Here is a 70871-nt window from a genome sequence, read left to right on the forward strand (position 1 = left end):
TGTTTCTTTTGCATTTATTTCTGCTCTAATTTTTAAGATTTCTTTCCTTCTACTAACCCTGGGGTTCTTCATTTCTTCCTTTTCTAGTTGCTTTAGGTGTAGAGTTAGGTTATTTATTTGACTTTTTTCTTGTTTCTTGAGGTGTGCCTGTATTGCTATGAACTTTCCCCTTAGGGCTGCTTTTACCATGTCCCACAGGTTTTGGGTTGTTGTGTTTTCATTTTCATTCGTTTCTATGCAAATTTTGATTTCTTTTTTGATTTCTTCTGTGATTTGTTGGTTATTCAGCAGCGTGTTGTTCAGCCTCCATATGTTGGAATTTTTAATCGTTTTTCTCCTGTAATTGAGATCTAATCTTACTGCATTGTGGTCAGAAAAGATGCTTGGAATGATTTCTATTTTTTTGAATTTACCAAGGCTAGCTTTATGGCCCAGGATGTGATCTATCCTGCAGAAGGTTCCATGTGTGCTTGAGAAAAAGGTGAAATTCATTGTTTTGGGATGAAATGTCCTATAGATATCAATTAGGTCTAACTGGTCTATTGTATCATTTAAAGTTTGTGTTTCCTTGTTAATTTTCTGTTTAGTTGATCTATCCATAGGTGTGAGTGGGGTATTAAAGTATCCCACTATTATTGTGTTATTGTTAATTTCTCCTTTCATACTTGTTAGCATTTGTCTTACATACTGCGGTGCTCCCGTGTTGGGTGCATATATATTTATAATTGTTATACCTTCTTCTTGGATTGATCCTTTGATCATTATGTAGTGACCTTCTTTGTCTCTTTTCACAGCCTTTGTTTTAAAGTCTATTTTATCTGATATGAGTATTGCTACTCCTGCTTTCTTTTGGTCTCTATTTGCATGGAAAATCTTTTTCCAGCCCTTCACTTTCAGTCTGTATGTGTCCCCTGTTTTGAGGTGGGTCTCTTGTAGACAACATATGTAGGGGTCTTGTTTTTGTATCCATTCAGCCAGTCTTTGTCTTTTGGTTGGGGCATTCAACCCATTTACGTTTAAGGTAATTACTGATAAGTATGATCCCGTTGCCATTTACTTTATTGTTTTGGGTTCGAACTTATACACCGTTTTTGTGTTTCCTGTCTAGAGAATATCCTTTAGTATTTGTTGGAGAGCTGGTTTGGTGGTGCTGAATTCTCTCAGCTTTTGCTTGTCTGAAAAGCTTTTGATTTCTCCTTCATACTTGATTGAAATCCTTGCTGGGTACAATAATCTGGGCTGTAGGTTATTTTCTTTCATCACTTTAAGTATGTCTTGCTATTCCCTCCTGGCTTGAAGAGTTTCTATTGAAAGATCAGCTGTTATCCTTATGGGAATTCCCTTGTGTGTTATTTGTTGTTTTTCCCTTGCTGCTTTTAATATTTGTTCTTTGTGTTTGATCTTTGTTAATTTGATTAATATGTGTCTTGGGGTGTTTCGCCTTGGGTTTATCCTGTTTGGGACTCTCTGGGTTTCTTGGACTTGGGTGATTATTTCCTTCCCCATTTTAGGGAAGTTTTCAACTATTATCTCCTCAAGTATTTTCTCATGGTCTTTCTTTTTGTCTTCTTCCTCTGGGACCCCTATGATTCGAATGTTGTAGCGTTTAACATTGTCCTGGAGGTCTCTGAGATTGTCCTCATTTCTTTTAATTCGTTTTTCTTTTATCCTCTCTGATTCATTTATTTCTACCATTCTATCTTCTAATTCACTAATCCTATCTTCTGCCTCTGTTATTCTACTATTTGTTGCCTCCAGAGTGTTTTTAATTTCATTTATTGCATTATTCATTATATATTGACTCTTTTTTATTTCTTCTAGGTCCCTGTTAAACCTTTCTTGCATCTTCTCAATCCTTGTCTCCAGGCTGTTTATCTGTGATTCCATTTTAATTTCAAGATTTTGGATCAATTTCACTATCATTATTCAGAATTCTTTATCAGGTAGATTCCCTATCTCTTCCTCTTTTGTTTGGTTTGGTGGGCATTTATCCTGTTCCTTTATCTGCTGGGTATTCCTCTGTCTCTTCATCTTGTTTAAATTGCTGATTTTGGGGTGTCCTTTCTATATTCTGGCAGTTTGTGGAGTTCTCTTTATTGTGGCTTTTCCTCGCTGTGTGTGGGTTTGCACAGGTGGCTTGTCAAGGTTTCCTGGTTAGGGAAGCTTGTGTTGGTGTTCTGGTGGGTGGAGCTGTATTTCTTCTCTCTGGAGTGCAATGAAATGTCCAGTAATGAGTTATGAGATGTCTATGGTTTTGGGGTGACTTTGGGCAGTTTGTATCTTGAAGCTCAGGGCTGTGTTCCTTTGTTGCTGGAGAATTTGCTTGGTATGTCTTGCCCTGGAACTTGTTGGCCCTTGGTGGTGCTTGGTTTCAGTGTTGGTATGGAGGCGTTTGATGAGCTCCTGTCAATTAATGTTCCTTGGAGTCAGGAGTTCCCTGGAGTCAGGGTTTGGACTTAAGCCTCCTGCTTCCAGTTATCGGTCTTATTTTTACAGTAGTTTCAAAACTTCTCCTTCTATACAGCACCATTGATAAAACATCTACGTTAAAGATGAAAAGTTTCTCTACTATGAGGGTCACTCAGAGAGGTTCACAGCATTACATGGAGAAGAGAAGAGGGAGGAGGGAGTTAGAGGTGACCCTAATGAGATGAGGTGGAATCAATAGTGGAGAGAGTGGGCTAGCCAGTAGTCACTTCCTTATGTGCACTCCACCACTGGACCACTCAGAGATGTTCACAGAGTTATACAGAGAAGAGAAGAAGGAGGAAGGAGACAGAGGTGGCCAGAGGGATAAAAGGGGAGAATGAAAAGGAGGGAGACAGATCCAGCCAGTAATCAGTTCCCTAAGTGTTCTCCACCATCTGGAACACACATAAACTCACAGAGTTGGGTAGAGTAGAGAGGGGTTAGGGAGGAGACACAGGCGACCTGGTGGAGAAAAAGGAGAGTCCAAAGGGAGAGAGAGCAGTCACGCCAGTAATCTCGCTCCCTAGTGAAAAATGGGTCCTGAAGATTGGGTTCTTAAAGGTACAAAATTGGTAACAAATACATAAAAGCAAAAATTAAAAATCTAGAGTAGAGTTTGGAATTTCAAAAATACAATGTTAAAAAAAAGGAAGAAGAAACATAAAGAGAGAAAACAAACAAACAAAAACAATGTCGCAAAAATTATAAAGAAAATATAGGTACAAATTTGATATCAAATACAAAAAAGCATAAATTAAAAATCTAGAGTAGAGTTTGGAATTTCAGATATACAATGTTATATAAAAGAATAAGAGAATGAAACAGAAAAAAAAGTCACAGAAATTATAAAAAAAAAACTGTAGGTACAAAATTGATAACATATACCAAAAAGCTAAAATTAAAAAACTAGAGTAGAGTTTGGAATTTCAAAAATACAATGTTAAAGAAAAGAAGAAGGAAAAAAAAAAAAAGGTCAAAAAATTATAAAATACATATATATATGAAGTTTGCTGAAGAAGAAAAAAATAGGGTCTTATTTTTTTTTTTTTGCAAAGTAATAAGTTATAAAAGTGAAAATTAAAGGAACAATAGAGGACTTAAAAAATTTTTTTTAATTAAAAAAAAAGAAAGAAAGAATGATCGTAAAAATAGTAAAAATATATCTAGGACTTTCTGTGGTTTTGTTGTATTGTGGATTCAGTTCATTTTTGGCTAGTTCCTTGGTCCAACTTATATTTCTCAAGATCTATAGGCCCCTTCCTATGTAGTCCGTAGTAACCACGGGGTTTTAATCTATTGCCCGTAGCTTCCAAGGCGTTTCCCTCTGTTATAACTTCTTCTGTTTGCTGGTCTCTTCAGTGTCGGGCTTCCACCCTGACACAAAGGGGACAGTGGGGGAAACTTTTTTTTTTTAGGTTCACTTGTTCAGTCGCGCTGTGGGGAAGGAGGGAGGGATGCTGCAAACAAATAACACTGGCGTGAGCTCGCAGTGCCTCAGCCACACTGGGTCTGCCCCCACTCACGGCGCGTGTAGCCTCCCTGCCCACACTGCTTGGGCTCTAGGTTGTTCCGCCGAGAACAATCCGAGGCCGGCCCTGGGCTGCATGTACCTCCCAGGTCCAAGCCGCTCAGGTTCAGGCACTCCGGTAGTCCTCAGAGGCGCAGACTCAGTTGGGCCTGCATTTTGTGCTCTTCCCAGGTCCGAGCAGCTCAGGTGATGAGGTGTTTGGCGAGCGCCAATGCTGCGACTTATCGCCTCCCCGCCACTCGGTTATCTGGGCGTAAAACCGGCGCACCTTCTCAGGCAGATGTTGACCATCCAGACCCCCAAGAAGTTTTAGTTAGCAAATAAGCCTGCTTACAGTTTTATAGATAATGTCTCTCTGGGGCTGCGATTGTCCCCTTCTGGCTCTGGCTGCCTATCACCGGAGGGGGAAGGTCTGCAGCCGGCTATCTCTGTTCAGTCCTTTGTTCCGTGCGCGGGCCTGGCGGTGTCTTAGGTTGGGGCTGGCTTTTCGCGTGGTAGATATCCCACAGTCTGGTTTGCTAGCCCAAATTATTTCGCTCAGATAGCGCTCAGGGTATTCAGGCCAGATTCTTACTCTCAGCGATGCAGCCCACGCAGCGCCTCCCTGCCCAGCCCCGGCTTGCTAATGGCGTGTGCAGGCGTCTGCGCTGCTTCTCCGCTGGGGGAGTTACTGTAGGGCTCGCAATCTGCGAGTTTTACTTGTTTATTTTTTCTCCCTGTTATGTTGCCCTCTGTGCTTCCAAAGTTCGGCGCAGATTCGGCAGTGAGAAGGTTTCCTGGTGTTTGGAAACTTCTCTCTTTTTAAGACTCCCTTCCCGGGACGGAACTCCGTCCCTCCCTCTTTTGTCTCTTTTTTTGTCTTTTATATTTTTTCCTACCTCCTTTCGAAGAGTTGGGTTGCTTTTCTGGGTGCCTGATGTCCTCTGCCGGCATTCAGAAGTTGTTTTGTGGAATTTACTCGACGTTTAAATGCTCTTTTGATGAATTTGTGGGGGAGAAAGTGTTCTCCCCGTCCTACTCCTCCGCCATCTTGGCTCCTCCCCCTTTTATTTTCTTTTTTAAAAAATATTTATTTACTTTTGGCTGCACTCATTTTTTGTTGCTGCACATAGGCTTTCTCTAGTTGCAGCGAGCAGGGGCTACTCTTCCTTGCGGAGCACAGGCATCTCATTGCTGTGGCTTCTCTTGTTGCAGAGCATGGACTCTGTAGGCACACGGGTTTCAGTAGCTGTGATGCAGGGATTAGTTGCCCTGAGGCATGTATCATCTTCCCCTGGCCAGGGATCGAACTGTCTCCTGCATTGGTAGATGGGGTCTTAACCACTGGCCCCCTGGGGAAACCTTGTTTCTTTTAACCTTTGCTTTCTACTGTTTTTACAAGGTAGTCACTAAAGGAATGTTGCCTATTGCCAAAAATATGCATAATGGCCTATCTCCAACCCTGTCCCCCCATGCCTGAATGTTAAACTAAAATACCTTTGTAAAGCTCCCAGGAAATATCCTGAACCAGCCCACCTGTGAATAGCTACAGGAAAGAAAAAATTAACACATCCCCTCCCACAGTCTGGCCAAAACCAGATCTTTGCAACAACTCATGGTCTTTTTATCCTCACCTCCCCTTTCTTTCGGAGAAGGCAATGGCACCCCACTCCAGTACTCTTGCCTGGAAAATTTCATGAACAGAGGAGCCTGGTAGGCTGCAGTCCATGGGGTTGCTAAGAGTCAGACACGACTGGGCGACTTCCCTTTCACTTTTCACTTTCATGCATTGGAGAAGGAAATGGCAACCCACTCCAGTGTTCTTGCCTGGAGAATCCCAGGGACAGGGGAGACTGGTGGGCTTCCGTCTATGGGGTTGCACAGAGTCGGACACGACTGAAGTGACTTAGCAGTAGCAGCAGCCCCTTTCTTTGTTCTTTAAAAGAAATTAGCTTACAGGCCCTGGTAAGATGCTTTTCTAGGACACTGGTTCATCATCTTCTCGGAATCCCGGCATTATGAACAAAGTCCTTATTCCATGCCCCAACACCTGGCTCCTGATTTATTGGCCTATCGTGTGGCAAAGAGAATGAGCTTGGAGCTGGGCAGTTTCCCTTGTGCTGCTATTCCATGGGAAGTGTTACTGCAAATGGCGAACCAGCTGGGTTTCTATGGATGCACAATCCATTCTCTTAAGATGTGCTTATCTGGAGAGACCATAAACTTGCTTACTGAGCGGACCCTGCATGGCTGAACTTTTTATTTCTGTCTTTGCCACTCAACCTCCCAACTGGGTGGACATTCATACTTTCTTGAATAGAAAGCTTGTGTGTATTAGTCTCTCAAGCTTATCTGACTCTTTGCAATCCTACAACCCTATGTATTGTAACCCGCCAGATTACTCTGTCCTTGGAATTCTCCTGGCAAAAATACTGGACTGGGTTATAATTCCCTTCTCCAGGGGTAGGATGCTTACCGGGAACAAATATTTAAATAGTTCAGTCACTCAGTGGTGTCCAACTCTTTGAAACCTCATGCACTGCAGCACACCAGGCTTCCCTGTACATCACCAACTCCCGAAGCTTGCTGAAACTCAAGTCCATCATCTCATCCTCTGTCATCCCCCTCTCCCACCTTCAATCTTTCCCAGCATCAGGGTCTTTTCCAATGAGTCAGTTCTTCACAGCAGGTGGCCAAAGTATTGGAGTTTCAGCTTCAGCACCAGTCCTTCCAATGAACAGTCAGGACTGATCTCCTTTAGGATGGACTGGTTGGATCTCCTTGCAGTCAAGGGACTCTCAAGAGTCTTCTCCAACACCACAGTTCAAAAGCATCAATTCCTCAGCAATAAATGGAGGATAAATGGAGGGTGGATAAATGGAGGATGGCTTTTGACAAGGCTACAGAGGAAGGCTTCCCTGGTGGCTCAGACAGTGAAGCATCTGCCTGCAATGTAGGAGACCTGGGTTCAATCCCTGGGTCGGGACGATACCCTGAAGAAGGAAGTGGCAACCCAATCCAGTACTCTTTTTTTTTTTAATTGGAGGCTAATTACTTTACAATATTGTGGTGGTTTTTGTCATATATTGACATGAATCAGCCATGGGTGTACCTGTGTTCTCCATCCTGAACCCCCTCCCACATTCCTCTCCATCCCATCCCTCAGGGTCATCCCAGTGCACCAGCCCTGAGCACCCTGTCTCATGCATTGAACCTGGACTGACGACCTGTTTCACATATGGTAATATACATGATTCAATGCTATTCTGTCAAAGCATCTCACCCTCGCCTTCTCCCACAGAGTCCAAAAGACTGTTCTTTACATCTGTGTCTCTTTTGCTGTCTCGTATATAGGGTCATCATTACCATCTTTCTAAATTCCATATATATGCATTAATATACTGTATTGGTGTTTTTCTTTCTGACTTACTTCACTCTGTATAATAGGCTCCAGTTACATCCACCTCATTAGAACTGATTCAAACACCTGGAAAATTCCATGGACTGAGGAGCCTGGCAGGCTACAGTCCTGGGGTTGCAAAGAGTCAGACACATCTGAGTGACTTCACTTCCACTTTTCACAGAGGAAGCACACCAGCTCCATCTAGTGTGCTTCTGAAGATGGATCTTCAGAAGCAAATCTGGCAGTTTCTATTGCTGACCCTAGGGGCTTTCCAGGTGGCTCAGTCCACCTGCCATTGTTGGAGACTCGGGTTGGACCTCTGGGTTGGAAGTCCCCATGAAGGAGGAAATGGAAACCAACTCCAGGCCTTGCCTGCAAAATTCTATGAATAAAGGAGCCTGGTGGGCTACAGTACATGGGGTCCCAAAGAATCAGACATGACTGAGTACAACACAACAGAATTGCTGAGCCTAACTGAGATCCTAATAATGGAGGCATATCACACCTAGAGCATTATAGAAAGTGTATCTTAGCAGGTCCTAGGCAAAAGAGCTTAAACAAAATTCAGGAGATACAACAAAAACTTAATGAGGCTCCATCAGAGTTATGGCTCAATTGGTAAAGAATCCACCTGCAATGCAGGAGACACAGGAGATGCAGATCCGATCCCAGGGTTGGGAAGATCCTCTGGAGGAGGGAAGGCAACCCACTCCAGTATTCTTGCCTGGGACATCTCATGACCAGAGGATTCTGGCAGGCTACAGTCCCTAGGGTAGCAAAAAGTCAGACACGACCAAGCATACACGCAAACACAGGCACACATGCACACACAGTCAAAGAATTTATCAAGCTCACAGGTGCTATAGGAACACAGACCCTGAGGCCCCTGAGACTGTCAGGACAGTAAATATGACCTTCATTGAACAAACTATCCCAGATATAAGAAGAAAATTACAAAATTCAGATGGTGCGTTTGGAATGAACACTTCTCAATTGGTAGATGTTGCTTTTAACATGTTCAACAACAGGGAACAATGACAGAAGAAAGAAGACGCAAAGTGGAACACCACTTTCCTGGCAGCAGTGTTGGATTCTGGAAAGTGCGTAACCCGAAGAGAGAAAAGTCACCACTGGGGAAGGAGTGATGCACTTACTGTAAGGAGGAAAGAAACTGGAAAAAAGATTGCCCTGGGCTAAAACATAGTATTGCCAACATCCGCTGGATCATCGAAAAAGCAAAAGAGTTCCAGAAAAACATCTATTTCTGCTTTATTGACTATGCCAAAGCCTTTGACTGTGTGGATCACAATAAACTGTGGAAAATTCTGAAAGAGATGGCAATACCAGACCACCTGACCTGCCTCTTGAAAAACCTATATGCAGGTCAGGAAGCAACAGTTAAAACTGGACATGGAACAACAGACTGGTTCCAAATAGGAAAAGGAGTACATCCAGGCTGTATATTGTCACCGTGCTTATTTAACTTATATGCAGAGTACATCATGAGAAACGCTGGGCTGGAAGAAGCACAAGCTGGAATCAAGATTGCTGGGAGAAACATCAATAACCTCAGATATGCAGATGACACTACCCTTATGGCAGAAAGTGAAGAGGAACTAAAGACCCTCTTGATGAAAGTGAAAGAGGAGAGTGAAAAAGTTGGCCTAAAGCTCAACATTCAGAAAACTAAGATCATGGTATCTGGTCCCATCACTTCATGGGAAATAGATGGGGAAACAGTGGAAACAGTGTCAGACTTCATTTTTTTTTGGCTCCAAAATCACTGCAGATGGTGACTCAGCCATGAAATTAAAAGACGCTTACTCCTTGGAAGGAAAGTTATGACCAACTTAGATAGCATATTCAAAAGCAGAGACATTACTTTGCCAACAAAGGTCTGTCTAGTCAAGGCTATGGTTTTTCCTGTGGTCATGTATGGATGTGAGAGTTGGACTGTAAAGAAAGCTGAGCGCCAAAGAATTGATGCCTTTGAACTGTGGTGTTGGAGAAGACTCTTGAGACTCTCTTGGACTGCAAGGAGATCCAACCAGTCCATTCTAAAGGAGATCAGTCCTGAGTGTTCATTGGAAGGACTGATGCTAAAGCTGAAACTCCAATACTTTGGCCACCTCATGCGAAGAGTTGACTCACTGGAAAAGACCCTGATGCTGGGAGGGATTGGGGGCAGGAGGAGAAGGGGACGACAGAGGATGTGATGGCTGGATGGCATCACCGACTTGATGGACATGAGTTTGAGTGAACTCCGGGAGTTGGTGATGGACAGGGAGGCCTGGTGTGCTGCGATTCATGGGATCCCAAAGAGTCAGACACGACTGAGCGACTGAACTGAACTGAACTGAAAACATAGGAACAAAAACAATTACAAGGAAGCCAGGAGCCTCTTGTATGGTCGAAAGAGAGGAACACTCAAGGTAAACCCAGAGATCTAGGGGGCTCCCTTTAACTAGAGTCATGCATGCATGAATGCATGCAATTCCAATTTCCCCACAGGAGCCCCAGGCTACTTCGATGATGAGGAACAAGTTGATTGACTTTCTAATAGATACGGCACAACAGTCTGTGGTAAGCACCAAACTGACACAGAAAACATCTCAATTCACCCCAGTTACAGGAGTCCCTGAAGAAGCACAAAATCATTCCTTCTTACAATCTCCAGAATGTCAACTAGGGGACCCCCCTGAACACAGTTTCTTAGGATATGCCAGAGTGTCCAATCCCTCTTTGGGGACAGAATCTCCTTTGTAAGTTAAAAGCTCAAGTAACATTTTTGCCAGAACAGCTTGACATCAGGGGCCCACCCACCAGAGCATGCTTTGAGCCTACAGATGGCGCTCATGGAAGCCCCAGAAAAGTAGATGGAGCTCTTTCTCCCCTGAGCTATTTGCTTTTACATGGCAGGGCCCAGAAACAGAGGTAACTCAACAGTGTGCTTGGACGGACCTCCATCAAGGATTTAAGAATTCCCCTACTGGAAGCAGCTCTTTGCAGGAAACTGCCCTCAGGAGGAAGCCACTGTCCTTGTCACCTTAGCAAAGCTATATTGTAACTCACTTTCACAGGTACCCCCATGTTCTCAACTCCAACCCAAGCATACTTTTCAAATCTTGTAATCTCACAATCCTTGCCTAATTTGTTGGTTCTTTCCATAAATCAAAGCAGTAGACATGAAGAATAAGTAGTTAACAGGTGACCAGATCTCTTCTCTAGCTTCCCCTTCAGTAGTCTGAACACATTGTGTGAACAAGAGTAACATGGAGGGAAGATCATGAGGAGTCCACAAGCCTGCACACGGTGGAGAACGGCCACGACTCTCACTCCCTATCTCAGAGATGAACTGAGATTACTTCTGTTTCCCTTTCAAAACTTTCAGGGCTGAAGGGAATCTTTGGAAGTGGCCTCCCAGGGATGCTGAGTCCACCTTCTCCCCAGATTTCTGCCATTCTGATTAAAAGCATCTTTTCTCTCCACTGACATTTGTGGGCATTGATTTTGTAAGGAGTGAACAGCAGGACCCGATTCACTGGGTAACACTACTTTGGGGAAACCTTGGCTAGGAACCTTAGAAACTTAAGATTAGACAAAGGACTCTTACTCCAGTATGTGGACAATTTGCTCAGAGTGAGCTCTACATATGAGAAAAGTCTACAAAACACAATCAGAACTCTGAACTATTTGGCCAATTCTGGATATAAGGTCTCCCAGAAAGAGGCCCAGACATGTCAGCAACAAGTCATCTATCCAGGCTTTTTCCTTTCCTAAGGACAGTGGGATCTTTTGCCCAAGAGACAACAGGCAGTTCAGACTTAAGAACACCCAAGACCCACGGGCACCTGAGGGTCTTCCTGGGAATGGCAAGGTTCTGTCACATTTGGATCTCAAACTATGGGCTCAGAGGAAAACTCTTCTAGGAGGCTTTAAAGGGACATGATCTTGAGTCCCTTACTTAGACTAAAGAGTACCAGACAGCCTTTGAAACAATAAAAACAAAGTTAGCCTCAGCCTAACCTTTCAAATTGTATGTCCAGGAGAGACAAGGCCTGAGTAGGGGGTGGGGGGGGGGTGTTAATTCAAGCTCTGGGGAATGACCCCCTGCCTACTTCTCAAAACAACTAGTATAGACTGTTAAGGGGTGGCTCCCTTTCCTTCCAGATGTAACAGCTATATGTGACAGGCTTCAGGGAGCTGAGAAGTTTACCCTGGAGCAATCCACCACTGTGTCTGTCCCTCCTCACATCTTTTCTTTTCTGGAACAAAGAGGGAGCTATTAGCTGACTTCTGAGAGAATTCAGTATTCTCTTAGACAACCCCAACTTAAGACTTCAGGTCACTTCAGCCTGAAATCCAGCCACATTGTTCTTGACTGATGCTTCACATACACAACTCAATACACAACTGCCTACACGTGGCAGATGGAACTTAAGGGACTTAAGGGACTCCACTAAGCCTCATGTGGGACTGATGACCGATGGAAGCAGCTTTATGGACCAGAAATCATTGCTCTGACAAGATCCCTACTAAGCACTGAAGACAAGGGAGTACATATACACACAGACTCTCACTATACATTTTCCCTGATGCACACTCACGGGCACTCTGGAAAGAATAGGGGCTCCTCAGTCAAACCGTCAAGACAGAAAGCATGCTTCTGAAATCCTGTCACTATTAGAAGCGGTCCATAAGCCCTCCCAAGTGGCCATAAGGCCACCAAAAGGGTGAAACTCATACAACAGAGGGTGACTGGTTAGCTGCCCAAGCTGCAAAAAAGCCAGCAAAGAAGGTGATGATCAAGCCTTGCTGGGGTCAAGGAGGAATCAGGAGCCTACCAAGGGCACGCCCACAAGCGCCCCGGTTAGGCCTGGTCTCCTAACCTGCATAGCCTCGCCCACAGAGCCCCATCCTCAGAAATGAGGTCAGCTCCGCCTTTCGCGGGTTTGGGCAGGGACTAGTCAGCCTACACATTGCCTTCGCAAACTCACCCCTCTGCGCCATGAGGTTCCCTTTTGCCAGAGGCCACCAAGCCCTTAGGCTTCCTGAATCCCCAGACACCCACAAAAACTTCCTGCCTCTGAGAGGCCCGCCTCTCGCCTTAGTAACCGAATCCCTTAAGTTGGCCAGACTGCGCACAGTACTCCGACTGCGGGCGGCCCCTGTCGGTCAAGCATTTTCTTTCTGTCCAGTGTCCACTCCACCTTCCTGCTCCTGCCTTTCCTGGAGGATAACTGAGGATGAAGTTTCTTCCATTCTGGCGAGTCCCATCTCATCTATCAAGACTTAGGCTGCGAGCTTCCTCCAGGGCAGAGAGGAATAGGCCCCAACCTTCCATTGGGTCCGGATAATGTCAGTCAAGGGATGGGCGGGTCCAACAGCGACCTGACGCAAGGTTTCTGTGGAGACACTACTCAGACGGAATGGGGCGGGACGACCCGAGGGGACCGGCTTCGCTATATTGGGCCAGAGGCGAGGCAGTCCGCCCTCCGTACTCCGGATTGGCTGAGCGCGAGCCGCGCCCCCCTCACGCCGGCGGCTTTCGCACGAGAAGTGGGCCCATTTCGCCCCAGTTGTAGCCACACGTGCCCTCGCTGAGGGAGTGAGTGCAGATCGGGACGGCCAGATCCGTCGTAGACCCGGGAGCAGCGCGGGCCATTTCAACGGTGAGGGAACACAAGTGGGCGGTGGGAAGGAGGGGTCTGGCGCCCGTAGGGCGACTAAAGCTCCGCAACCGGAAGTACCTTCAGAGCGGCGTCGCACCCGGAAGTGTGGCAGGACGGCAGCCACACCCGGAAGTGTGGTGCTTCCGGGGCTACGGGAACTAATGGTACCTAGCCAATTGAGATGCAGAGTTAAAACAGGTGTTTGTATATCTTTATTTGCTGAGGCTTGGCAGAGCCTTCCTTTGCGGGAAGTGTTGGAGGTTGCAAGTATGTGGTCGTGTTTTTGAATGTTTCATCTGTTGAAACGCCAGGAGAGAACGAGCCCCAGGAGTGTGTGCAAGGAGGCCAGGCTGAGTTAAAGCTTTTAAGAAGTTTCTTTTGCTGCGGGTCACCCTCCATCCCCGCTCCCCACAGGGATGTGCAGATGGAGGCCGGAGGAGACACTGCTGCCCCAGTCCCTGGGGATGCGGAGGACTTGGAGGAGATGCGGTTCCCCAGTGAGGAGGCTGAAGATGGTGGAGGGGTTCACAAGGACTTACCCGATCCTGGAGATGCAGGCTTGGAGAAAGCAGGTATACATTCCCTTCACGAGGGTCTTGGAATTCCTAGGGGATGTTATTCTTGGGGAAGGTTCTTGGGGACCCAGAGAGGAGTCTTTGGGACTCAGGAAAGTAGTTTAAACCATACTTTGGGTCAGTGGGAAGTCATTGTGGACTCAAGTTGTAGTTTAAATCATTGAGGAGTGAAAAGGAAATCAGCGAGTATCAATGGATGTTCACTGGGGAGTGGTGTGAATATAGGCCCTTGAAGAATCAGAAAGGGATCAGTTGGGGTTAGAGAGGGACCCTGGGGGTTTAGGCTGTTTAGATCAATGATGACCAAAAGAAAGTTAATATGGTCAGTGAAAGTGAAAGTCACTCAGTCCTGTCGGACTCTTTGCGACCCCATGGACTATACAGTCCATGGAATTCTCCAGGCCAGAATACTGGAGTGGGTATCCTTTCCCTTCTCCAGGGGATCTTCCCAACCCAGGGATCGAACCCAGATCTCCCGCGTTGCAGGCAGATTCTTTACCAGCTGAGCCACAAGGGAAGCCCTAATATGGTCAGAGGGGGACTATTTAGAAGTTAGTGTCTTTGGGGGCTTTAAATCACTGAAGTGGGAAAGGGGATCTGTGGAGGCCATTGGACACTCAATATTTACATCTTTGAGGAGTTGATGGCAGTTGTTGGAGGGAATCTTTAAGGAGCCAGATCTTAGTGGATTTAATGGTGATCATTATTGGAGAGACAGTGGACATCAGTGAGACAATTAGAGAGTCAGAGGACCAGTAGGAAGATCTTTGAAGTCCCCAGTGTATATGTAGTGGTATAAAGTGGAGGATTAGCAGAAATCATTGGGGAATGAGTGCTCATTGACCACTTTGGAATTAGTGGATGTTGATGGGGTCGTTGGAAAGGATCATTGAACATTACTGAAAATCAGTAACAGGGGTTGTCTTTGAGCACTTGGGAAGTATTGGGAGGAGGTAATTGGGGACTGTCAATGAGAGAGTGAGGAAATATGAGGTCATTGGGATTTTATGGGGAAAGTATTGATACATAGTTGCCAGTGGATAATACTGGTTGTCAATGGGGATCAGTAGACATTGACTAAAATAAATGGGAGGGTAGTCAGTAGAGGGCAATGAAATTGTGGATTTCACTGTTGAATGTTAATAATGGTCATGGGGAAGGGCCATAGAGGTCATTAAAGTCCTGTGTGTTAGTGTATATTATGGTGGTTATTGTAGGGAGGGGGTGGATATCAGTGAGGATAAAGGAGAGTCATACCACTGAGAATAAAGGTCAGGGGAGTCAGTAGGGGTCATTGGAAGCCTTGGATGTTAATGGAGGTCAATGGTGGTCATTATTGGGAATGCAGTGGACATGGAGTAGATTAAATTGTGTGTTGGGGCAGTCGCTGAAGATCATTGAAGATCTAGGTATTAGTTATGTTAATGTGGGGGTCACTGAAATGTTACCGAGCAGCAGTGGGAATGAATAGGAAGTTGGGGGAATCCTAAAGATCTGGATGTTAGTGGATCATCATGGCAGTCTTTGGGAGAATTAGTGGTCTTCCCCAAGAATATAAATGGGTGACCAGGAGAGTCAATAGTGTCGTTAGGATCAGTGGACATCAGTGAGGATAAAAAGGGGTTAGGGTAAGGAGGGGTGCATAACTGCTGACACAGATGTTAGTAGATATAATGGTGGCCATTAAGTAATGAGCAGATATCAGAGTAAATGAGTGGTCAGATTAAATGGGAGTTCACTGAAGATGAAGATATCGATGATCATTCACAGGTGTTTGGGTGTTTTGCAAACTTGGGAATGGCAGTTATTGAAAAAGGGAAATAATTATTCAGCAGGGAAATAGAGGATTCGGTAATAAAAGTTAGATGGGCTTATTGGAGTTTTTGTGGGGGAGGACATTGAAACCTAAGTGTTAGTAGACGTCATTGAGGGGCAAAGGAGACACCTGGAGGTGTGTGTCAGTGGCAGGGATCACTGCAGGGCTGGTAGGGATTTGATGGTTCTGTGGACACATGGGGTTAGTGGGGGTCCACAGGCAGATGACTTACTGGGGGGCTCCCTTTCAGGATCTAAGACCAAGGACCAGTCACCTAGCCTGCTGCTCCAGTCAGAGGCTCCATCATGCACCTATGGGCTCTGGAGCCCCTCGGCCTCTGAGGGCAGTCCTCTGGGCGGCCCTGAGATTGGCTCCGGGGGCCCGGGCGGGGACCCGAGCGACGAGGATTGGCGCAGCAAGCGGAAGCACGTGTTTGTGCTGAGTGAGGCTGGCAAGCCCATCTACTCGAGGTACGGCAGTGTGGAAGCCTTGTCAACCACCATGGGTGTGATGACAGCCCTGGTGTCCTTCGTGCAGAGCGCAGGAGATGCCATTCGCGCCATCTATGCTGGTGAGCAAAGGGGCAGGAAGCAGAGTAGGCGACAGTGACTGGGATCTGGCAGGAGGTCTGGCTGGCTGGCTGGCTGCCTAGGGCACTATGGAGCTAGTTAGGAGTGAGTCAGTGTGTGTGGAAGCTGGCCAGGCATCTGTCCAGGGGGTCTATCTGTCCGTTTACCCTGCTGAGTTCTGATTGATCAACTCACTGGGATGTAACTGGCTGGTTACTTCCTTGTTGCCTGAGAGCCTGAGCGTGGGGGCTGTGTGAGTTGGGTGTTTTTCTAGCTCTGTTAGTTTTCCTTTCTCTCTCTTCCCCACTGCATGTTGTATGCCTGATTCTTGACCATCCCATCATATCTCTGCAAATGCCCCAACTCCCCCAGTTTGCCCTTACCCTAGTCTTGGTGTCCCCGGAGTGACAGTGGGCTTGGACCAATTGTGTGTGCCTTGTCGGGGGTGGGGGGCGGAATGTGGAAGAGCCCCATGTGACCCCCTCCTGTCACCACTGACCCATCTCCCTCCGACCGTCCCTTCCCTCCCCTCCCCCAGAGGACCACAAGCTGGTGTTCCTACAGCAGGGCCCACTGCTGCTGGTGGCCGTGTCAAGGACTCCACAGTCAGCCGCCCAGCTACGTGGGGAGCTGCTGGCTGTGCACGCACAGATCGTGAGCACTCTGACGCGCGCCAGCGTGGCCCGCATCTTTGCGCGCAAGCAGAACTATGATCTCCGCCGCTTGCTGGCCGGCTCGGAGCGCACCCTGGACCGACTTCTGGACAGCGTGGAGCGGGACCCCGGGGCCCTGCTGCTGGGCGCCGTGCGCTGCGTGCCTCTGGCTCGCCCGCTGCGGGATGCGCTGGGCGCGCTGCTCCGACGCTGCACGGCACCCGGCCTGGCCCTCTCGGTGCTGGCGGTGGGCGGTCGCTTGGTGACAGCCGCCCAGGAGCGGACAGTGCTGGCTGAGTGCCGGCTGGACCCCGCCGACCTGCAGTTGCTGCTGGACTGGGTGGGGGCACCGGCCTTCGCGGCGGGCGAGGCCTGGGCACCCGTGTGTCTGCCCCGCTTCAATCCTGATGGTTTCTTCTACGCCTACGTGGCCCGCCTGGACGCCATGCCCGTCTGCCTGCTGCTGCTGGGCACCGACCCCGAGGCCTTCCATGACATGGCCACCTGCCGACGCCTGGTCGAAGAGGGCATGCACTCGCTCAGAGCCATGCGTGCCCTCAGGGAGGCTGCCAGCTTCTCGAATGCTGCATCGGCCAGTGCCTCGGCCTACAGTGTGCAGGCTGTGGGTGCTCCTGGCCTCCGGCACTTCCTCTATAAGCCACTGGACATCCCTGACCACCACCGCCAGCTGCCCCAGTTTACCAGGTGGGCTCTGCCCCATGCGCATTTGGCTGGGTGGGGAGGCTTATCTAACTGGGAGGTTCAGCCGCTCAACAGACAAGACTCTGGCTGGAGAGAGAGCCGGCCGTGCTCTCAAGACATGCAGTAGAATGGGTCTCTGCCTGATGCAGGAGTCAGCCTCCAGCCTCAAGAAGTCCCCTGTCCTGATGGAGAGGAGCTCCCCAGGACTCCAGGAATCCCCATGTTTCAAGGGGAGGTTAGGCCCTAAGAAGCCTCCAGTCTAATGGGGGAGGAGGCTCAGCTCCCTTACTTTAATTGAACTCCCTAGACAGAGGGGAGATGGGCCAACCAAGAGAGCTCTAGACTGACCCTGTCCCTCACCCCCCTCCGTCACTGCAGCCCCGAGCTGGAGGCCCCCTACAGCAGAGAGGAGGAGCGACAGCGCCTGTCCGACCTGTACCACCGCCTGCATGCCCGGCTGCACAGCCCCTCCCGGCCGCTGCGCCTCATCTACCACGTGGCTGAGAAGGAGACCCTTCTGGCCTGGGTGAGTTGCACAGGGCTCTGAAGGAGTCGATTCCCACACTGCAAGCCTTCTTTCCCTCCGCTATATCCCCTCCAGCCGCAGCAGCCTCCTTCAAGCGGTTTTGTATCCATCACTGTCGCTATCGCTCCACGTGTCTTTGTTTTTAAATATTTATTTGGCTGTGCTGGGTCTTGTTGTGGCATGCAGAATCTTTCTTTAGTTGGGGCCTGTGGGATCTAGTTCCCTGACCCGGGACCCAGTCTGGGTCTCCAGCATGGGGGGCACAGGGTCTTAGCGGCTGGACCACCAGGGAAGTTTCCCATGTGTCTTTGAAACCCATCAGTCTCAGTGTCTGAAACCTCGTAGACTCATCCTTCTGTTGACCATTCCCTCATTAATGTCTTCCCCTCTCAAGAGGTCCCATTAACTAGGATCACTTTGCCTGTCAGTTTCACATCAGCCCCGCCCTCTGGCCGGGGCACCAGTTGAACTTTGATTCTGTCTGTCCCCAGCACTTGAGCACTGCAGGCTTGGTTCCATGCTGTGCCTTCCACTTGGGGTATCCTTCCCTGTGGTCTCTTCAGGACTGCTGTCCGCACTGTGTTAAAGGTCAGCTGTTCAGGGGGTTTGGTCAACGTGACTCCACTGGAGATGGCGCTTCCCTTAGATTCTGACATTTAGTGCACATTTTTTAACTCATCTATTCCATGTCTGTTATGTATCAGGTATTATTCTAGGCTGAGAATTGTATTAAATATTTTTTTTTTGTTTTCATTTTCAAGCAACTTTAAACTCACAAAGAAGTTGCAAAAAATTATATGAAGTAGGTCTTTGACTTTGTTTCTCCAGATGTTAACAGTTTGGAACTCATCAACATCAGGGAATTAACATCAGTGGAATCATATCTTATCCACAGGCTTCGTTCAGACTTCACCAGTGGTCCCATTCATGTCCTTTCACTGGCCCAGGATCCAGTCCAGGAGCACATGTTCAGATTGATTGTGTCATCCTAGTCTGGTTTATTCTGGAACATTCCCTTGGTCTTTTTTGTCTTTCACAACCTGGGAATTTTTAGGAAGTACCAGCCAGTTAGTCTGTAAGAATGCCCCTCAACTTGGTTTTTTCTAATAACATTTTGTCAGGTCACACCTCTTGAGCAAGCCTCTTGCAGAAGTGTCAGATGTCCTTCTCTGTGTTGTATCAGGAGGACCATGACATCACTGTGTCCCATTGTTGACATGACTCCTGTTCACTTCATTAAGGTGGTATCTGCCAGGTTTCTCCACTTTATAGTCAATCTTTTTGCCATTTGTAATTAGTATCTTGTGGTGATTAGGTCAGTGTGCTCTTTTTTACCATATTTTCATCCACTAATTTTAGTATCCATTAATGATTTTTGCCTGTGACAGCTGTTTCTCTGGCATTTACCATACGGTGATTTTTCTCATTTCATCCTAACGTCTATGTTTATTGGTTGAGATTCTGCTGTATGAAAGAGCTTTCCCTGCTCCTGTTTATTTGTTGAATTTTAAATTTCATATCATGGATTTTTCTTGAATTCAATGAGCTAAAATCTTTTCCTGTCTTTTATTTTTGTGCTCAAACTGTCTCTTATTTAGTCAGCAGAAGCCATGGATTTAGCCAGACTGGCCCGTATATCTTTTTATTTTTTTCTTCAAATAAGTTTTTTGACTGCTCTGTGTAGGCATGTGGGATCTTAGTTCCCTGACCAGGGATCAAACCTGTGTCTCCTGTGGTGGAGTATGAACCACAGGACCACCAGGAAGTCCTCCCCCTATGTCTTTTTGACACATCTGTATCACTGCTTAAGTACTTCTTACTTTCTGGCAGAAGATAGTCCAAGCTTATTTTGTAATTTCTCTGTGCCTGTCCTGAAATCTACCATCTGTCCAGTGAGTCCTTGAACCTTTTAGTAGAGGATGGTATTTCAACACCAGGATCTGGTAGTCCCAGGATTTTAGATCGGGCGGTCAGGAAATGACATCTAAGTGGAAGGGGAGGTCACAGGGCATGTGGGTGTCTCAAGGAACAGTACACCTGGCAGAGGGAAAGGACTGTGCGAGTGCCACGAGGTGAGGCTGAGCCTGGCTGTGTCTGAGGAACAGCAGGCAGAGGCTCGTGGCTGGCACAGAGGAGTGAGGGGGAGAATAAAGGCGGTGTGGAAAGGTGCTGGTGACCGATCGGGTTAAGCCTCTCAGGTTGGTATGAAGATCAAGTTGAATTAATCCTCACATCACACCCAGGCTACAGATGGTAAAAACTTAAGTGTGTGGAACTTAGAACAGGACTTTGTATACGACAATTACTCATTAAATGTTAAGCACTCTTGTCGTTATCTCCAGTCCACAGATGAGTGAACTGAGGTCCAGAGAGTGTATACGCACACACACGTAGCACCCAGTTGAAATCACTAGTTGTAGCTGATCCCCGGGCCCACTCATGACACAGAAGCATCAGCTTACCTGCTTTAGCCCAGTGACCAGGTTGGAGCTGCTGCCAGGTGCATTTTCCAAACAGGAGACAGGTATGGGGCTAGGGTAGGATGGACAGCACTGAGCTTGGCCAGCTCGGGACCAACTGACCATGTCTCCTCTCAAACCCGCAGGTGACCTCCAAATTTGAGCTGTATACCTGCCTCAGCCCCCTGGTGACCAAGGCGGGTGCCATCCTCGCAGTGACCAAACTCCTGCGTTGGGTGAAGAAAGAGGAGGATCGGCTCTTCATTCGTTACCCACCCAAGTACTCCACACCCCCAGCAGCCCCAGCGGCCTCTACGGACCAAGCTTCCCACAATGGCTTGTTTACTGGCCCTTGAGAGGCAGAGCTTCCAGACTGGGCAATGTTGAGAACCACCACCTTGGGCTTTTACCTCTGTCTTCACCCTGGAAATGGGGCAGGGTTGGGGGGTTGGTGGTGGTAGTATGTCTGTGTGTGCTCAGTCGCTCAGTCAAGTCCGATTCTTTTGCAACCCCACAGACTGTAGCCCGAAAGGCTCCTCTGTCCATGGAGTTTCCCAGGCAAGGATACCAGGGTGGATTGCCGTGTCCTGTGGCTGGTCCCTATCTCCCTGGGCAGTGCAGCAGGATTTGGGGGCCTGCCCACCAAAGACACATGGGTGGCAGTGTGATTGCACACAGGTGAGCAGGCTGCCTGACCAGCCCTCTCATGCCCCTCTGCCTCTGGGAAAATCCTTGAGACTCCCTCTTCCCCTCCCTCTGCCTTCACCTCCTCCACTGGGATGGTGTTCCAGCCTCTGTCAGGGACCGTCTCCTCCATTCCTGGACACCACACGCTCAGTCCTGCGTCAGGGGCCTGCCTCCTCCCTGGGATCTCAGCCCAGAGTGTCTAGGGCTGGCCAAGGTCTCCCTTGGTGGCCCACGGCAGTTCTGGAATTGGAAATGTAGGACTAAGTCTGTGCCCTGAAACAGCCTGAGGATATTTTTAAAGAAAAGAGAACTGCACATAAAAGGCCTAAAACCAATATCCACAAGGATGTTTCCTTCGCCCTTCATGTGCTTCATCTTTACCCAGTAAAAAATGACCCCATCCGTGCTGGCTGCTGCTAATATTAATAAGAAGGTGACCTCCAGCATCTACCTGCCTGTGTAACCCGGGGCAAAGTACCCGACTTCACACAGTGACTGAGATCCAGAATTTTTACACAGATCCACTTAGCTTTCACGGCCCATTCTATTCATTCGTGAGCTGGAGATAACTAACCGCTCATGGGCTGTTAAATGAGGATTTGTGAAAGAGGACTGCACCACTTGCTCACCACCGCACAGCACCTGCACAGTCGTCCCAGACTCACAAACCGCACAACCCAAGCAAAGACGAGAGAGAGAGAGCGAGGCCTGCCTGTAATTTCTGTGTGTGTGCAACACTCAACACCCCAACAACCAAGACCCTAGTCCTGCCTCGGGTTTTGCTAAGCTGGAGCTTGGAGCCTCGTGCTGCACGTGTGCGTGCTAACTGTCGCTCAGAGATCTCTGGGTGGTCCACTTTGGCGAGCTGATCACCCGTTGCTCTTCACCCTGGTCAACTGCTGCGCAGAGACGCACTGGACGCGTGCACGCTGTACCGCCTTTCTGCCGTCGCGTGGTTTTGTTTTGTTTTTGTTTAAACCAATCACCAAAGCGCACGCGTATCAGCTGCGTGCTGGAAGATGGCGGGGAAGCTGGAGCCTCGGGAAGTGGAGTCGCCGAAAGTCGTCATGGAGGATGGTGAAGGTAGTGAGGGCAAGGGGCCTCTGGCATCCAGGGTTGAAGGGAGGGAACCTTCGTCCCCTTGCCCTAGTGCAGTGCATAGTCACTCCGTCGTGTCCGAGTCTACAACCCCATGGACTGTAGCCCTCCAGACTCCTTCGTTCAGGGGATTTCCTGGCAAGAATACTGGAGTGGGTTGTCTTCTCTAAGGCATCTTCCCAATCCAGGGAAGAAACTGGGATCTGCATTGCAGGCGAATGCTTTGCCGTCTGAGCCACCAGGGAAGCCCTTTGTCTGCTACAATAATGAAATACTGGTACCAGTTCTAAAAATAAAAAAAAATTAAAAACTGCTGTTCAACAAAGATGAGATAAAAACATGTATAATTCTCAGCATCTAGATTAACTTGTCAATTTTATTGATTATACGTGAGTTAAATAGATCGAATACGTCAGTATTCATCTTTTCAAACAATAAAGGGGTGGATCTCACAAAACCCACTCAAGTGCTGCCACATCTAATAAAACTTAACAGTAATTCCAATATTGTCATTTCACACCCAACACATGCCTCACTTTGCATGGACTCTTAAATCTTAATCGTGGATGGCCACTCTCAAGAGAGCTGCTTTTCTCCCGGGCATTTTGTTAATACTGATGCCCCCTACCCCAGTGAGAGGAAAGACAAAATTGTTCTAGAGGGAGTTGGAAATTGGGGTCTAGGCAAAAGAAGAAAATTGTCTAAGACAATGACCCCCCGCTATGCCTCTAGCACTTTGTTTTTAACTATAAAAATTTTCAAAGTGTACCTAAGCACAGAAAATAAAATGAATGCCCGTATACTGGTCACTGTGTATATACAGTTGTCAACTCTTTGCCCTCCTTTCATCTATCTCTGACCTTCCTACACACTCTTTCGACCACCTTATTGGTAATAAACACATTGGATTACATCTTTCCAAACACATCTATGCAGGTGACAACAGTGATTATGGTTATGTACTTGTATATTATCTGCCCTATGTTGTGAGCTTGAGAACAGACCATTCATTACCATTTCCCCAGCACCTAAAGCAGTGCCTACTTGGCAAAAGTAGGTGCTCAGTAATTTTCTTTTTTTATTGTATGAATAATGAAATAACACAGAGTTCTCTTCGATTATGGCCTCATGTTGAGTGCAAGCTTTCAACAAGAAGATGCCAATAAATTGCCCTTATTAAGCTCTTAATATAGCTGCTACTGTGGGGAGAAAAACTCTAGTATTATTACATTTTTTAAAAAAAGGGAGTTATGATTAACTTCACCAGCAATGGAGAAAATTGAAAAGCATATCAAGTTGCCCTTTCTAAACCATCCAAATTGGCTTTAGAACAGGAAGAATATCTGCTATTGATTACTCTGGCAGAACAGGACTTCTTTTGCCTTGATAGTAGAAGTGGCCAGCAAAGGCTTTGCTGGAGGCAGTTTGTCAGAATATGCATAGCATCTAAAACGCTATTTCTTATCTTTCGTTGCCATGCTTGAAAATCAGACTACACAGATGTGTGGACCAGGCAGGGTCATTGGAAAGTTGTTGATGGGAGCAAAACACAGAAACAGTCATGGAAATGGCTAACTTTAAGAACATTCACGCATTATGGAATGCCTATGTGGTGAACATTGTTTTTTGTTTTTTTTTAAGAAGCAGGAGGAAATAATTAAATTCCAATTTAATTCAATACAGTTAGGAATTCCTTGACAGTCCAGTGAATTAGGACTCAGCACTTTAACTGTTGTGGCCACGGTTCAATCCTTAGTTGGGGAACTAAGATACTGCAAGCCTTGCAGCACGGCCGAAAAAAAAGGGTGAACACTGTGATTCGTTAACACAGAGTAAGCTTCATAGGGATCATGTTCTTACGAGGGAAAGCAAGTTGGAATTAAGAAAAAGAAGCAGTTCAGTTATACAGTTATAGCTCTATGTGTGTTACATAGAAAAATGTCTGCAGGCTAAAGGCCTAACTGGTGACTCTGAACAAGGGTCTTGAATTTTGGAGGTTGTGCAGAAGTGAAAGCGTTTTTTTAAATTTTAAAGGAAAATGCCAGTAGTAATGAATAACTTTAAAATATAAGAGAAAAAACTGTTGAATGGCATCTGGGGATTGTACATTAATATTGGTCTAGTTATTAACATCTCTATTTTGATGGTTATACTAGTAGAGTTCCCTTAGAAATATGTACTGGGATATTAAGAAATAGTGGGTTATGATGCCTGCAATTTGTGTGCAGAAATGCTCCCAAATGTGGAATCTGATGCAGGGGCAAATAGCACTGTGGCCTATTTCTACAGTTTTCATGTACGTCTGAAATTATTTCAAAATAAAATGTTTCAAAGGGGCTCATACTCCATAGGCTGTTTTGTTTTGTCACGTTGATTTTTTAAAATTTTTGTCAAGATGTTACTTGAACTATTTAAAAGATTTACTGATCACTCATGATCTTACTTGGAGAAGGCAATGGCACTGCACTCCAGTACTCTTGCCTGGAAAATCCCATGGATGGAGGAGCACGGTAGGCTGCAGTTCATGGAGTCGCTAAGAGTTGGACATGACTCAGCGACTTCATTTTCATGCATTGGAGAAGGAAATGGCAACCCACTCCAGTATTCTTGCGTAGAGAATCCCAGGGACGGGGGAGCCTGGTGGGCTGCCGTCTATGGGGTCGCACAGAGTCAGACACGACTGAAGCGACTTAGCAGCAGCAGCAGCATGATCTTACTGCGTGACTAGGACTCGAAATGCAGTAGAGAGGAAAAACTGAGCTTTCACAGAAATGGTTGAACAAGCCAGCTCTAAGAGACATATGGGGACAATCAGGGGAAACCGCATGTGTTGTGGGTATTTGGTGATATAAATGATCCAATGATTAGTGATGATTGTTAATCTTGGTGAGACTCTAGAACTGCAGTCATCTAAGAAAATGTCTTCTAGTAGTTGAGACTGGTTTTTTTTTTTGAGATTCTTAATGAATTTCATCTAGGGATGAAGTGTCATGAAGTCTGGGACCTACTTGAAAATATTGCAGCACACACACACACACAATAGCTGAAGCAAATATCAGTGGATATTAATGATTGTTAGATCTGGTAAACCAGAGTTCATCACGGTATCCTGTCTAATTTCATGTGCATTTGGAAATCCTCATAATATTAAAAACAAAACAAGTAATCACAAACACCTCTCTTTATTATTAAAGTAGATTTATTTTTTTTTATTCCAAATACTAAGGGTATTTGAAGAACTTAAAAGTATCCAGAGGAGACATACCAACCAATGATACCAGAGAAAGACTAAGATTTAGAGCTAAGAAGAGAAGGGAGTTGCATTTTACTTTACCTATTTCTGTAGTGCTTGAGTGTTTTTAGGATGTTACTTGGGTAAGTGAAAATTAAAGCAGTACATGTGATACATCTTACCAAGTTCTAAGTGTCTTCCCCAAACTTGGAGTGACTTGGTTAAGGGACTGTTGGTGAGAGGAGACTTTTACTTTTTACTTCTTGTTCTTCGACAGTTGTTTATTAAGTAATTTAAAAATTCAAATGCAAAATTAAATGAATACATACTAATTTAAGGAAAAAAGATGTAAAGAAAGTGAACATAATACCAAATATTTTAGCAAAATTTAATAAGCTCGAGTTAAGAGTCCCTGATTTACAGCATGAGTTTTAATGGCTGCAAAGAATTTTAGCCTATGAAGGTGCCGTAATCAACTAAGGTATCTTTAAGTTGCTTCCATATTTTAAGATTATGGACAATGAAACAGTCTTGCCGACCATCCTTAATTATTTCCTAAAATAGATGCCTTGAGGTGGAATTTCTGATCCAGAGGAGTTAAGTAAGTTTTTGGTATTTACTACCAGAAAGTTTGAAATGAAATACTGTTTTTGCCTATATGATTGGCAAAAGTGACAAAGGTTGAAAAAATATTTGAATGATAAGAGTGTGAGGAAGGAGTCTTCCATGGGCCTCTAGGGGGAGGGCAACTTCCAAATACCAAATTTAGTAACATACATGCCCCTTGATCCAGCCAGTAGTCTTCTAGGAATTCATTCAGTAACATTCCCATGCATGCATAAAGAAGAATGTACCAGGATCTTATATTAGATTGAATTGTGTCCCCTTAAAATTCTTGTCCACTCGAACCTCAATATGTGACCTTATTTGGAAACAGAGTTTTCGAGACTGTTTCATGCAGAATAAGGTGTACCCTAATCTAATAACTGGTGTCATATAAGAAGAGGGAAATTTGGACATACAAAGATAGAATTTAAGGTGAAAGACCCAAAAGAAAGGACCCACATAGAGGTATTGTTATGGCTTCTCAAGAAAACTAATGCAGATAGTCACTGTGGCATTATTTGTAACAGCAAAAGCAGCAACCTAAATGTCCATCAATAGAGGACAACTTTAAAAGATCATTAGTATATATATTAGCAAATGGAAGAATGCAGGGACTTCACTGGCAGTCTACTGGCTAAGTCTGCACGTTCCCAATGCAGGGGGCCCAGGTTCAGTCGATCCCTAGTCAGGGAACTAGACCCCAGTGCCACAGCTAAGAGTTGACAAGCTGCAACTAAAGATCCTGCGTGCCACAACTTAAAAAGCAGATGGCGCATGCCGTAACGAGAGACCGCAAATGCTGCAAGGAAGATTGAAGACCCTGCGTGCCACAAGACCCAATGCAGTCAGACAAATAAATATTTTTTAAATAAGGAAAAATATAAACTGTGAAATGCCATTTAGGACATGACACCATCTTTATCAGAAAATGCTTGTATGTGATTTGAATGATCACTGAGTACACACAGACAGCCTGTCACACAGGTGGCCTTGCAGAGGGTAAGTGAGGAACTTAGGTCTTGAGGGAGGGACTTTGCATTGTATACCAAGGTGGGTAAGCATTTCTTTGTTTACTCTTTGGCTGTCATATGTGTTTTGTGAGCTTCTTTTCATCTTCTCTGCCTAATTTTTCTTAGAGAGCAAGCAATGGGTCACTAGGAGTTGCCCTTTTCTCACTGATTTTACAAGAGTTTAAGATGTTGGTATTTTTTTCTGTTTTTGTTGTTGCTATAAGTAACACAGGCTCACTTTAAAAAGTACCTAGAAATATATGTGGCAAAATTAACATTTGAATCAAGACCTAAATAAAGTCTGTCCATTAGAGTTGATTGCTCTACGTCTCATCTCTTAATCTAGAGTTTCCTCTTCCCCTCTTTTCCTTCTTTGCAGTTTATTTGTTGAAGAAACCAGGTTGTCCTATGTGTGGAATTTCCCAGCATCTGGATGATGCTGACTTCATCCCCATTGTGTCCTGTTTTCCTTTTCCTCATATTTCCTCTGAATTGGTATTTAGAAATGGAAACCTGATAGTATCCCATCCCTTTTTCTTTTTTTCTTGGTTGGGGTTGGGGGACGAGGAGCAGAGCCCTTCACAGGTGGTGTTTGTTCTTCCATCAGGAGGCTCACAATATCCAGGTGTCTTTTGTGGATGTTAGCAGCCATTGCTAAACCATGCCCTAAACCCGTCACTTCTTTCAGAATTTGCAAATAGTGGCCTACAATTATTGGAAAGAAATTCCTATGAAATCATTCTGGCCTGTCGCATTGCCTGCAACTTCATACTGATTGAGAACAGCAGCAATAAAAGTGCCTCATCTTCTCTCACCCCTGAATTTTGCTAAGGGTGGTGTCCTGCGACCTCCTGGGAAGAACTGACCAGTACAGGTTCTGATTCACCCACCATACTCCCTCGGCCTCAGGGACAAAAGACGGGGTCCTGTAGGGACCCTGCTCCGGCTGGGGGGCTGCCCCTCGGCCGATCCTTGGCTCAGCCCGGGGTGTTCTCAGAACCTGCTGAGACTTTCTTCCTCCCTTCCCAGACAAGTGTGGACCTTTCCTCAGTCCCCTCTCACTCTCACTGCATGCTGTAATTCTGGTTTTCATTCCACAGGTCAGACCGAGTCATCAGAGAAGACCGAAGACTTGCTGGAAATGGTGAAAAAGTTGCAGAAAGGTCATGTGTCTCCTTGTGTCTGAGGCTTAGCTCGAAGAGGTTTTAAGACAGGAAGATGTGGTTCAATTCCCGACCCCTCAACTCACAACCTTGGGGAATTATCCCATTGCACTTTCTTCCTCTTATACCGTTTAGTTCTTTCAACCAAAAGCACAGCTTCGAAATTCAAGACATATAAGCTCCTCCCCAACACACAAATGCATGTGTATACACACACACACACACACACACACACCAGCCATCCATTTTCTTGACCCATAGGCCAGCAGCAACTATTTTTAAATTTTCTGGTATTTTTCTGGAGATTTAAAAAAATTCCATTTTGGGTGTATATTCTTTGTCCGTTTTTATATACAAATGGCAGATGGCAACACAAGAAGCTTTGCACCTGGCTTTGCTTGTTGATGGGAAACTGGGATCCAGCCTGCATCCAGTATCTACGTCCGGGCTGGGGCAAAGTACTGGCTGGGTTTGAGGTTGGATCTCCCTCTCCCCTAGTCCATCAGCAGCTTAAAATACTACAGTCCACTGGTCTGTTCCAAATAAAACCTTCCCTTCCCTGACTCTGTGGCTACAGCATTGGAGCTGCTGCCTAGGCTAAAATTAGGTAGAGGAATTGGGGGATTGAAAATGAAGAGTGACCCTGACCATCCCCGGAAAAACAAAGACCTCAGGGAGTCACGTCCTAATTAGCACCTCGGAGAGCACTCAGTCTCCAAGAAGTCACAGGAGCTGGGGTTGGTGGCCTCCGGGAAATCCAGAAACTGAACTTCAGGATGTCTTGGGGTGGTAGTGACACCCAGCAAAGGTTGGGCAGAATTTCCCCTCAATTTTGCGCTTTCAACCTTGAAGCCAGAGAGGACGAGAAGGGCTTCTGCATTCGGAGCACTGAAATTTGGACTGTGCGAAGTTAGCGATGACTCCCTAAAGAGGCAGTGATCTCCCTGTCATTGGAGAATTTGATAGCTGTCAAAATGCAAGTGGCATCTTCCTCATATTTCAACACCAGAGTCCAGATATGCAGAAGCCACAACCCACCCTGCCAGGCTTTCCATGCAGTGGGGGTTTTCAGGAGGTGTCCACTGTCTCCCACGTCATTCAGAATGACATGCACAAGCCTCTGCCATGGCCCAGAAGGCCCTGAGCCATCTGCCACCCCCAAGTCTCCACCTTGCCTCCTGTTGCTGTCTGCTAGCTCACTAGACTCACGCCAGCCCTCCCAGGCCCCTTAGCCGTATGTTTTAGGCATATGTCTCAGTCACTGCAGGGGCTTTGCATTCATGGTCCTTCTGGCTGGCATGTTCCCCTCTCCACGCTCCCTAAGCCCCACACCCCAGAATCACAGGCTTCCTTCCTCCACATCATTTGGGGCCTCTCCATATCTCAAGAGGCATCTTCTTTGATTCTTCAGCCCCCTGTTCCACTTTATTTCCTTTCGCAGCATCCCTGCCACCAGCATTGACATCACGAATCTTTGCTCAGTGTCCATCTTTCCCACCCAGAACGTCCTGCAAGGGTTTCTCTTGCACGCTCCATAAATGCTGATCGACAGCAGCAGAGACACAGTGCCAACACCCACCCCACTCCTTCTGCCCAGGACAGCCAGGCACCTGCCGTCTCTGGCTCAGTCTTCTATTTCCTTCTGCAGAGGGAAGCCTGGAGCCACAGATTGAAGATCTGATTAACCGGATTCATGAGCTTCAGCAAGGTAAACTCCGGGATCTAAGATCCACTGGCCAAGAGGGGCGTGGGCTGGGGAAGGCCCCGCTGCATCACCTGTAAGATCCAGGCCCCTCTGGACTGTCTGAAGGTGGGTGTGTAGCGTCCCGGGCTGCAGGAGAACACAGCAAGGCTGGAGGCCGCCTCACACTGTGTCTTCGTCCTTTCTCTGGCCCAGCGAAGGAGAAATCCAGCGAGGAACTGGGAGAAGCCCAAGCTCTTTGGGAGGCCCTGCGTAGGGACCTGGACTCCTGTAAGTGCGAACAGCAGAAGGGTGCAGAGAGCTCGTGGCCAGTGCTGACCTCAGGGTCTTTGCACAGGCTGTTCCCTCCACCTTTGATGCTTTCGTCCTACATAACCCACATCACCTCACACTGTTTTGAGTCACCTTTCAGCTGAAATTTCACCCCAACAGGTCTACCTTGGTGGCCCCCTCTAAACACCGAATACTACCTCATCTCGCACACCACTCCCTTGCCCAGTTTGATTTATTTCTTCACAGCCTTTATTCCTGCTTGTCATGGTGTACTTTTGCATTTCTCATCCTCTCCACATTCTACTGTGCACGTGCTACACAAGGGAGCCCTGCAGTCCTTCACCCCTTCTTACAGGGCGTGTGGGCTCCCAGGGGGAAAAAGCTGGATCAAGATGGTCCCTAGCGGGAGATGGGTGCAGGGCCAGCAAGAAGACACCGCCCTCCCCTGAGGTTGTTGTACCTTCTGTGTGACCTGGGGCCTTCCCTTTGCATGAAGTTGCAGTCTGGGCATAGGGTGAGGCCCCTGGAGACTCAAAGTGCCCCTGTGTTTTCCAGTGAATGGAGAGAAAGTGCACCTAGAGGAGGTTTTGAGCAGAAAGCAAGGTATTTACCAGCCCCTTCGTCCTCATTATTCTACCTGGTCCCCCTACAAAAGCCTGAAGTTCCCAGGCAGCCAGAGGAATCCCCCTGAGATCAGAGGCAAGGTGCTTCCCTCCCTGCTCAGACCCGCCCCTCAGCTGCCGTCTAACTTGGAGTAAACACTGAAGTCCCATCAGTGCCCTGGCCAGTGTGCTGTGAGGCCCCTTCTGCCCCATCTGACTCCTCAGAGCCCCCTGGTCCCTCTCCCCCCAGAGGCACTGCGGACCCTCCAGCTGTACTGCCAGAGGAAGGCGGAGGAGGTACAGAGGTAAGAGGTCCCCCCTGGTTCTTCCCCGCCTCGTTTCCAGGCCGGAAGGAGGAGGGGGCAAGAGCTAGGGGAAAGAAATCTTGGACACACACTCATTTTCCCTTTGTATAAAATCGAGTGGCTAGATGAGAGCCTCTCCTGCTCACCTTTGATAAGAGGTAGTGTTCAGATGAACTCATTTAATCATTCATTGCTAGTTTCTTTATCAAGTGGATACTAAATTCCATCCACTGGTATTATTTTAGGTCTTCCCCTATCCAGCTCTTCTGCCATCCAAAACATTTGTTTATCTGTCTGCTCATGTATGCCCCCAGCCACCCATTTACACACCCATCCATCTACCGACCCATCCATCCACTCTCCCATACATCCAACCAACTATCCAACTCTCCAGCCAGCCAGACAGCCATTAATCTCTCCAGCCTTCCATCTAATCGTCTTTCATCCATCCAGCCATTCTTTCTTTTCTCCACGTTTCCAGTCATCCATGTAGCCATTCATTTCTTTACTCAGCCATCCATCCAGCCAGCTATCTGTCAGTCTTCCCTGTATTTCTCCATCCATCCATTATCCTTCCACTCATCATTTCTCTAACCAGACATCATCTCTCCAGCCTATCACCTATTTTCCATCTATCTCTCCATCCTTTGAACCTTTGCTTAACACATTCTTGTGACCAGAGGTCTCACACTCTGGGGCATCAAGATTTTAATAATGTGGGAAAACCTGACGACAGATAGTGAAAGTGTATATATGCTTAATCACACCACATCTACCACTGTCCGAGAAGCAGATAGTGTTCAGTTATCAACCAGTCCTCACAATGACAGTCCCACCATTTTACATGTGAGGAAATAGATCCACAGAGGTTGAATAACTTGTATAAGATTATAATGGAATAGCAGATCCAGGCTTCAACTCTGGACTTTAGAATGTATGAAACTAAACCAATGTACCCTTCACAGGGATTTCTTGGAAAGGCATGGTTTGATGGGAGACAGAATGGACAGGGTGAGAGTGTCAAGAAAGACTTACAAGGTCACATTTGATTTAAAAAAAGGAGAATGATAAAGATTCTGAACAGACTCCCAGCCCCACTCCGGCTAGAAGGCTTGGTGGCTCGTTCAGACACTATAACTGAGGGTTTTCTTTCCTTTCCCAGGAACTACATGTTGGCGGAGCACACAGAGCAAATTTCTATCCAAAAGTCTCAGATCACAGAGACTCAAGGACAGAGGAAGCTGGGGTAACCTTGGGGTGACCCTGGGTCTAGGGCTTGGAGTGGGCTGGTGTGGGGGATGGGAGTCGGGCTTGCCTGAGGGAGAGCTCGTTGGAAGGCAAGCTTGTTGCAAGGCGAGCTGTTGGATGCAAGGCTTGGAGGACAAAACCCATGAAGGGGCTCCTAGCAGAGGGAGCCCTAGGTACAGATCTGAAGCCCCAGACTGGGTCTGGCTCGGTGTCAGTCCTACCCTGTGCTTGCTTATTCCTGGATGTCGGCCCCTAGGTTGCCCATGGAAGAACAGCTGGAGGATTTGATAGGCCCGCACAAGGACCTCTGGGAATTCCAAGTGAGCCATTATCATCGCCTCTGTTGAAGGCCCTCCTCCCCTGGCTCCAGCATGTCTGCTGATGGGCCCAGGGTCCTCCTCCTGCTCAGGCCCAACGCCAAGGGGTAGTCCTTGACTCCTTTCTTCCTGACACCCACTCAGCTCAGTCCACCCAGCCGCCTCTCACCAACCCCCACTGCCGCACTCAGCCTCTGGTGCCCAGACTGTTGCCCTGGTCTTTGCTAACCTCGCTCCCCTCCTGCTCGCCTAGAGTACTCATCCTGCAGTAGCAAGTGGGAACTCTGACCTAGACATGGCCAGACCATCTCTTCATTCAGCCAGTGTCTCTGGATGTGTCCAGCGGCACTCCAGAGGGGCCAAGTCTTTGCTGTCCCCAAGCTGGTTAGCGGCACGGGGTGGGCATGCCCAGAGTCTAAACAGGAAAATAAGTCGATAAATCCTGTAACGCCAGTGGGGAAGTCCTCTGTGAGCAGGTGTCATCTGAACACAGACACGGATTAATAAGCAAGGAAGCCATGCAGTTGTCAGAGTGCCAGTGTCCCTGAGAGGGAACCTGCCTGGTATACTTGAGGAAGAGCAAACCGTGGGGCTGGAGGATGAAAGAGTGGGAAGAGGTGAGGTTTAAGAGGTACACGGGGACCTGGCGAGTGACTGAGGGGGAAAGCGTCTCTCCCCGAGCCCCCCAGGCCCCAGCAGAAGCTGCACACCGAATGAATGGGTAGCTGAATGAAGGCATGAACCCACTAATTCAGATAAGGACTTTCCGAGAGGCGCGGAGGAGGAGGGGACCAGGAGGAGAGCTGCAGGGACAGGGCTCCTCTCTCCCTTCGCAGATGCTGAAGCGGCGACTGGCCTGGGAGATCCGTGCCCTGCAGAGCAGCCAGGAGCAGCTGCTCACCGAAGGTGGGACCTGGGCCCGGGGCGGGGGCGGGGCCGGGGCGGCCGGCGGGAGCCTAGGCGCCGCCCACGACGCCCCGCCCGCCCCCAGAGAGGCAGGCGCTGGCCCGGCTGGAGGACGTGGAGCGGCAGCTGCTTGCGCCGCCCGAGGCCCGCGCCGCTCGGGCGGCGATCTGCAGGTGAGAGGGCCGGGGAGGTGGGGAAGGGCCGAGGCCTGCCCCCAGCGCTGGCTCCCTGGAGGGCGGGCCCGCGGGGGTCCTCAGCGCCCCTTCCCTGCAGGCTGAAGGCGGAGCCGGAGAAACTCCGGGGGGAGGCCCCCGCCCAGACCCAGAGCACTCCAGAGGACCGGGACGGCTCTGGAGAGGTAGAGGGCCGGCAGGCGCACCGAGACAGAGCGGGCAGCGAGGGCCCGGGGTCCCTGCGGGAGGCGCGCGTGCGGGCGCAGGGCGTCCTCGGGGGGTGGAGAACGGGCCTGCCCCAGCAGGCCAGACGCCCGCCCCCCAACCCCAGCAGGCCGGCCCCCCCGCTCCCCTTCCCAGCAGGCCTGACTCCCGCCCCCCGCACCCCAGCAGGCCGGCCCCCAGCTCCCCAGTGAGGGCGACCTGGCGCCACCGATGGAACTGGTCTTGACGGCACCCCCAGGCCAGTAGGACCCACCCGGCCCCACCTTCCTTCAAGCTCGCCCGGAAATAAAGGCCACGTTTGCGGACCGTGCTTCTCGTCTGCGGGCTGAGTCTGTGCTCTGGGGTCTTTGAGGGTCGGGGTCGGGGTCGGGGTAGTGCCCCACTCCTCTCTTCGCCCGAAGGGGTGGGGCGGCCAGGCAGCCTGGGCGGGGCCTCGGCCGGGCTCCGCCCACCAGCCCCTTGGTGGGCTCGGGACGTCTCAGTGTCCGTTTGAGTGTCTAGGCGACTCCATTTCCTTGGCCTCATCTCGGATTCCTGAATTTTATCAGTAAGGGCTAAGATGTGTGCTCAGTTATGTCCGACTCTGCAACCCAGGAGCTGTAGCCCGCCAGGCTCCTGTCCATGAAATTCTCCCAATAATACTGAAGTGGGTTGCCGTTGCCTTCTCCAGGGGATCTCAACTAGGGATCCAGGGAGTCTTTTGCGTCTCTCGCTTTGGCAGTCGCATTCTTTACCACCACGCCACGTGGGGAAGCCTCAAGGGCTAAAGGAGACGTGGCAAGAACCCACTGCAGGTCCTGTCAGTCTGCTGGGGTTCAGAGCAAAATCTCAGCCTGCAGAGCCCCTGCATTCCCCGCCAGCTGCCTCCCAGGCCTCACCTCTCATATCCTCATGTGCGCTTCTAGCCGCAAAGATGATTTTCCACCCTTCTCCCAGCACTTTGTCATCTCAGGGCCTCTGCCCTGCTGTGTCCTCATCTGGGTTGCCGTTTCCCCAGGCTTCCCAGACCGCAGAGCCCGTTAAGGATATCAGCTGCTCAGGAGAGTGGCCTCGGGGACCCAGTTGCTACTTACCAAGCACGTGTGGGTTTAATAAGCATTTGCTGAACATCGGCTTGTGCCCCAGGCACTGCTGTAGGCCCTGGAGTTTAAAAGGCAGGTGGGGGAAGATCTCAGTGAGGAAGTGGGCCAGATGAGGGAGGGTACCTTGGACAGCAGGGTCGGGTGGGCACAGGCTGAGTGTGTAGGGGGAGTGGAGGAGGGTAGCTGAGTTTGCTCTGTTTGGGGAGTATCTGGAGGAGGCCAGCGTGGTGACACAGAGGGAGGTGAAGAGGGATGGGAGATAATGTCAGAGAATCCCTGGGGGGCCAGTGCAGATGGCTCTCGTCTCTCCAGTCTGTTCTGAGCACAATACCTGGTGCACAGCAAGTGTCAGTGAATGTTGGCGATCACTTATGATGATGACGAGTCATTATATCCCAGTCCACCTACGTCACACGAATGGGGACAGCCCGGATAGTCCACTGACATCCCTTTCCTCCTAAGATTTGAATCCTGGCTCCCCTGGTCACTGAGTGACCTCAGGCAAAGTGTTTAATGTCTACAAAACTCAGTCACCATAGTTGCAAAATGGTGACACCAAGTGCACAGAACTTATTATAAACTTGGTCAACTCCTCCTTCCAAAATCTCCCGAACCCTTAGCTAAGTGAAATTGCCCCTCATGTGAATGCAGTGCAATACACAAGGAGAAGGTTGGCACGTGGGACTTCCTCTCTCAGACTGAACTCTGAAAGTGGAGACTCACTCGACCCAACTGGAGGAAACTCACATCTCAAAAGGCACAGAGAAAAATGCAAGTACCACCACAAATGGCTTTTGTTTAGTAAGTTCAGAGGTTTTACAAATATCTGCAAGGTTTTTGAGATGAATAGGTAATGTTTGCTGCTGCTAAGTCGCTTCAGTCGTGTCCGACTCTGTGACCATAGGCGGCAGCCCACCAGGCTCCTCTGTCCCTGAGATTCTCCAGGCAAGAATACTGGAGTGTGTTGCCATTTCCTTCTCCAATGCATGCATGCATGCTCAGTCGCTTCAGTCGTGTCCGACTCTGCGACCCCATGGACAGCAGCCTACCAGGCTCCTCTGTCCACGGGATTCTCTAGGCAAGGATACTGGAGTGGGTTGCCATTTCCCTCTCCCAGGGAATGTTTGGGACTTGGTAAAAAAGAATAGGTGGGCTTTGAATTATTTCTGGAGGCACATGTCTGATGTTGTGAAGATTTGTAAGAAAAGTACAGTTGTTAATTCCTCAAAGGATTGGGCCCACCTGAATGATATGGAAGTTGCCCTACTCACCCAACTACGTTATCCTCAGTTTGCTTCTGTATATCAGGGAGAAGATTTTCAACTAAGATGGAAGTCAGAAGATTCCCTTGTCCTAGGTTTAGACCTATGTGTCTAGGGAATGTTTTAGTAATCCTTCCACGAAGGCTTCAGAAGGTTTTTCCCTGCTCTGGGTACATGGTTTCATTTTAGCTTAAAGGAGAAAGCCTTGGGGAAAAAAACTCATGTCAGGCTCTGAATATCAGCTTCCAAGTTGGTCAGCTTCTGACCATTCTTTAAAAAGAATTCTCTCAAATACCTTGTCAGGTTTCAGCCGAGACAAAGCAAATATTCTTGGCAGTATTGCACAGTTGCTTGGGTGTGTAGGGCTGGAAATTTTTCCACCTTCTTCCCTTCTAGGTTCTTTGGCTGGCCTAATAATTAAATTGATGTGAGAGAGTAATAGGAGAAACAAATTTATGGAGCCCCATAAAGATATGAAGGCTTAAAAGACAGCCAGGTAACAACATCCTATGTAACACCAGAGCTAAGGAGAGGGGTAGGGGTCTGATGATACAAAGGGGAAGAAGGTAATTCACAGGAAAGCAGAGGAGATGTTGCAGAAACAAAGATTGCCTGGTTAGCACATACGTTTTTTAGGTAAAACTGAAACCACACATCTCAGATGGAACTCAGTTCAGTTCAGTTCAGTTCAGTCGCTCAGTCCTGTCCGACTCTTTGCGACCCCATGAATCACAGCATGCCAGGCCTCCCTGCAGACCCAGCCAAAACTCAGATTAGGTCTTGAACCCACAGGCTAGGACTCAAACCCACTGTCTTTCAATTGAAATCCCACACCAGTCTTAAGACAAGCTTGAGTTCTTCATGTCTCATCGCAGAAAGAATTCAGTGAGAGGCAAAGTGATAGATAAGAAATGAATTTATTTAGAGAGATACACATTCCACAGACAGAATGTAGTCTATCTCAAAGGTCGAGAGTGGCCCGGAAATACGGGTGGTTAGTTTCTGTGGCCTGGGTAATTTCATAGGCTAATAAGTGGGAGGATTATTCCAACAATTTGGGGGAAGGGATGGGGATTTCCAGGAATTGGGCCTCCACTCTGGCTTTTTATGATCGGCCTCTGAATGGTCATGGGACCTGTGGCTGTATCATTCAGCATATGCTAATATGTACAATGAACACATGCTGCTGCTGCTGCTAAGTCGCTTCAGTCATGTCCGACTCTGTTCGATCCCATAGACGGCAGCCCACCAGGCTCTGCAGTCCCTAGGATTCTCCAGGCAAGAACACTGGAGTGGGCTGCCATTTCCTTCTCCAATGCATGAAAGTGAAAAGTGAAAGTGAAGTTGCTGAGTCGTGTCTGACTCTTAGCGACCCCATGGACTGCAGCCCACCAGGCTCCTCTGCCCATGGGATTTTCCAGGCAAGAGTACTGGAGTGGGTTGCCTTTGCCTTCTCCAAATGAACACATAATGAGGTGCAAAGTCCACTGAAAGTCACATTTCCCACCGTCTTGTACCTCACTGGTTCTGAGCAGTTTATGTTGTATCCTCACCAGCTTTGTCATTCTTTTGAAAGTTGTGCCCAGCCCCTTCCCTCCTGTTTCAAAATGCTATCTTTGATATTACTTTTCTTTCTGGTACAGGTCTTCTTTCCAATGTAAATTAGGCAGTGGAAGGGAAGGTAAAGAGCTTTTCCTGAATCTACTGAGTTCTTTGTTGCCTTTAGCTAAAAAAAATAATCCTGATATGTAACTGGCATATTTTGGGGTGGCAAAATCCACTCCCCTTCAGCTCCAAAAGATATTCCTAAGGAGAGTGCAAAAGATACTACCCTCCCAAGACCCAAACCGTTCCCAAAACACAGCTGAGAGATAGATGTAGACATTTGCCTTGAAAGCTGGCAACAATCAGTAGAACTTTAGTTGCCACTGGCGTTTCTTTCTGCATTTCTACCCTGCATTTCTTTCTGGTCACATCTTGGGGCCCCCAACTTGACTGTTCCAAAGCTAAGGTCTCAGGACACAAAATCAGACAAACAAGAAAAGCAAAAGCTATTCTTGGAGAGAAAGGTTCAACAACCAATGAGTACTAACAAAATGAAGGATAAAAATCATGATCATTTCAATAGACACAGAAAAAGCATTTGATAAATTTCAACATCCATTTATGATAAAAATTCTCAACAGAGTGGGTATAGATTGAATGTACCTCAATATAGTAAAGTCCATATATGACAAGACAAGAGCTAAAATTATACTCAGTGGTAAAAAGCTGAAAGCTTTTCCTTTAAGATCAGGAACAAGACAAGGATGCCCACTCTAGGCAATTTTATTCAACACAGTATTGAAAATCTTGGCTAGAGCAATTAGTCAACAATAAAAAATAAAAAGCAATGAAATTGGAAAGAAAGAGGTAAAACTATTATTGTGGACAACATGATTTTGTATATGGAAAACCCTAAAGACTCTACCAGAAAACCGTTAGAACTAATACACATATTTAGTAAAGGTGCAGGGTTAAGCAAAATCAATATACAAAACCTGTTATGTTCTTAAATACTATCAACAAACTATTAGAGAAATCAAGAAAATAATCTTGTTTATAATTGCATCAGAAAGAAGAAAATGCATAGGAATAGATTTAACCAAGGCAGGTGGCAAAAGATCCATACACTGAGAACTGTGAGACATTGATGAAAGAAATTGAAGAAGACACAATGGATTGGAAAAAATAATATTGTAAAAATGTCCATGTTACCCAAAATTATCTACAGATTCAATGCAATCCTCATTGAAATCTCAGTGGCATTTTCACAGAAATATTTAGAACACATAATACTAAAATCTGTATGGAACCGCAAAATATCCTAAATATTGAGATATTGAGCCAAAGCAGTATTGAGAAAGAGGAATGATGCTGAATGCATTATACTTTCTGATTTCAAACTGTACTACAAAGCTATAGTAATCATGGCACTGGCATAAAAACAGACACATAAATCAGTGAAATGAACAAAGAGCTCAGAGATAGACCCAAGCATATATAGTCAATTTATGCCAAGAATATACAGTGGGGAAGGGACAGTCTCTTTAATAAATTGTGTTAGGAAAACTGGACCACTATTTCATACCATACACAAAAGCTAACTCAAAATGGATTAAGGATTTGAATGCAATACCAGAAACTGTGAAACTCCTAGAAGACAACATAGGCAGTAAGGTGTTTGACATTGCTCTTTGTGATGTTTTTTTGGATCTGACTCCAAAGGCAGTGACAACCACAACAACAACAAACATAAATGAATGCAACTTCATTAAGCCAAAGAACTTCTGCACTGTGAAGGAAACCACCAACAAAGTAAAAAGGCAACCTACTGAATGGCAGAAGACATTGTAGATCACATATCCAGTAAGGGGTTAATATCCAAAATAAAGAGCTCATAGAACTCAATAACAATCCAACTAAAAAACGGACAGAACATCTGAACAGACATTTTTTTCAAAGCCATTCACATGGCCAACAGGCACATGAAATGATGCTCAACATTCCGAATCACTAGGAACATATAAATGAAAACCACAATGAGCTATGATCTCACAACTGTCAGAATGGCTGTCATAAAAGGAAAAGAAGTATTGGTGAGAATGTGCATCTGTGCAGCCACTGTGGAAACAGTGGAGCGTCCTAAAAAAAAGTTAAAAATAGAACTACCTTATGATCCAGCAACTCCACCTCCAGGTATTTATCTGAAGAAAATGAAACCCTGACTAGAAAGAATCTATGCACCTGTATGTTCACTGCAGTGTTATTCACAATATCCAAGATGTGGAAACAACCCAAGTGTCCAGATCATTGGGCAAGAGATCCTGTAGGTTGGGGACCCCTACCCTAGAGAACGAGTGAGCCAAGGACTCAGTGTAAAGGGTAGAAGAAAAATTCCTCTTCCTTCTCTCCAGAACCTGCAGAAGGGAACTTGGGAAAATTAGCAGAAGCCACCAAAGGGTGGAAATTGTTACCAGGGTCAGCTTTCCCAGGTCTCTATCTGTGGTGCCTAGTCAAGTGAGGGAGGTAAAATTTTACATTGCCCTTTTCTTTGCAAACTCAGAGTCATTAATTTGGTTCTGGGATTCAACTGTGAGTGGATAGAAATAAAGTGCACAATAAATGTAATCCGATTGCATCATCCCCAAACCATCCCCCTCCTCCCTCATCAGTGGAAAAACTGTCTTCCATGAAACCAGTGCCTGATGCCAAAAAGGTTGGGGACCGCTGCTTCAGGGCATCTTGTAAAGGGATAAGCTTCAGATCAGATCAGATCAGTCGCTCAGTCGTGTCCGACTCTTTTCGACCCCATGAATTGCAGCACGCCAGGCCTCCCTAAGTTAAAAAGTTCCCCATGGATTATGTTTGATAGGTTTAACCTGCTATTTCAGCTGTAAAACACAATTGTATTCACCTGAGACCTCAGCCCCACCCTAAGTCAGATCCACTCTGATGCCAGACACTCTCCTTCCTGCATCAGAGCCGGCAGCCTCTAGCAGGTTTCCTGACCCAGAGCAGAAAAAGAAATGCTCAGATGGCCTGGAAGCTCAGGAAGCAAAAGCTGGGGATCCAGGACCAAGTGGACTCACCCAGCACCTCCAGGGACAGCGAGAGAACAGCAGATACCGGCCCGGGTTGCTCTGGGCGCCTGGTGGCTTTCGGGAGAGGGGACATTTGGGGCATTGTAAAACCTTTAGAGTTTGAGCAAAAATTGATTTCAATCAGGCAGTATCCAGTCAAGTAGGTGGAAAGAAACTCTGAGAAGCTGTACAAAATGAAAGACTTTTATAGACAGAAAGGAGCAGGAACTGGGGAGTTTTATTAGTCAAAAAAAGCTAGTTGGTTATTGCACAATTATTTCCTTTAGGGCAGCAGTCCCCAGCTTTTTTGGCTCTGGGGACTGGTTTTGTGGAAGGCGGTTTTTCCATGGATGGTGGGGAGGGGCGTTGGTGGTTCAGGCGGTAAGGCCAGCGATGGGGAGCCGCTCACCTCCCACTGGGTGGCCCAGCTCCTAACAGACCATGGACTGGTACTGGCCCCAGGCCTGGGGGCTGGGGACCCCTGGTTTAGAGGCTAGCAGGGGCCAGTCAGGCAGATACCCTGACTGGTGCTGCTCAGGGGGTTTCTGGTGGACTTACTGAAGATGCTGTCTCTGGGAAAGCTGAAACGGTCTCAGTTTGGTGACGCGGGACTTAGGATAAGCGACTCTCTTCTGGGCCTGATGTCTTGTTTTTAACAAAGGCTCAGGGCACTGTTTATATCTTTGTTGAAAACATGGGGTGGAGGTGACACCCCGGGCTTTGAAATGGCAGATCCAAGTTTGGTTTCCATGTCCTCTTTGTGCGTGTGGGTTCCCAGTGCTTCAGCCGACTTTGCAAGAAATACAGCTGGTTGGTTTTGCTTTATGTCCGCACCTGAAGTCAGTTCTTGTTAACCGTCAATACCGAAAATACTGCTTTCAGTTAAAAAGAAGCTCAAATCAACTGTTGTAACTCTTTCTGTTGAAAGAAGCTGCAAAGATTCTTCTGCTCCTGTGCACATAAGGCTGGGTTCCACTGGGAGTGAGAATCTGTTTCATTTGCCTTCTCATTTTCCTTAGAAAATTTAGGAGTAGCTTCTGAATAGATAGGGTGGGCAGCAGATGTATGTCATAAAAATGAATTTTAATTCTCATGTTCTGGCCAGGGCAGCAGTGCCTGGGAGCCAACTCTAGGTGTGAGCTAACTCCCTGTTGCAGAACCCTAGATGGCTGGCTTTGTTTTTTATACACTTGCTTAATGTGTTAGTGAAATAAATAGAAGGAAAGAAAAAAAGAGGAAAGGGGAGAGGGAGAAGAAGGAATAGGGAGAGGGAAGGAAGGATGGAAGACCTTGATTTCTCGTTTCCTAAGGAGGGATTATTCAGTAAATAGTGAACTTGCTAGACAGACCATGAGGGGGTTGTGTATTTCTCACCGTCTCAGACCCCATCCTGTGTCTAGGTGTAATGAGGTCTTCAGGGGGATGTGGAAGAAGTTACGAAACCAAAGCAGGGTCAGAGAGAGACCTCCATCCTGGATTCTGAGCTAGGAAAGGAGCTGTGTGTTATCAGACAGTCAGATACGCGAATTTGAGGAAGAGCAGAGGTCAGTAAGGATAACTTCAGAACTAATACCACTTGTAACTTTTTACAGAGTACTTCTTAACAGTATAGATTTTATATATATCCATGATCTCATTAAACTCTCAAAATAATAGTGTAAATAAAAGGGGTACATGTGGCAACCACAATGAGGTTCCCCCCTTGCAGTAGGGAGAATTCTAGCGCGAGTCAATTATCCAAGGCTGCCTGGAATCCAGCCTTCTGATTGGGGGGCGGGGCCTGTAACCATAGAGACGCACGTGGGGCGGGGCCTTCTTGGGTGGGGAGGTTCGGACGGTGGCCCAGATAGTCCCAGGGAGGTTGAGTATCCTTGTGCTTCTCAGCTGAGCGCCACTGGGTGCTTCCTGGTGAAAGAGGTTCAGATCCTGAGAGGGGTTCTGTACTGTTAGGGTTCACGAGGGGCTCATAGCTATAGTTAAAATATGGCCCATTGTGGCGACCCGACAAACAAGAGATGAAGTCACAGCGGCCACCTGGCCCTGGTGGGCATCCTGTTTCTTCTTTGAGGCGATATCCTGTTTTTCTCTGCTGGTGCCAGTTTCTCAAGACTATGTGACCACCCGACCGTGAGACCCCTTCGACTATGTGACCACAAGACCTCAGCTGCGGGCTAAAGATAAACTGAGGCCCCCTCCCTCCAGGGCTCAATTCCCCATTAATAGGGTATAAGAAGGGTTGGCTGTAAAAGGAGAGCGCTGGTTTCTCTCTAAAGCCAGTCAGTTTCTCTCTCTCTCTCTGTAATAAATCTTTCTCTGCCTGACTGCCTGGCTTGCTCTCTTTTTCTCCGCGCTCGCCTTCCGTTTCTGGGGCTGAAACCCGGGAGGGAAGACCCACCGCGGCTAGGGGGGCTCCTCTCCTGAGCCCACCTTGGGGAATTCCCTCCCTTGGACCTCACGAGAAAGTGGGCGGAGCCCCCGGGATGGGACTCTCCACTTGCCTTGCTGGATTGACGTCCACACACCGGCTCTCATTTCATGGGCTGCAGGGGTGAGTGAATTCCTGCTCTCTCGGATCCTCTTTCTCGTCTGGTTTTTGAAGCCCTAGCGCTAGGCGGAGGGCACCCTCGGCCCTTGGGCCCTGGTCTCACTTTGGAATAGGGGGCGCCCATTTCACAGTGGACCCTGTCGCTGACGAGAAGGCCGTGAGAACGGGACGCCTTTTTTCTCGGGCCTTTCTGGTTTTTTCACTCACCCTTGTTTGCCTTCCCTCCCTATTCAACTAGAACTGGAAATTCTCAGTCTAACCTGCAAAATCTACCCCTTTAGGCTGCCTTCTCCAAAACCAAAATACCTTGGCTTTTCAAGAAGTAAGCCCAAAGGGACTCACTCATTACTCCAACACGTTCTGGCCACAATATCGACTGGATGTGAGGTCCCAGTGGCCAGAAAACGGAGCCCCCGATTGCCGCCACAATGGCGAGTGGTCAGAGGTCCCTTCTGCCCAGGCTTTCTTTGCTCTCGGCTCTCTGGCCCTCTCTCTGTACTCAGTGTTCTACTTCTCAGATTCGTTCAGCCCATTCTGGACCACATCCCCCTACTACTATATCTTCTGATCCCTGTTTGGATTTTTCCTCGTCTTTTGACCCTTCTGACCACAGTGCACCTCCAATCGCCTCTCATCCTATCATAGCAGAGCCGGTCCCACAACCTCCACCTTACATTCCACCCCCACCTTCCTCCCCGCACCCCCTACTACCGAGTCTCAAGTCCCCATCTGACCTCCCTAAACCCCCTCCTCATACCAGGCTGAGAATAGCCTTAAAGAAACAGGACCCCAATCCCTCCCCACTCCCCTCCTTCCCTTAGGAGAGATGGCTGGTACAGAAGGCATTGTTCGGGTACATGTCCCATTCTCCCTCTCTGATTTATCTCAAATCGAAAAATGTCTTGGCCCTTTTTCCTCTGACCCTGACACTTATTTAAAAGAATTTAAATACCTCACCGAGTCTTATGACTTGACCTGGCATGATATTTACATTATACTCTCCTCTGCCCTCCTCCCAGAAGGAGGAGGAGGAGTCTGGCAAGCCGCTCAGGCTCAAGTCGATGAAATATATCAAACTGATGATACTAAGCCTGTAGGCTCAGCTGCCGTTCCCAGGGACGACCCTAATTGGGAATACCAGGCAGGGAGTCCAGGGAGAACAGCCCGTAATCACGTTTATATTCATCTAAAAGACTCAACAAAGTTTCCCAATCAACCTTAATAACCTTATTGCAGGCCTCCAAAAAGCAGGACTTAACTTTCACTTTTCACTTTCATGCATAGAGAAGGAAATGGCAACCCACTCCAGTGTTCTTGCCTGGAGAATCCCAGGGATGGGGGAGCCTGGTGGGCTGCCATCTACGGGGTCACACAGAGTCAGACACGACTGAAGCGACTTAGCAGCAGCAGCAGCAAAAAGCAGGACATAAAGGTATTAACTTTGATAAACTCAGAGAAATAACTCAAAGACCAGATGAAAATCCAGCACAATTTCTAGCTAGATTAACAGAAGCCCTACAAAAATATACAAAACTAGATCCAACTTCAGCAGAGGGTTCTATTGTCCTTAATACCCATTTTATTTCCCAGTCCCCAGACATTCAAAAAAAAGCTAAAAAAGGCAGAGGAAGGCCCTCAAACCTCTCAATGAGATCTTTTAAATTTGGTTTTTAAAGTTTTCAGTAACTGGGAAGAACAGGCAAAACTAGAAAAGGATCGAAGAGAGAACCACTGCCCTGCATGGCTCCAAACCTCAATCCTCTGGGAGAGAAAAGAAATCATCTAAGCCCTGTTATAAGTGCAGTAAAGAACGGCACTGGGCCCCTTCAGGTCCATGTCCTTACTGTGGCATAAAGGGACACTGGAAGGTAGACTGCTCTAATCCCCCTCTAGAGATCCGGACATCTCCTCCTGGTCCTGAGCAGAAGTCCTCAGACCCAGCTCTGCCGAGACCCCTGAGACTTGCCACCAAAGGCTGAAGGTGCCCAGGGCCCCAGGCCCCAACTCTCCTCATCTCTACAGAGCCCAGGGTAACTCACAGTGGCAGGTAAGCTGATCTCTTTTTTTTATCTACACGGCCACCTATTCTGCCATGCCTGCTTATTCTGGAAAAACTAGTCTCAGATCTCTGTTGTGGGGGTTGATGGTTTGGTGTCTATACCACAGATTACTGAGCCTCTGCACACTTCGGAATACCCCGTTCTCTCATTCTTTCCTCACACTCCCAGAATGCCCCACTCCAATCCTTGGAAGGGATCTACTCTCCAAATTCAAGGCTTTCCTCTCTATTCCAAATCTTTTTCCTGACCTGGCCTGGCTACTGCTTCTCGAACCTACTATGTCCTAGCCCCCCTCATTATCCTCCTCCTCTGTAAGCTGTATAGTCTGGGAAACTGATCACCCCTCCATATTCTGTTTATATTCATCTAAAAGACTCAACAAAGTTTCCCAATCAACTTTAATACCCTGTTTCCCAGATACATCAACAGGGGTTTAAACTCATCATCTCTAAGCTGCTGTGCTTAGGATCTCTTGTGCCCTACTCACTTTCCTTATAACACGCCTATCCTACCTGTTGAAAAGCCAAATGGCTCCTACGGCCTGGGTCGAGACCTGAGACATTAATGCTGCCGTCGTCCCCGCTGACCCAGTAGTCCCCACTCACTGGTAGTCCCAAATCCCTGTACTCTTCTTGCCCTTATTTCTCCTCCTACTGCCTATTTCACTGTCCTGGACCTCAAGGATGCATTTTTTGCCCTCCTTTGACACCCAGACTCTCAAGATCTTTTTGCTTTTACCTGAACAGATCCAGACCCTCATCTCTCCCAACAATTAACACGTTCTGTCCTTCCCCAAGGGTTTCGTGATGGTCCTCATTTCTTTGGCCAAGCCCTGGCCTCAGACTTAACCTCCCTCAATCTTGCCCCAAGCTCTATCCTCCAATATGTAGATGATCTCCTCCGTTGTAGCCCCTCACTCTTACACTCTCAGCGACATACAACTCCTCAACTTCCTAGTTGATCAGGGCTATTGCGTATCTTCTATTAAGGTTCAACTTTCCCTTTTTGAGGTCACCTCCAACACCTACGTGTTGGAGTTCTCCTGACACCAACAAAGAGACATATAACTACTGATAGAAAGTCCCTTATATCTGCCCTACCACTTCCTGTATCAAAAAGAGAGATCTGTCCATCTGGGGCTTGCCTGGGTATCTACACCTCTGGATCCCCAATTTTGCCCTCCTAGCACAACCCTATACCAGGCTACCCGGGGGATCTTTTGGACTTCTTGAGCCTAAGTCAAACATCCGATCAGCCTTTAATGCTCTAAAGCAAGCTATCTTCTCGGCCCCAGCTTTAACACTGCCTGATCTCTCTCGCCCTTTTATACTCTATACTACTGAGAGACATAAAGTTGCCCTAGGAGTCTTAGGACAGGTGCAGGACCTTTCCCTTGGCCCCATTGCTTATCTGTCAAAACAACTGGATACCACCACACACAAGGATGGCCAGCCTGCCTGCGTGCTCTGCCTGCAGCTGCGCTTCTTGCTCAAGAAAGCAAAAAACTTACTTTTGGGATACCCACGGTCATTTACTCTCTTACTCTTAGTAAGTGGGTCATTTTCCCACTTACTCTCACACAAGACCATGGCTCTTCTATCCCCTTCTTGTATCCAACTACTCCACATCACCCTCCTAGAATCACCCGAGTTCTCTTCTGAACGCTGCCCTACTCTTAACCCTGCCACCCTTATCCCTAATTCTTCTGAGCCTCCAACTCACACTTGTAATGAGATGTTAGAAAGACTTGATACCTCATTTCTCCCATATCTCCTCAGTCCCTTTAAATAACCCTGATCTTACTTGGTATATTGATGGTAGCTCCTATACAATCCCAAAAGGAAAAAGAGTAGCTGGATATGCAATTGTTTCTGACACTGAGGTTATTGAATCTCAACCTCTCCCTGCAGGAACCTCCTCCCAAAAGGCAGAACTTATTCACTAACCAGGGCACTTACACTTGCAGCTAACAAATGAATAAATATATACACTGACTCTAAATATACCTTTCACACCATACACTCACATGCAGCCATCCAGAAAGAACAAGGGCTCCTTTCTACAAAAGGACCCCCCATAACTAAAAGCCCAACTTATACTTCAACTCCTAAAGGTAGCCAATATGCCAACCAAAGCTGGCATCATACATTGTTGAGGTCACCAAGTGGCATCAGACCTCATCTCACGGCGTAACAATGCTGCTGACAGGGAGGCAAAGCAAGCCTCACTCCGAACACCTGCTCATCAGCTCATAGTAATCCCTAATATAAATCCTCTCTATCACCCCGAGGAAAAGACATAGTTATTACAGAGGGAGCCCAACTTTAAGGAGACTGGTTGCAAAAGCAAGGCCGCTGCCATAGAAATTCTTACAGACATTCACTGAGCTTTATGTATAGGCACTAAACCTCTCTACCACCTTTTAAGACCTCTTATCACTTATCCTAACCTCCTTTCACTCCTACAGCAAACCATTCACTACTGTGCGTTCCTCTGTCTCACCCCAGGGAGCTCCAAGCCCATTCCCGCGTTCCGCACACATTAGGCACAAGGTCACATACAGGGAAAAGACTAGCAAATCGACTTCACTCACATGCCTCCTACACATAAAACTCATACTAAAGTTATCACTAAAGTGGATACCTTCTTGGGGTGGGTTGAAGCTTTTCCTACAAGGTCAGAAACTGCCTCAGAGGTAACACAAGTTCTTATTCGAGAAATCATCCCTCGCTTTGGTCTCCTGCTTTCTCTCCAGTCTGACAATGGACCGGCTTTTGTCTCACAAATCACTCAACAAGTAGCCCAATCTCTTGGCATAACCTGGAGGCTACATAGTCCTCATAGACCTCAATCCTCAGGGCAAGTAGAAAAGGCAAATTCAATTCTCACAACGCAACTGACTGAACTTTTTCTTGAACTACAGAAGCCATGGGCTGAATGCCTTCCTGTGGCTTTGGCTCGCATTAGGGCCACTCCACGGGCTCTGTCTTTCTAGTCCTTTTGAGCTCATGTGTGGACGCCCTTTTCTCTTAGGTCAATTTCCTACTACAAGTCCCTTAATGGGAGGTTGTCTCCCCTCCCTTATCCTTATTAGACACCTCATGAGACAACATGCAAATTGCTGTCTCCCAAAGCCTCCTCAAACAAATCCTACTGACTTGACACTCATTCCTGGGGATCGAATTTTACTTCAGACCTTACACCATAAAGATTTACAGCCTCGGTGGACCGGCCCTTTTGAGGTCATTTTAACCATACCGGCAGCCCCTAAACTGGCAGGTCATCCTTGGTTTCATATCTCCAGGTTAAAGTGGGCCCAGGAGACTCTCCATCTCCACCAAAAATTACTCCCCATTCGGACATCCCTTGCTACTCCAGCACGATCCCGGGCCCCGACAGGCTCTGACTGGATCAAATCCCTGAAGAAGTGGAACAGCCAAAAATAACCAATATTGATAAGTAAAAGGGACGATTAGATGTATTGGTTACTGGTTGGAAAGGGACTCCCTTTACTCACCTTGTTTGGAATAGGACTTTATTCTGTATCCGCCTTGAGTGGACTCCTGTTAAGAAATTCCTCTTTTGTTTCATTTATTTCTTTATGGTTTCCATCCTTTGGGGTCTTCTTTTACTGTAAATTTAAATGAACTCATTGCCCACTTTTCTACATGTAATATCACAAAACCTCACTTTTTCACAAAATCTCATAATCACTGATCTTTTCACATCTCTTGATTTTATTACTGACCTATGGTTACAGGGAGACTTAATAGACTTTACACCTGTCCAAATTTACTTTCACACCTGGGTCCTTATCCTCCTCATTTACTCCCCTTAAATACGAGCCACCACATTGTGGTACTGATCTCATTTTCCTTTCTTCTATACATCCATCACACCCTACCTAATTCTCACTCTACCCAGATTTAACTTACCTTTTTAAAACTTAACCTACCGTTTACTCAATACCTCAAATCCAACCCTGTCTAGTGATTGTTGGATCTGTTTGTCCATCTCCTCGCCACATGGATTGGCCCTACCTGTCTCCACAGATCAGTGGAACCACATAAACACTTCCCTCTATCACACCTACAGGGGAGAACCCCTCTTTTTGTCCTATATGTGCTATTTATATTCACTAGATCAGATCAACAATCCTGATAAAATGTTGTCCTCCCTTCTTGCTGACCTCACTTCCATCCATATCAACCAGCTATGGGAGGACCTCCTACCTCTGATGTCTGCTTACAACAAAAGGTTCCCTTCTGTTTTTCTAGACACGACTCTCTAAATAACTCACAGCCACATCTAGGCTCTATGCCGTGGCACCTCTGTAATCACACCTCACATCTTTCCTTTGGGTTGCGCTATTTAATGTGTCTTGGGAGCTAGAGGACCTTCTATTGCTTTCTCAGGAAGGTTTCCTTCAGCCTCTGAAGACACCAGCCCGGTTTGGGGGTCAGCTAACAAATACCAAGAGAGACTCTTGTTTGCTATTGATTCCCGTTGCTGCCTCCTTACTCCTGGAATATTTTTCTTATGTGGAACCACCACATACACCACAATTAGTCTTCCCACTAACTGGACTGGGACATGCACCCTGGTATATCTAGCCCCAGATACCTCTGTTGCTCCTAACAACCATACTCTCCCTATCCCACTAATCTACAACCCACCCAAATGAGCAATTCAATTCATTCCCTTATTGATAAGCTCAGCAGGGATTGGAATAGGGACTGCAGGACTCATGACCTTTTTAAACTACTCTCTGTGGTGTTGGAGAAGACTCTTGAGAGTCCCTTGGACTGCAAGGAGATCCAACCAGTCCATCCTAAAGGAGATCAGTCCTGAATATTCACTGGAAGGACTGATGTCAAAGCTGAAACTCTAATACTTTGGCCACCTGATGTGAAGAGCTGACTCATTTGAAAAGACCCTGATGCTGGGAAAGATTGAGGGCAGGAGGAGAAGGGGACGATAGAGGATGAGATGGTTGAATGGCATCACCGACTCAATGAACATGAGTTTGAGTAAACTGTGGGAGTTGGTGATGGACGGGGAGGCCTGGTGTGCTGCGGTTCATGGGGTCTCAAAGAGTCGGACACAACTGAGTGACTGAACTGAACTGAGTCTCTCTAAGGTTCTTACTGAAAGCCTGGAAGTAGCTGCCAGCCTTATCACTCTCCAGGGCCAACTAGATTCCCTGGCAGCTGTGGTCCTTCAAAACAGAAGAGGGTTAGACCTTCTCACAATAGAAAAAGGAGGCCTCTGTCTTTTTCTAGACGAAGACTGCTATTTCTACACCAATAAATTGGGTGTTGTAAAGGAGGCAGCAAAGAATCTGACAAATAGGGCCTCAAGAAAGTGTCAACATTTCAGTAATTCATGGGAAAACTGGTTAAGCAATTGGGATTGGATGCCATGGGTCCTACCTTTACTGGGCTCCCTTCTCATATTAACCCTCATTCTAACTTTCGGCCCCTGTCTAATGCATGTTTTCAAAGCTTCTCCACGATTGCCTACGAGCCTTCACCAACCAGACTGTTCATGAGTGCCGGAGCCAGCCAGCAAAATCGATCAGGTCCTGAGAATGTGCACGACGCGGCTGAGAAAGAATACTACAGCAGAAGAATACTACAGCAAAGATGGGGTTGAGAGGATCAGACATGTCTCCACAAAGGGAAGCAGTCTGACCACGACTTTATTCAGCATCTTATATTTATACAGGAGAGCGTGAGAAAGACAAGACAGTTAACATTTTTTCTTGGTTGACCTATACATCTTACAAAAAGTCACAAGAAATCTTGAGAGCATGGGAATGGCACCCTGTTATTATTTCTTACACCAAATAACATTTCCCTGTGCATGAGAAGTTTGCCCAGAACTCCAGGTGTCTGCAGTAAATAATCGCCTAATCTCTGGGGTGGCGGGACAGAGAGCTATGTTTGCAAGCAAACCCTCAAGGACTGAGGCAGCTCCCAGAGCTGTGTCCTTTAGATAAAGGACCCCGTTCTCACAGGCAGCTCCCTGCACATGAGCTACTTCTAACTTGCTCCAATTATCAAAAGCTTTGACTCCACTCAGACTTCCTTTAACCCATGTTCCAGCCTTTTCTTATCTTACCCCATGATGTCACCCCAGACTAGTGTGAAGCAGATACAGATGACTGACCTTTGGCCCTTAGCCTATATCAAAAAGGCTGGAATGTTAGGGTTCACGAGGGGCTCATAGCTATAGTTAAAATATGGCCCATTGTGGCGACCCGACAAACAAGGGATGAAGTCACAGCGGCCACCTGGCCCTGGTGGGCATCCTGTTTCTTCTTTAAGGCGATATCCTGTTTTTCTCTGCTGGTGCCAGTTTCTCAAGACTATGTGACCACCCGACCGTGAGACCCCTTCGACTATGTGACCACAAGACCCCAGCTGCGGGCTAAAGATAAACTGAGGCCCCCCCCTCCAGGGCTCAATTCCCCATTAATAGGGTATAAGAAGGGTTGGCTGTAAAAGGAGAGCGCTGGTTTCTCTCTAAAGCCAGTCAGTTTCTCTCTCTTCCTGTAATAAATCTTTCTCTGCCTGACTGCCTGGCTTGCTCTCTTTTTCTCCACATTCGCCTTACAAGCACAGTGGGTCGTCTTCATCCCTGGCTTAGAAGCTCAAGGGGCCACGATGACAAGGAAGGAGGCTGTTTCCATCCCCTGGGGGTGACAGCCAGTGAGGAGGCCTCTCAGTTTCATTTGCATTGTTAAATGCTCTCCATCAGGTTCAGAAACATTTCTTGCAGAAGTCATACTGGTAAATACTTAAGGCTTTGCAGTCACACGTAGTCTGCCTCTGGCACGTTTTCTTTCTTGCTTTCATATTTTTGTTCTCCCTCCCTCATTTCCTTCCTTCCATACTTTAAAATGTTAAAAAAAAAAAATCACTCTAAAAGATTGAACCAAAACAGATTCTGGGTGGTTTTCTAGCTCTTGGTCTTAAATAATCAGTAGAACAATAAGTTTAGGCCTGAATTGGTGTTTGCCTTCATATCAGGCTTCCCTGATAGCTCAAAGAATCTGCTTACAATGCAAGAGCCCTGGGTTCAATCCTGGGTTGGGAAGATCCCCCGGAGAAGGGAAAGGATAACCACTCCAGTATTCTGGCCTGGAGAATTCCATGGGCTGTACAGTCCATTGGGTTGCAAAGAGTCAGACATGACTGAGCGAGTTTCACTTCACTTCACTTTTAACATTGAGGATGTGGCCGTGTCCTCACTGGTGGGAGAACAAGGCGGAGCCTGAGCTCTGTGACATGGGTGGGTCAGGCGTGGTGTCTCCGGAGTCTCCCACAGGCACAGGGGAAGTCATTTCTTCCTTGCTTACCCTTCTGTTTAGAGTTCTGTTACAACAGTCGTCTCTGTGTTCTAACGAATGTTAGAATTCCCTGAGTAAGGTAACTGATGCTTGGGTAAAACGACTTCCCTGACATCACAGGGCTGAACATCGCTGACTCAGCATTGAAACCGCATCTTGAATGCCAAGTCCACTGGGGTTTCCATGACGTCCTGTTGCAGCTGAAGTCAGTCACTAGTCTGTTCAGGCCCCTGGCTGGGGATTGAGCAGACCTACGGCTTCTCTGGACGGACTGACTGCAGCCTTGTCTCTGGAAGTGCTTCACCAGTGAGAGGTGTGGTTTGGAGAAGGCTCCCGTGAGGGGTGAGAGCAGGGCCCCCCCTGGGCCGTCAGGGGGATGGAGGTGGCCGGGGCACCTCCCGCATCTGAGACAGTTGAGCACAAAAACGGGACTCGTTCCTGCGCTGTGAGCTACAGGGATTGCAGACCTAGAGAGGGGAGGGGGTCTAGGATCCGATACTCGCATGTCCCACATGAATCAGCTTTAACGTGCTCTTATCAGCATGCTTCAGGACCGCTTCTGATCATGGTAGTCTGGCAAGACCCCAGGTGCCCCGGGACCCAATTCATTCACAGCTCAAACGAACACATAGACGTGCTTTGTGAGAAATCATTAAGTCCTTTTAAAACAAATACATCATAAAATATTAATGTCAGTATTTTTTATGGAGTTAAACAGTTGAAAACATTGTGATGTCTCATTTAGCATGGTTTTCTCTTGAATAAATGTTCTTTCCCTATTGTAGGACTATGTTTATTCATCAAAGGTAATAGTAACCTTTCCCCTCAAAATAACTTTTCTCAGCCATTCAAAATGTCTTATGTCCTCTTTATATTTTGTCTTGGACATCTTAAATTAATCCTTAATCTCAGGGCTTCCCAGGTGGTTTAATAGTAAAGAATCCACCTGCCAACGCAGGATACATAGGAGATGTGGGTTCAATTCCTGGGTGAGGAAGCTCCCCTGGAGGAGGAAATGGCAACCCACTCCAGTATTCTTGCCTGGGAATTTCCATGAACAGTGGAGCCTGGTGGGCTACAGTCCATGGGGTCACAAAGAGTCCGACACAACTGAGCACCCATACTAACCTCGGGGTAGATGAATTTAATTTTCACTGTTTCTTCTCTAAGCTCACATCAGCTACAGGCAATTGGTTTGAGGATTCCCTTTATTAAATATTGTGATTGTATTCTGCTTACTCTGTTGGGAGGGCAGGTGGCTGTATATCGCAGTCACATACACTCAGGGGCACTGCAGATTTCTATTTCCCTTTTTGGAAGAATTTATTGTCTTCAGGATGTTTTATCTTGTTGTCAGAGTTTTCCCAGGTTAAACGTGTGTGAGTCATGTTTCTCTTGCCTTCACTGCGTCTTGGGCTCTTGGCTCCTTATTTATGAGAGCGTCCCAGCCTTTGCCGCCCCCTCCACACCATGGCCCCTGCCCATCATCTAACAGCGCAGGTGCTCTTGTCCTCCTCCTGCCCCCTAGGGTGAGTGCTGGCATCTGGAAGGACCCCCATGTCACCGCTGGATGGAGACATGGAAGTTCCAGCAGGCGGTCTCACCCCCCCACCCACCCCTGCCACAATGGAGCCCCTGAGGCTGATTCCTCCCGTCACTTCTGGGCACAAATGCAGTGCTGTGGTCCAGAGTGTGCCCTGTGGCTTCACCTGGGAACGTCTGAAATGCTCAGGGGACACCAGCTGGCACTGAGGAGTCAGATCCTACTGGGCCGGACTTTGACCAGTGAGACAGGAGATGAGCGGGAGCTGGGGGTCTGTGGCCCCTCTTGTCCTCTGATGCTGGACACAGTCCAGAGGCGGCCGCTGGCTGGGCCACCAGCTGTGTCTTTTTGTGAAGCAGTGGCCCTGAGTGATGCAAGACTTGCTCTCTGCTTCCAGACATTGCCTGCCTCTCTCCTCCCTCCCCTCACTTTTTCACCCAGGGAATTACATCTCCTCTTGAAACCTTAGCTTTATCTTACTTTTTTTTAAAAATTCTTGAGCCTTTGTTTGTGTATTATAAGGCATCTGAGCAAAGACAACAGAGGGTCATTGGCAAATAATCTTGCAGTTTTCCTTGTGAACATGGCACAAATGAAAAATAAGTCCATCCTCATGTGATTTCAGTTTGATTTATAATGTGTTGACATTAAGTAGGAATCCACATAAGCTAAAGCTAAAGCTAAGTCGCTTCAGTAGTGTCTGACTCTGTGCGACCCCATAGACGGCAGCCCACCAGGCTCCCCCGTCCCTGGGATTCTCCAGGCAAGAACACTGGAGTGGGTTGCCATTTCCTTCTCCAATGCATGAAAATGAAAAGTGAAAGTGAAGTCACTCAGTCGTGTCTGACTTCGAGACCCCGTGGACTGCAGCCCACCAGGCTCCTCCATCCATGGGATTTTCCAGGAATCTACATGGAAGAGCAGAAATAACAAGTCAGTGGTTCTTACCAAGGCCTCAGAGACCCTGCCACATACGGCCCCTTGCTACCTCCTGGACTCACTTTTCAACCCCTCTCCCTCTGTCCACTCAGCTCCAGTTTCCTCCTCAAGGCTGACAATACTTGTGCCTCAGTGCCTTTGCACTTGCTCTTCCCACTTCTTGATGACTAATGACCTCTGTGTCAGCTTTAACCCTTAAGTATTTCATATGTTTGATTTTATTATAAAGAATACTGTTTTTATGTTTAATTTTGATGTCATAGGTATGTGGGTTTATTTCTGGGCTCTCTGTTCTGTTCTTTTAACCATTGTGTTTGTTTTTGTACCAGAACTGTACTGTTTTGGTTACTTTGTAGTATAGTCTAAAGTCAGGGCACCTGATTCTCCCAGTTCAGTAGTTGCTTTATCAAGATTATTTTGGCTATTCAGGCTCTTTTGTGTTTCTTTACACATTTTAAAATTATTCAATCTCTATCTGTGAAAAAATGCCCTTAGTATTTTGATAGGGATTGCTTTGAATCTGTAAATTGCCTTAGGTAGCATTGTTAGTTCCTAGAGACAAAGAAATATAACTTATTTCAGTATATTGATCTTGTATCAACTTTGCCAAACAGAGTTCTCAGAGATTTGTGTGTGTGTGTGTATTTTGTAGAATTCTCTGTGTAGAAGTGAATTTGAGATAATGTGTATTGTGCTATTTTTGGTGCAATGTTCTATAATTGTCAGGGTGATTAATAACATTGCTTGTCTTTTACATTTTTCTGATTTTCTGTGTACTTTTTCTTTACTGAGAAAGGATTGTTTAAATATTTGACTAACTTGAGTTTGTTTCCTTTGTGGTTCTATTATCTTTGTGCATTTTCAAGGTCTTTTATCAAGTGAGATTTAGGGTTACTTACTCTCCGTGAGTTTTTCATTATGACTGCTTTTTGATTACAAAATGACCCTCTTTGTTCCCAGTGTATTCTTTTCTCTAAGACTTACATTGTCTGATATCTTCTTCTGTACTTTCAATTTCAAATTATCTCTGGCTTTATATTTACTGTGAGCTCCTTGTAGGCACCCTACAGGTGAATGTTGATTCTTTGTCCAGTTCCCTAGTCTGTCTTAAATAGCATGTTCAGACTGTCTCCATTTAGTGTTATTATTTTTATGGTTGGGTTTAAATTCACCATATTGCTCTTTTTAAAAATCAGTATCATTTGCTTATGTTTCCCTTTTTTTGTAATTTCTTTGGGAAATGGCATATTTCTTTATTCCTGGTTATCTTTATTAGTCACATGGTTTGTTTTGTTATTTTAAGGGTTGTTTAGGTAAATAATCCTAAACAAATCCTAAAAGATGATGCTGTGAAAGTGCTGCACTCAATATGCTAGCAGATTTGGAAAACTCAGCAGTGGCCACAGGACTGGAAAAGGTCAGTTTTCATTCCAATCCCAAAAAAAGGCAATGCCAAAGAATGCTCAAACTACTGCACAATTGCACTCATCTCACACACTAGTAAAGTAATGCTCAAAATTCTCCAAGCCAGGCTTCAGCAATATGTGAACCGTGAACTTCCTGATATTCAAGCTGGTTTTAGAAAAGGCAGAGGAACCAGAGATCAAATTGCCAACATCTGCTGGATCATAGAAAAAGCAAGAGAGTTCCAGAAAAGCATCCATTGCCAAAGCCTTTGACTGTGTGGATCACAATAAACTGTGGAGAGTTCTGAAAGAGATGGGAATACTAGACCACCTGACCTGCCTCTTAAGAAACCTGTATGCAGGTCAGGAAGCAACAGCTAGAACTGGACATGGAACAACAGACTGGTTCCAAATAGGAAAAGGAGTACATCAAGGCTGTATATTGTCACCCTGCTTATTTAACTTATATGCAGAGTACATCATGAGAAATGCTGGGCTGGATGAAGCACAAGCTGGAATCAAGAGTGCCAGGAGAAATATCAGTAACCTCAGATATACAGATGACACCACCCTTATGGCAGAAAGTGAAGAGGAACTAAAGAGCCTCTTGGTGAAAGTGAAAGAGAAGAGTGAAAAAGTTGGCTTAAAGCCCAACATTCAGAAAACTAAGATCATGGCATCCGGTCCATCACTTCATAGGCTCCAAAATCACTGCATATGGTGACTGCAGCCATGAAATTAAAAGATGCTTGCTCCTTGGAAAGTCATGACCAACCTAGACAGCATGATAAAAAGCAGAGACATTACTTTGCCAACAAAGGTCCATCTAGTCAAGGCTGTGTTTTTCCAGTAATCGTGTATGGATGTGAGAGTTGGACTGTGAAGAAAGCTGAGTGCCGAAGAATTGATGCTTTTGAACTGTGGTGTTGGAGAAGACTCTCAAGAGTCCCTTGGACTGCAAGGAGATCCAACCATTAATTGTTCATTGGAAGGACTGATGTTGAAGCTGAAACTCCAATACTATGTCTACCTGATGTGAAAAACTGACTCACTGGGAAAGACCCTGATGCTGGGAAAGATTGAAGGCAAGAGGAGAAGGGACGACAGGATGAGATGGTTGGATGGCATCACTGACTCAATTGATATGAGTTTGAGTAAACTCTGAGAGTTGCTGATGGACTGGGAGGCCTGGTGTGCTGCAGTCCATGGGGTCATAAAGAGTCAGACATGACTGAGAGATTGAACTGAACTAGGGTAAATAATAAAGCTTTTCAAGTTATCTCTATCCAAGTGATGTTATACTTCTTTGCATAACAGATGGTTATACTGGAGTTCTACCATTTTAGAGATAAAGCTGAAATTCCAGAGAAGTGATGTGATTTGACTGTGGCTAGAAACCTCAGTTAGGGGCTAAAATAGGAATTCTAGTTTACTGACTTCAGACTCGGTGCAACACTAGGGTGAGTGTTCGTGCATTTTCTTTGGAGAATACCAAGTCACCACAGTTACAAATTATACTCATAAGTACCAATGTGGAAAATTTGGGAATTATTCTTTATTAGGAAAATACATATTTTAAACATCCAATAGAAAAGCCCTAACATTTCCCTTCAGACCACTTGGATAGGTGTCACACAGAACCACTAGGTAAATACTTAGAGATAAAACAAGCCAGCTTTTAGTTGAGACCCTGGAGCAGAATTTGGTTCCCTTTGGCTCTTCACATTAGTCACTCTGGGAGAGTGATTCACATCCCATAAATCACGTTCTGACTGTGACTGGGAGGGTTGTCTGAAATTGTATTTACTCATCTTATTCTCTGTGCCAGGACTGAGGAACATCTGAGACTGTCATCATGATAGGTACCTCTCTCTAGGCCTGGTTATGTAAAAACTGAATTTCTCACATTTATAACATTAGAATTACACAGTTCATCTGTTAATATATTTGATTTGGGAAGATCAGATTTTACGTTCCATTGAGCCTCAAAGGAGCAAAGAAAGAGTCTATTAATAATACAAATGAGGCTTCCCTTGTGGTTCAGATGGTTAAGGATCCACCTACAATGAGGGAAACCTGGGTTCGATCCCTGGGTTGGGAAGATCCCCTGGAGGGGGGCATGGCAACCCACTCCAGTATTCTTGCCAGGAGAATCCTCATGAACAGAGGAGCCAGGCAGGCTATGGTCACAAAGAGTTGGTCATGGCTAAGCAACTAAACAGCACAACAATAATATGAATATGTCAATGTTACTTTTAAACACAAATGTGACATAAACAAGAACCAATATTTACTAAAATTCAAAATAAATTTTTGGATTCCCACAATTATGTCAGCTATGTTTTCCTTAGTATAATTGGATTTATGGGCAGCTTTATTCCAAGTGTTATATACTTAGACAAGATTCAAATGAATTCCTCTTTTGGTATTTATACACCATTATTTTTTGTTACTATTCATGAGCTCTAAATAGCAGATACTTACTTTTTGAAACTAGAAGACAGGTCATAAATATAATCCGTTGTTATAACTAGTTTGACTTCTGCTTTTTCTCTGGTTGAAGAAATAAAGAGTAGAATTCTTAGGATGAAACAAAGTTTATCAGACTAGGAATTTATGTAGGGGTGTGTGTGTGTGTACATGCATTTATTCATTTTCCAGAACTTGTTTTTTTAAAGAATATCAGTGATGCCAAATGCCTGGATCTCACACATATAAGAATTTATCTATATATTTCTTATATACATATGTCTATATATTTCTTAAAATAAAACTTTTAGACTAAATTTACATAACCAGAAGAATTCTTAGGCTTAGTAAGGCATTTGACAGTCTCCATTCAGCTTCTGCAGAGGTTCACACTGTACTGGGGGGAAGAAAGAGGAATAACCAGGGTCCAGTGGTTTCCCAAGCCCACAACAACAGCTGTGCATGCACAGGCAGATGATCATCACGAACACAGGCCTCTGAGGACAACGTAAAGAAGGGTTTCTGTACTGGGGGTGTGAGAGCAGAGAGTGGAGAGGTGAACAGTGACAATGCGAGGACTGAAAACCAGAAGGCACTTAGCCTGTTCCAGTCACTCTTGTACAGCTGTGCCACTTCCAGACCAAATGCAGCTCTTTTCAGGCTTTCCCATATGATTTAATAAAAACAAGTTTCTCAGCATTCTGCAGTGCAGTCATCTATTGGAAGAGATGTTTAGCTGGCAGTTTCACTCTCTCATTTCTTTAAAAGAGACATGTTCTTAGTGCTCCTTTCATCTCAGTTACAGGAAGTCACTTTATTTCCTACTCTCTACCACCCTCGACTTAGCGATGGCAGGTTATTGCCCTGCACGTCCACTGCACGTGACCATGATGAGTCCCATCCTGGACACGGCTTGACTTCATTTCCTAAAATGTGCTTGAGACAGGCTGATCACTGGGGTGAATAATAACACAAAAATTCTGTAAAGCTGAATTAAATGGTTTACTCAGGAGAATCAAGACTGTAGGATGAAGTTTTGTAAAGGATTAGTATAAAAGGATTGGGTTTGATTAATGAGATGTTCATTTATTTATTTGGAAATATTTCTGAATGCCCTCCTAGTCCCAGGCACTGTATTATGCTTGGTAAATTGAAAAACAAAAATGACACTGCCCTTGGAATTCAAAATTTAATCTGGGAGGGAATCAGTAAACAAATGGACAAATAAAAATTAAAATTCTATATCATAATACAATTATATTTGGTATGTGCTATGACAGAGAATAATTTAGTTTGGCTCCTATTTGGAAGTCCCTCAAGACTTAGTATTTAAACCAAGACTCAGTGATGGATATCCCTGGTGGTTCAGTGGTAAAGAATCCACCTGCCCATGCAGGAGGACCAGCTTTGCCCTCTGGGTTGGAAAGATATCCTGGAGAAGGAATTGGCAGCCCACTCCAGTATTCTCACCTGGAAAATCCCATGGATAGAGGAGCCTGGCAGGCTACAGCCGATGGGGTCTCATAGATACGCCCAGTCCACCCTGTGAAAATTTGGTGACGTCATTTTGGAGAAATAAAGTAACATGAGCAGAAGTCTGAAGATGGATAAGATGGAGCATATTTGAGAAAGGGCAAAGGGAGCCAATGTGCTGGGGAGAAGGCAGAACTGAAGTCAGGGAAAATGTACTGAGTTGACCAAACAGTTCACCTGCCTATTGGCTTTTCCATAATGTCTATGGAAAACCCAAATGAACTTTTTGGCCAGTCCAGTAGTTCGGGTTACTTAAGACCTTGTAAATCATATTAAGGTGTTCAGAGTTTAGATAAAAATAGTTCAATATTTTAGTTCCATTTCTTCTGTTAATTAGTATAAATTCTTGAAGAAACATAAATTACTTAAAAATATATGAACTACTTTATACCTACTTTAACCCTGAAAACAAATAATCTGAGATCATCCAATAGAAAAGTATGGGTATTGGGATAGGCTGATGTGCTAAAAGAAATGATAATGACTTTAAAATGACATAGACTAAGGTTAGCTGGTAGAAGCAGATTTAGAACCCAATTCATGTCCAATCTTTAACACGATTCTGTCAAGCATCAATGGACTGAAAAATGAATCCTGGATGTACAGATGTATCATGATAAAATGTGACAAAATGTACCGTATGACAAAGAGGATTCAGGAATGGATAATGTAATGGAGATGGAACAGTTTCTAGTTTGGATGTCTATACTTCCTAAAGAAGATAGAAATGAGTGGAAACTTAAAATATCATAAATGCTGTAACCTACTTATGTGTCAATAATGTTAAAATTAAGAGCTGGACCAAAACTCTCTGCCATTATGTGGAGCATCTTCCTTACAACCGTAGTTGGGAAAAGCAGGAAGGGCAGGTCGGTCTTGTGCACAGAGCTGTCATCTAAAGCATTTTTTCTGTAATATTTTGTCTGCCCTACTAACTCAAAATGTATTTTTTCTCTTTTTGAGCTGCCTTTTCATGTCTTCCAGTCCCTCGGGCCCTTCCGGCTTTTGAGTTCTTTCAGTAGGGTGCTGTATAATAAATCCTTCACACAGTAATTCACCATTTAAAAAATAATTGCTAGAATACCTGCCATGCAAGACATATAGTAAGATACTGCCTTTTCTCTACAAATGATGAAACTGGATCAGTAGAAAGAAGTATTTACATTAGTAACCAAATGCAGGAAGAGAGCTGTAGTTGGTGCTAGAGAAATTAAAAACATCTGAGGAGGGAATTCAGAAGAGAAAGTGACAACATTTAGCTGGGAGGGAGGATGAATACAACTACGAGGGCGGCAGAAGCTGAAATGATACTTTGAAGAGTGGGCGTTACCGCGCAGGTCCGGAAACGGGTCCTGGTGGAGGAGAGGCGCGCATGCGCACTTCCTGAAACCCGTGTGATGCCGCCAACTGATGTTTTGGTCAAAGGCCTGTGTTTCCCAGCTTGATCACTTACTTTGGTTCATCCTATTGGCTTGGCCAAAAGGTTCATTTGAGTTATCCCATAACATCTTATGGAAACTTACTGGCCAATCCAAAACTTAGTACCAAATGACCATTGGTTATTATCGGAAATAAACCCACCTAGTAAGATAAAAGTATATATTCAGATAAGGCTCATTCGTGTTCGTTTTACTGTGGGAGCCAGGTTCCCTGTGATACCCTTGTGTAGTTCACTCCACGTTGCACCAAGGTTGGTCTCCAGGACAAACATGATGCAGAAGAGAGGATGGAAAGCAGCTTCTGAGATGAGGTTATGAGATACTGCTGCTTCTGGTCTGGTTGTTTTCTTGCTCCTTCTTGGGTCGCTCACTCAAGGTAAAGTCAGCTGCTATGTGATGAGTAGCCCTGTGGAGGGGCCTCCTAGTGAGGATCTGAGGCCTCCAGCCAGCAAGAGATGCTGAAACCCCAGGGAAGCTGAGCAGGGAGGGCCTGGTCGCCATCTTGATGGTGACCCCAAGGGAGTTAATACATCTGGTGGCTCAGATGGTAAAGAATCCACCTGCAGTGCAGGAGACCTGGGTTCAATCCCTGGGTTGGGAAGATTCCCCTGGAGAAGGGAATGGGAACCCACACCAGTATTCTTGCCTGGAGAATTCCATGGACAGGAGCCTGGCTGGCTACAGTCCACGAGGTCCCAAAGAGTTGGAAACGACTGAGCGACTCACACTTTTACTTTGTTTCTTTCCATGGGAGACCCTGAGCCAGAGCCAGCTAAAGTGCTTCTGGATTCTCAACTTCAGGAAATGTTAGTGAATGGTGTTAAGCTATTAGTGAATGGTTTTAATGGCTTCCCTCCTGGCTCAGTCCTTAAAGAATGTGCCTGCAATGCAGAAGACCTGGGTTCCATCCCTGGGTCAGGAAGATCCTCTCAAGAGGTAATCAGGCTTCCCTGGTGACTCAAGTGGTAAAGAATCTTCCTGCAATACAGGAGACCTGGGTTTGATCCTTGGATTGGGAAGATGCCCTGGAGAAGGAAATGGCTACATATTCCAGCATTCTTGCTGGAGAATTCCATGGACAGAGGAGCCTGGCGGGCTACAGTCCTTGGGGTTGCAAGAGTCGGACGCTACTGAGCCAGTTCCACTTTACACTTTAAACTGCTGAGTTTGAAGGTAATTTGGCTAAGCATGACTAGGCAGCTAATACAATTCCCACCACATAGAATAATACCTGATATATATGAAAGATTTTCAATAAAGGAGACTTAATATATTTAATATATAAATAAATGGAGTGTTACTTATTATACTAGGGACTTTAAAACTTAAACAAATATATAAGCCTTTATTTAGAACTCAAATTAGGGTTTTTTATGTTTCAGCTAATTTTTAAAATTAATTTTTATTGGTATATGGCTGCATTACAATGTGTATTAGTTTCTACTGTTCAGCAAATTGAATCAGCTATGTGTATTCATATATCTGCTCTTTTTTGGATTTATTTCCCATTTCGGTCACTACAGAGACCTGAGTAGTGTTCTCTGTGCTATAAAGTATGGTCTCCTTTGTTGTCAATTTTATACATATTTTCAATAGTGTATACATGGCAATCCTGATCTCCCAATTCTTGTCCCCTGTCTGCCTTGATATCCATGTTTATTTTCCATGTCTGTGTCTGTCTTTGCAGATAAGTTCATTTATACCATGTTTTTAGAGTCCACATTTATATGATCTTTGTTTTTTCTGACTCACATCGCTCTGTATGACAGTCTCTAGGTCCATCCACAGCTCTGCAGATGACCCAATTTCTTTTTATGGCTGAATAATAATCCGTTATATGCATGTACCACATCCTCTGTTGAGAAATGGTTGCTTCCATGTCTATGTCCTGGCTAGTGTTAAGTAATGCTGCAGTGAACATTGGGGTGCATGTGTCTTTTTGATTATGGTTTTCTCTGGGTCTATGTCCATTAGTGGGGTTGCTAGGTTATATGGTAGTTCTATTTTTAGTTTTTTAAGGTACCTCTATACTGTTCTTCAAAGTGATTGTGTCAATTTACATTCCTACCAACAGTGTAGAAGGGTTCCCTTTTCTCCAAACCCTGTCTGGCATTCTCTACAAACCCTACTTGTTTGTAGATTTTTTGATGACAGCCATTCTGGCTGGTGTGAGGTGATGCCTTATTATAGTTTTGATCTGAATTTGTCTAATAGTAATGTTGAGCATCTTTTCACGTGTTTGGCCATTGTATGTCTTCTTTGAGAAATGTCTATTAATCTTCCACCCATTTTTTGATTGAATTGTTTTGTTTTGTTTTTTTATTGAACTGCATGAGCTGTTTGTTTATTTGGAGTTTTGTCTGTTGCTTCATTTGCAAATATTTTCTCCATTTCCAAGGGTTGTCTTTTCATCTCGTTTATGGTTTCTTTTGCTGTGCAGAAGCTTTGAAGTTTAATTAGGTCCCATTTTTTAATTTTTGTTTTTATTTTCATTACCTGGGTCAGGAAGATCCCCTGAAGTAGGAAATATTGGCAACCCACTTCAGTATTCTTGCCTGGAAAATTCCATGGACAGAGGAACCTGGCAGGCTACAGTCCATGGGGTTGCAAAGAGTAAGACAAGGCTGAACATGCATGCACAGGCAAAAAGTTCTTGCTGTGATTTATGTCAGAGTGTCTTTTCCTATATTTTTCTCTTAAGTTTTATAGTGTCTGATCTTACATTTAGGTTTTTAATCCATTTTGAGTTTATTTTTGTGTATGGTGTTAGAGCGGAGAAGGCAATGGCACCCCACTCCAGTACTCTTGCCTGGAAAATCCCATGGATGAAGGAGCCTGGAAGGCTGCAGTCCATGGGGTCGCTGAGAGTCGGACATGACTGAGCGACTTCCCTTTCACTTTTCACTTTCATGCATTGGAGGAGGAAATGGCAACCACTCCAGTGTTCTTGTCTGGAGAATCCCAGGGACGGGGGAGCCTGGTGGGCTGCTGTCTCTGGGGTTGCACAGAGTCGGACACGACTGAAATAACTTAGTAGTAGTAGTATGGTGTTAGAGAGTATGTTTTAATTTTATTCTTTTACTTGTATTTGTCCAGTTTTCACAGCACCAATTATTGAAGAGACTGTCTTTTCTCCATTGTTTGTTCTTGCCTCCTTTGTCATAGATGAGGTGACCATAGGTGCTTTGGTTTATCTCTAGGTTTTCTATCCTGTTTCATTGATCTGTATTTCTGTTTTTATGCCAATACTATACTGTCTTGTTTACTGTAGTTTTGTAGTTTAGCCCGAAGTCAAGGAGCCTGATTCCTCCATCCAGCTCCATTTTTCTTTCTGAAGATGGCTTTGACTATTCTGGGTCTTTTGTGTTTCCATACAAATGGTAGAATGTTTTGTTCTAATTCTGTGAAAAGTGCCATTGGTAATTTGATAGGGATTGCATTGACTCTGTAGATTGCCATGGGTAATGCAGTCATTTTCACAATATTGATTCTTCCCATCCAATAATATGATATATCTCTCTGCTTGATTTCTTTCATCAATAGCTTATAGTTTTCTGAGTACAAGTTTTTTCCCTCCTTAGGTACCTTTACTCGTAGGTATTTTATTCTTTTTGTTGCTATGGTAAATGGGATATTTGTGTATCAATTTTGTATCCTGCAGCTTTACTAAATCCATTGATTAGCTACAGTAATTTTCTGGTGGCATCTTTAGGATTTTATATATATCAAAGGAGGTTTAAATAATTTTAAAATATGAATTTGGCATTATCAGTACACTAGTTACTTACTCAGAAGTAAGTCCCTGACATTTAAATATCAATGTTGGCTGCAGGTTAAGATTTAATTTTGGCAGTTGGTCCATTTTATATAAAGGCTATGATTTTTGTTTGTTTTATTCTCCAGAAACAAAATTAGGGGAAAAGTTTTACAGGAATGTAGATTTTTTAAAGCAAAATTCCTACATAAACATGTAAAAATAATCAGGAAACTTAATTTTTAAAAAGCTCTCTCTAAAGTTTTATTCATATGCAAAAGCTGCTTGTTATGAGGATATATAGGATTACAGTGGATAAGTATTGATGAACCCTTTAATTTTTTAAAAGGTATTATTTTCTTAGACCAGTTCAAGGCTCACAGTGAAGCTGAGGAGAAAATATAGAAATGTTCCCTGTAACTCCCACCCTCCCCCTGCATAGCATCCCCCATAGTTAACATCTCCCACTAGGATGGTCCACTTGATGGTTCATATGATGGTTCATCATATTCATGATGAAATCTATTGACATCATCATTGTTTAAAGCATATAGTTTACGTTAGGGTTCATTCTTGGTATTGTACGTTCTATGGATTTGGTCAAATGTATGAAGACATGTGTCCATCATTATGGTAACGTGTAGAGTGTTTTCACTGCCTGAGAATCTTCTGTGCTCTGCCTGTTCATTCCTCTCTGGTGCTCAACCCCTGCCCATCATTGATTTTTATACTGTCTCCATAAGTTGTGCCTTTTCCAGAATGCCATCTAGTGGGAATCACATAGTAACTAAGTCTTTTCATACCAGCTTCTTTCACTTAGAAATATGCATTTAAGATTCCCCCATGTCAGATAGATATAAAGAATATCACGTTCATTGAACACATCAAATAAAGATGAATATATGTGGGATCTAAAAATAATACAAATGAATCTATATACGAAACAGAAACAGACTCACAGACATGGGAAACAAATTTAAGGTTACCAAAGGGTAGAGGGAGATGAGGAGGGACAAATAAGGACTGTGGGAGTAACAGATACAAACTACTATACATAAAATAAACAATAAGGATCTACTATATAGCACAGCGGTGCTACAGGACTCAGCAGTGGCTACAGGACTGGAAAAGGTCAGTTTTCATTCCAGTCCCAAAGAAAGGCAATGCCAAAGAATGCTCAAACTACTGCACAATTGCACTCATCTCACACACTAGCAAAGTAATGCTCAAAATTCTGCAAGCCAGGCTTCAGCAATACATGAACCATGAACTTCCAGATGTTCAAGCTGGTTTTAGAAAAGACAGAGGAACCAGAGATCAAATTGCCAACATCTGCTGGGATCATGGAAAAAGCAAGAGAGTTCCAGAAAAACGTCTATTTCTGCTTTATTGACTATGCCAAAGCCTTTGACTGTGTGGATCACAATAAACTGTGGAAAATTCTTCAAGAGATGGGAATACTAGACCACCTGACCTGCCTCTTGAGAAACCTATATGCAGGTCAGGAAGCAACAGTTAGAACTGGACATGGAACAACAGACTGGTTCCAAATAGGAAATAGAGTACATCAAGGCTGCATATCGTCACCCTGTTTATTTAACTTATATGCAGAGTACATCATGAGAAACCCTGAGCTGGAAGAACCACAAGCTGGAATCAAGATTGCCAGGAGAAATATCAATAACCTCAGATATGCAGATGACACCACCCTTATGGCAGAAAGTGAAGAGGAACTAAAGACCCTCTTGATGAAAGTGAAAGAGGAGAGTGAAAAAACTGGCTTAAAGCTCAACATTCAGAAAACGAAGATCATGGTATCTGGTCCCATCACTTCATGGGAAATAGATGGGGAAACAGTGGAAACCGTGTCAGACTATTTTTTTGGGGGCTCCAAAATCACTGCAGATGGTGACTGCAGCCATGAAATTAAAAGACTCTTACTCCTTGGGAGAAAAGTTGTGACCAACCTAGATGGTATATTCAAAAGCAGAGACATTACTTTGCCAACAAAGGTCCGTCTAGTCAAGGCTATGGTTTTTCCTGTGGTCATGTATGGATGTGATTTGGACTGTGAAGAAGGCTGAGTGCCGAAGAATTGATGCTTTTGAACTGTGGTGTTGGAGAAGACTCTTGAGAGTCCCTTGGACTACAAGGAGATCCAACCAGTCCATCCTAAAGGAGACCAGTCCTGGGTGTTCTTCGGAAGGACTGATGCTGAAGCTGAAACTCCAATACTTTGGCTACCTCATGTGAAGAGTTGACTCACTAGAAAAGACCCTGATGCTGGGAGGGATTGGGGGCAGGAGGAGAAGGGGACGACAGAGGATGAGATGGCTGGATGGCATCACCAACTCAATGGACATGACTTTGGGTAAACTCTGGGAGTTGGTGATGGACAGGGAGGCCTGGCGTGGTGCGATTCATGGGGTCGCAAAGAGTCGGACACTCACTCAGTGAGTGAGTGAACTGAACTGAACTTGCATAGCTTTATAGCTCATTTCTTTTTAGTGCTGAATAGTAGTTCATTGCTTATTTATCCACTATTAAAGGATGTCTTAGTTACTTCCAAGTTGATGCGATTATGGATGAAGTTGTTGTAAACATCCATGTGAAAAGTTTTGAGTGAACATATGTTTTTACTTCCTTCAGGAAAATATCAAGAAGTGTGATTGCTGGATCACGTTTCAAGAGTATGTTTAGTTTTTTGTTTAATGTTTCTTTTATATTGGAATATAGTTGGTTTACAATACTGTATTAATTTTAGGTGTACAGCAAGGTAATTTAGTTATGCATATGCATATATCCATTCTTTCAGTTTCTTTTTCCCACATAGGTTATTATTGAATACTGAGTAGAATTCTCTGTGCTATACAGTAGGTCCTTGTTGGTTATTTACTTTATATATAGTAATATATATATGTAAATCCCAAGCTCCTAATTTGTTCCTCCTTTCCCCTTTGGTAACCTAGTTTGGTTTCTAAGTCTGTGAGTCTATTTCTGTTTTTATAAATAAGTTCATTTGTATCAGGTTTTTTTAGATTCCATATATAAGTGGTATCATATATGTCTTTCTCTGTATGACTTACTTCACTCAGTATGCCAGTCTCGAGGTTTGTCCATGTTGCTGCAAATGGCATTCTTTCACTCTTATATGGCTGAGTAATATTCTATTGTATATATCTACCACATCTTCTTTATCCATCCCTCTGTAGGTGGATATTTAGGTTGCTTCCACGTCTTGGCTACTGTAAATAGTGCTGCAATGAACACTGGAGTGCCTATATCTTTTTGAAGTATGGTTTTCTCCAGATAAATGCCCAGGAGTGGGATTAATGGATCATTTGGTAGTTCTTTGCTTCTTGAAGGAGGCTCCATACTGTCCACAGTGGTTGTACCAATTTATATTCCCACCAACAGTATAGGAGGGTTCCCTTTTCTCCGCATCCTCTCCCTCATTTATTGTTAGTAAATTTTTTTTTTTTGTTATCTTTTCCTTTTTTTTTTTTCTTTTTTGTTAGTAGACTTTTTGATGATGACATTCTGACTGGTGTGAAGTGGTATCTCACTGTAGTTTTGATTTGCATTTCTCTAATATTTAGTGATGTTGAGCATCTTTTCACGTGCTTCTTGGCCATCTGTATGTCTTCTCTGGAGAAACGCCTAGGTCTTCCCAGTTTTTTACTGTCTTTTTAGTGTTTTTTTTTTTTTTTTAATTGAGCTGCTTGAGCTCTTTGTATAGTTTGGAGATTAATTCTTTGTCCACTGCTTTGTTTGCAAATATTTTCTTCCATTCTGAGGGTTGTCTTTTCATCTTGTTTATGGTTTCCTTTGCTATGCAAAAGCTTTTAAGTTTAATTAGGTCCCATTTATTTTTGTATTTATTTTCATTACTCTAGGAGGTGTGTTAAAAATGATCTTGCTGTCAAAGAATGTTTTTTTGATTTATGTCAAAGAATGTTTTTCCTGTGTTTTCCTCTTAAGAATTTTATAGTGTCTTTCATCTTACATTTAGGGCTTTAATCCATTTTGAGTTTATTTTCATGTATGGTGTTAGAGAGTGTGTTGTAATTTCATAGGTGCATTGGTTTCTGTCTGGGTTTTTCACCCTGTTCCATTGATCTATATTTCTGCTTTTGTGCCAATATTATACTGTCTTGTTTATGTAGCTTTGTAGTATAGCCTGAAGTTGGTGAGCCTGATTCCCCATTTCCTTTTTTCTTTCCCAAGATTGCTTTGGCTATTTGAGATCTTTTGTATTTCTATATGAATTGTAAAATTTTTTGTTCTAATCCTGTGAAAAATGCCATTGGTAAATTGATACGGATTGCATTGAATCTGTGGGAGAAGGCAGTGGCACCCCACTCCAGTACTCTTGCCTGGAAAATCCCATGGACGGAGAAGCCTGGTGGGCTGCAGTCCATGGGGTCACTAAGAGTCGGACACGACTGAGCGACTTCACTTTCACTTTTCACTTTCATGCATTGGAGGAGGAAATGGCAACCCACTCCAGTGTTCTTGCCTGGAGAATCCCAGGGACGGGAGAGCCTGGTGGGCTGCCATCTATGGGGTCACACAGAGTCAGACACGACTGAAGCGACTTAGCAGCAGCAGCAGCATTGAATCTGTAGATTGCTTTGGGTTGTATAAGTCATTTTTAGGATACTGATTCCTCCCATCCAAGAACATGGTATATCTTCATCTGTTTGTATCATCTTTGATTTCTTTTGTTAATATTTTATAGTTTTCTGAGTTTAGTTTTTTGCCTCCTTAGATAGGTTTATTTGTAGTATTTTTTTTTTTTTTGCAATGGTAAATGGTCTTTTTTCCTTAATTTCTCTTTGTGATCTTTTGTTTTTCGTGTATAGGAATGTAAGAGATTCTGTGTATTGACTTTGTATCCTGCAAATTTACCAAATTCTGATTACTTTCTGATGAAACTAATAAGATTCTAATAGTTTCCTGGTG

At 45.4% G+C, this 70871-nt stretch overlaps 2 protein-coding genes across 8 annotated transcripts; both read left to right on the forward strand.

Moving 5' to 3' along the window:
* Nucleotides 1-12757: 12757 nt before the first annotated feature.
* Nucleotides 12758-24472, forward strand: MON1B (MON1 homolog B, secretory trafficking associated). 3 transcript variants are annotated; one of them, XM_005218387.5, is made up of 6 exons: nucleotides 12758-13051; nucleotides 13466-13623; nucleotides 15693-16013; nucleotides 16550-17369; nucleotides 17745-17892; nucleotides 20498-24472. In XM_005218387.5, exons 2-6 carry the CDS (start codon nucleotides 13476-13478, stop codon nucleotides 20705-20707), a joined length of 1647 nt encoding a protein of 548 aa, XP_005218444.2. In that variant the 5' UTR covers nucleotides 12758-13051; nucleotides 13466-13475; the 3' UTR covers nucleotides 20708-24472.
* Nucleotides 22039-52048, forward strand: SYCE1L (synaptonemal complex central element protein 1 like). Of its 5 annotated transcripts, none has more exons than XR_009491262.1 (12): nucleotides 22039-22121; nucleotides 28085-28147; nucleotides 29796-29855; nucleotides 30045-30119; nucleotides 30678-30725; nucleotides 30975-31029; nucleotides 32192-32275; nucleotides 32534-32597; nucleotides 33431-33500; nucleotides 33586-33673; nucleotides 45303-45456; nucleotides 50974-52048. XR_009491262.1 is itself a non-coding variant. In XM_059877363.1 (12 exons), exons 1-12 carry the CDS (start codon nucleotides 22058-22060, stop codon nucleotides 34142-34144), a joined length of 837 nt encoding a protein of 278 aa, XP_059733346.1. In that variant the 5' UTR covers nucleotides 22039-22057; the 3' UTR covers nucleotides 34145-34208. The 5 variants fall into 5 exon arrangements, 4 of the variants coding, with proteins under 4 accessions (XP_059733346.1, XP_059733348.1, XP_059733349.1 ...); XM_059877363.1 differs by lacking the exons at nucleotides 45303-45456; nucleotides 50974-52048 and adding exons at nucleotides 33774-33858; nucleotides 34064-34208; XM_059877365.1 differs by lacking the exons at nucleotides 45303-45456; nucleotides 50974-52048 and adding exons at nucleotides 33774-33858; nucleotides 34067-34208.
* The last annotated feature ends 18823 nt before the right edge of the window (nucleotides 52049-70871 follow it).

Source organism: Bos taurus, chromosome 18, assembly GCF_002263795.3.
Source record: "Bos taurus isolate L1 Dominette 01449 registration number 42190680 breed Hereford chromosome 18, ARS-UCD2.0, whole genome shotgun sequence".
Taxonomy (NCBI): domain Eukaryota; kingdom Metazoa; phylum Chordata; class Mammalia; order Artiodactyla; family Bovidae; genus Bos; species Bos taurus.

What these genes read in the sequence shown, in the direction of transcription:
- MON1B (XM_005218387.5), top strand. Translation starts at nt 13,476, where the DNA reads ATGGAGGCCGGAGGAGACACTGCTGCCCCAGTCCCTGGGGATGCGGAG. An exon ending in TGCAGGCTTGGAGAAAGCAG is followed by an intron (nt 13,624 to 15,692) that starts GTATACATTCCC and finishes GCTCCCTTTCAG; the next exon opens with GATCTAAGACCAAGGACCAG. An exon ending in CATTCGCGCCATCTATGCTG is followed by an intron (nt 16,014 to 16,549) that starts GTGAGCAAAGGG and finishes CCCCTCCCCCAG; the next exon opens with AGGACCACAAGCTGGTGTTC.
- SYCE1L (XM_059877363.1), top strand. Translation starts at nt 22,058, where the DNA reads ATGGCGGGGAAGCTGGAGCCTCGGGAAGTGGAGTCGCCGAAAGTCGTC. An exon ending in GATTCATGAGCTTCAGCAAG is followed by an intron (nt 29,856 to 30,044) that starts GTAAACTCCGGG and finishes TCTCTGGCCCAG; the next exon opens with CGAAGGAGAAATCCAGCGAG. An exon ending in AGGACCTCTGGGAATTCCAA is followed by an intron (nt 32,598 to 33,430) that starts GTGAGCCATTAT and finishes CTCCCTTCGCAG; the next exon opens with ATGCTGAAGCGGCGACTGGC.